General features: G+C 34.7%; 1 protein-coding gene, 1 long non-coding RNA gene and 1 pseudogene across 2 annotated transcripts; 1 reads left to right on the top strand and 2 right to left on the bottom strand.

The window, feature by feature from the left end:
* Positions 1–1,314: 1,314 nt before the first annotated feature.
* On the bottom strand, positions 1,315–2,289 carry LOC131634626 (uncharacterized). The gene is made up of 3 exons (XR_009293595.1): positions 2,005–2,289; positions 1,536–1,681; positions 1,315–1,426 (listed from the first exon to the last, which is right to left on the bottom strand). It is a non-coding gene; the product is annotated as an uncharacterized LOC131634626 (long non-coding RNA).
* Positions 2,290–11,045: 8,756 nt separating this feature from the next.
* LOC131634620 (F-box protein SKP2B-like) lies at positions 11,046–13,777 on the bottom strand. Its single transcript, XM_058905277.1, has 4 exons — positions 12,851–13,777; positions 12,155–12,203; positions 11,656–11,692; positions 11,046–11,367 (listed from the first exon to the last, which is right to left on the bottom strand). The coding sequence occupies exons 1-4, from the start codon at positions 13,775–13,777 to the stop codon at positions 11,046–11,048; spliced, it is 1,335 nt and encodes a 444-aa protein (XP_058761260.1).
* Positions 13,778–31,245: 17,468 nt separating this feature from the next.
* On the top strand, positions 31,246–70,075 carry LOC131634618 (pectinesterase/pectinesterase inhibitor PPE8B-like; annotated as a pseudogene).
* The last annotated feature ends 2,014 nt before the right edge of the window (positions 70,076–72,089 follow it).

Raw genomic sequence — 72,089 nt, 5'->3', positions numbered from 1 at the left:
AGAGACACAGACCCTTCTGCTTGATAGAATGCTACTGAATAATATAAAAAGAAAAGTGTTAGGTAGATTTGGTTAGGAGTATAAATTTATAGATGTAGAGAAGGAATTGGAATGGGTGGTATTTCAAATTCTTGATATTTCCCAATGCTGGAAAACTAAAAAGTTAAAATATTCTCATTGGAAGAGAAAGCATGCGTGGAAAATTGATATGAAACATGCTTGGAATACTTTTACGGTAAAAGAGGTGATTGGTGTAAAAAAAAATATCACATTAATGTTCACATATAGATATAAATAATAGTTATAGCTTAACATTTCTTTTAACCTTTAAATTTCTTTCAACTGTAAAATAAAATAAATGCTATTAATCAATAAATTTATAATTACTATTAAGAAATAAATCTATAATTAGTATTAGACACTTCAATTGTTACTTTATAGATTAAATAAAAAAAATATTTAGAATATCGTAGTAATGATTATATTAGATAAGAAATATTAATCCATTATATTTTAAACATCGAATACATCTTATACCACTTTTGTTATCATTTATCCTCACTGTTTTAATATCGAATACGATTTTTTCTTCTTTTATTATAGAAGCAAGCAAATCTTTAATCATATACATGTAAAGCTATTTTAATCATAAAAAATATGGACGTTTTTCTCAAGCCATAATTTTTATTTTTATTTCTCCAACAAATAATAAAGTTAATTTTCATAATTATACATATCAAAATCATTATTTTATTATATATAATTATGTACAAACCATATACAATTATTTATATAAAAAAAAATTATAAAAAATCAAGTAAACCAAAATAATTTATTTTCCTATCATAAAATTTTTATTTAAATATATTCTAATTAATCCCGTGCAACGCACGGGTTTATTAGCTAGTTTATTGGAATACTAAAAAGGCAAGTTTGAAAGTTTTAATAAGTTAAAATACTAAAATCCAAATAGGTTGATAATAATAACACAAACTAAAGTAAATGTCCAACAAATTATTATATATTAGTTTCTTTTTTTTCCCTGACTATGCCCCTGAAAACAAAAGTATGACAAAACATTAAAAAAAAAAACATCTCATCCCCTTCCCCACAGGGGGCGCAATAAGATTCATTGTTAAACAACATTCGGCTCACACATGGAAATCCCTGTATTTGTCATTTAGGACCATTCCATTTTTGCAGAGTAAAATCCTACCTATATATTTAAAATTGTTAGAATCATTTGTAACATAAACTGTAAAAAACCAACTTAAACTAAGATGTCAGTTGATTTGTTCTAATTATACTCATTTTGATTTGTTTTGATTATAGTCCTTTTGATTTGTTCTGATTATACTCCTTTCGATTTATTCTGATTATTTTGCTTCGCCTCCAATACTTTCTGCATCCCATTTCTCCATTGTATCTAAATAACATCAGACCAAAACAACAGAAGAAAAAAATGAAAAAGAAATCTCATCAAAACCAAAACAATAACAAACAAACAACATCAATGAACAACATATCATCATCACCTGAATAACAGAAACCCATTAACTATAATCCCAAAAAATATTACACAGTGAAATAATAACCAGTTGGAACTTTAAGCTGACTGACAACAACTTTGAATAAATTATTCTGCTCCTTCTCTTTAGCCATCTCTTCCTCCCTCTTTTTTCTGTTAAAATCAACACATAGCAGAAAACTCATTTGAAAACATTACTAAAAACACTAAAATTAAACAAAATCGAATAACAATAATTAAAAATACTATCTTTACATCGACTTTGGGGTCGATTTTTAGTTACACGAAATACTTAAGTTTCTGAACAAATTTCTAAAATCCGTTGCTTTTGTTTTTTGTTCTGGGATTAAAAATAGAATTCATAATCAGTTAGGAGAAGAACTGAAATATATGAAGTAGAGAGAAAAGGAGATTTCTAATAGAAAAAGAAACTAAAGATTGAAAGGAGGATTGAATGTGATTCATAGATAACTTACCTTGCATAAGCGAATCTGATTTCTCCAACCCTCTCGTTCAGATCCCTGGACTGAATGTGCGAATCTAAAGAGAACAACAACACTATTTAGGAAAAATCAATAAACAGGAAGAAGAAAATACAACCCTAAAAATAAAATTGAAAAAAACAGTCGCTCATCCAAAGGTTGAAGGGGAATAAATTTAATGGAAAAAGAAAATTGGAGAATGAGGAGAGTTATTCATGTAGTTATTCTTATAGCAAATGCTCCCATTGATGTGCATTGGAAAATAATAGAGACTTTAATAATGAGAAGGAAGCGTTGGAAGTGATGAAATGCCAAAATAATTTGTTTTACGCGTGAAACAATATTTGGGGAAAACCAACGGTCCAATTATCTATCATATAAGAAAAGTCTACCATTTCCTCATCTCTTAGCTATGCCACATCAGCCTCTCTTCTCACAAAATTCCACATCATTCCTTTCCCATTGTAGGATTGAACTTTAAACCTCCAAACTCTCATGATCTCGCAGTTACAAATTATTTACTTTCTCTGGCCATTCACATTCACAACTGCTTACAGCACTAATGACCTCATATAATGCTTCTGCCTTCCAAACCCCTTCTGCCTTCCAAGCCCTCCACCTTTCACGTTCCAAAACACTTTTATCATTACTATATATAACCATCATACTTTCACAGTATCTATCATGTTCATCAAACCTAATCGTGGAAAATTTTGGTTTATACTATTTTTGCAATTACAGCCATTCCCACGACTATTCATGGACAAACCGGAATTTAACATTTTTTTCTTTCTTTTCTTGATAGAAAATATCTTTCATGTTATTTGCAGGATGAATTTGTAGTGTATCATTCTGAAGTACTCATTGGCGTTTCATGTTATTTGCAGGTTGAATTTGTAATGTATCATTCTGAAGTACCAATTGGCGTCACTCCATAGTATATGGTTCGTTTTTTACATGGGTTGTTTCCAATCCCTATTTTCTATTTTTTAGTAACAATTTAAATATTGTCTTAATATGTGTTTTGGATTTTTTTCTGTGCAGACAGTAGAAAACATCGTCTATACGATTCGTTTGAAATAAATATTCTTCTTTGACTGTCCCAAAAGTTTGAGCTGTAGAAGTAGAAATCAAGTTGGCTGGTGTCAATATACAATGGAGAATCTGCTTGAAATTACTGGGTTATGCTTGCGCAAGTTTTGTCAAAAATGTAGATATTATACTATGTAAATAACATGATATTTTATATTAATTCATAGAATGAACTTTAATTTTTTATATTTTAAGTGCAAATATTAATAAATAAATCTTAATTGATTGATTTTATGTTTGAGTGATATTTATATTAAATCTTAGTAATTATAGAAATTGTAGATATTATAATATGTAAATAAGATAATATTTTATATTAATTCATAGAACTAAAGAATATTTTAGTTAGGTCAAATTAAGAAATTAAGGTTATCAATATATACAAAGTTAGTTTTATAAAATATTATTGATATTTATTTATTATAAGGTCGAACAAAACAAAAAATAAAGATAAAATATTACAAATTAAAAATGTATACATAATTTCGAAATTTATAAGAAAATAAAATCAAAGAGTAAAGAAAAAAACATTATATTTGTTTAGGTAAATAAAGAGTTTTGAAATGAAAAGACATAAATCATTTACCTATAAAAAAAATTAAATATCATAATCATTTTACTTGATTGCAACTTTAATTTTTGATTTAATCTGATTGCAACCTTTGATTTATTATTTTTAATTTTTTGATTTAATGTGATTACAACTTTTAACTTCTTATCCATAATAATCCAAGCATTATGGTCGATTTGAACGTGATTTTAAAGAATGGTTGGTTGAAATAATGAAGCAGCACACCTATTTTCTTAATATGGAAATAATTGGTATATTATTGCAAATTTTAATAAATAAATTTCATTGATTAATTGATTTTATCTTTGAGTGATATTTAATTAAATCTTAGTAGCTATAAAAATTATAGATATTATAATATATAAATAACATAATATTGTATATTAATTCATATAACTAAAGAATATTTTAGTTAGATAAAATTAAAAAAATTAAGTTTATCAATATATATATATATATATATATATATATATATATATATATATATATATATAATTTATAAAGTTAGTTTTATAAAATATTATTGATATTTATTTATTCTAAGGTCGAACAAAAATAAATAAATATAGAATATAATAAAATATTACAAATTCAAAACATATACATAATTTTGAAATGTATAAGAAAATAGAATCAAAGAATAAAGAAAAAAACAGTATATTTTTTTAGGTAAATAAAGAGTTTAGAATGAAAAGACATAAATCATTTATGTATAAAAAAGTTAAATATCATAATTATCTTTAGCAATCATTGATCGATTGATTGCAACTTTTAATTTATGATTTAATACATGTGATTGCAACTTTTGATTTCTTATTCTTTTAGTACTTACCATATGTATATTTAAATTATTAGATTTGAGAAAATATTGTACTTTTATATCTTACAAAATTATATTGTTTTTACAATATTGTATGATTTACCTAAAAATAATATAATTTTGAGTAAATATTGTACTTTTGTATGATTTACCTAAAATTATCTAACTTTGTAAGATATAAAAGCCTTTTTAACGACTCATACCTTACGTTACAAATATATTTAGTACTCCAATTATATTGATGTTGTATCACCAAAAATTGAGTGATCATATTATCATTAAAAATTAATAAATATAATTTATCTCACTTGATTTCCTTCAAAATTATTTAATAAAAACCTTCCAAAATAATAAATTTATCAACATAATTTTGAAACCAAATTTCATATGGTTAGAAGATTTTTAACCTCTCATAGATACATATTTTAATAAAATGTTTTAGGCATATCATTGCTTTTATATATTGTATGGAGTTTTTTGATAAAAAATTCATAAATATTATTATAAAAATAAAGTATATTTTCAAAATATTTAAAATACAATATGTGTCATCGTCATTCTCTATATAGAAAAACTAACTACTATTTTCTATTTTCATTTTAATAAGATTTCTTACTAATACTACTAAATTATTTAAAATATAAAATACGAAAGTTATATATATATAAATGAAATTTTTTAGAGATTATTAAATAAAATAAATATATTAGATCTATTGATTTTTTTTTAAAAAAAATATTTAAAAATAACTATGGGTGTTAATAAGCATAAGTAATCGAATGAAACATAAGTATTGTATGAATAAATAGTAATAGAATGAAACATAAGTAATGTATGAATAAGTAGTAATAGAATGAAATATAAGTAATATATGAATAAATAATATCAAAATTGTATGATATTTTTTATTAATCATACAATTGAAATATTACCATTAAAATTTTAATGGGTCAATTTTATTCAAATACAAAATAATATATTACGGATACACACGGGTAATTATATGGTACGCACATATGGTACTGATATTAACACATTTAATTAAATGTAATAACGAGAATAAGTTTACAATTGATTTAAATAGTTGGCTTAATTGCAACTTTGGTCCCCCTATTTTGTCTTTTTCTCGATTTTAGTCCCCCATTTTTAAAACCACGATTTTGGTCCCCTTTTTGAGTTTTCTAATGAAAAAGAGACAGGAATAGGGACTAATTTTGCAGAAAAAACAAAATAGAGGGACGAAAATTGCACAGAAAACTTAAAAAATGGACTAAAATAGTGATTTTTAAAATAGAGGGATCAAAATCAAGAAAAAGACAAAATAGGAGGATTAAAGTTGCAATTAAGCCTAAATAGTTTTATAAATAATTCCAAAACAAAAATATTTATATATATAGGAATAATTAACTATTGATTCAAATATTTTATATATGGAATAATATATTTGATTTGTAAATTGAGTTTAATCAATTATATTAAATATTTATTATTAATTGTATTATATAATTTGATAGAATATTTCTTCATTATAATTTGTCAATTTAAGATTTTTGTTATTATAAAAAAAATTTAATTATCATCAAATATTTTTAAACAATGTTAAAATTAATTTATTTTTGTTTCAAAAATATCATCAAAATATTGAATATTAATAGAAACATAAAGTTACTGATAAAAAAAATTGAATATTAACGGGAACATGTAGTTATTAATCAAAATATTGAATATTAATAGAATTTTTTTTAATATTAATGGGTACATGAAGTTACTAATCAAAATATTGAATATTAAAGATAATATTAAATTATTGATCAAAATATTAAATGTATTGAATATTAACGGAAACATGAAGTTACTGATAAAAAATGGCATGTTAACGAGAGCATAAAGTTACTGATCAAAATATTGAATATTAACGAGAACACGAAGTTATTGATCAAACTATTGAATATTAACGGGAAAACAAAGTTATTGATCAAACTATATTGAATATTAACGGGAACATGAAGTTATTAATAAAAATATTGAATATTAACGAGAACATGAAGTTAGTAATCAAAATATTGAATATTAACGTGAGTATTAAATTACAGAGCAAAGTATATAATATTGAATAATAACGGAAACATGGCGTTATTAATCAAACTATTGAATATTAACAGGAACAAATTTGAAACATTAACAGAAACACGAAGTTAGTGATCAAAATGATGAATATTAATGGGAACTTGAAGTTATTGATCAAAATATTGAATTTTAACGGGAACATGAAGTTACTGAACAAAATATTGAATATCAACGAGAACACGAAGTTACTAATCAAAATATTAAATATTAAGGGGAACATGAAGTTACTGGTCAAAATATTGAATATTAATGGGAAATGAAGTTTATTGATCAAAATATTGAATATTAGTGGGAACACAGAGTTACTGATCAAAATATTGAATATTAACGGGAGCACGGAGTTATTGATTAAAATATTAAATATTAACGGGAGCACAAAGTTAATGATCAAAATTTTGAATATTATCGAAAACATTAAGTTACTATCCAAATTTTAAAAATTAACAGGAACAAATTTTGAATATTAACGGGAACACAAAGTTACTAATCAAAATAATAAATATTGACGGGAACACGGAGTTATTGACAAAATATTGAATATTAATACGAACATTAAGTTACTGATAATTTTTTTGAATATTATCGGAAACGAATTTGGAATATTAACGGGAACACGAACTTATTGATCAAAATAATGAATATTAACGGGAACAAGGAGTTACTGATCAAAATAATGAATATTAACAAGAACATGAAGTTACTGATCAAAATTTTGAAAATTAACGGGAAGAAATTTGAAATATTAACGGGAATACGAAGTTACTTATCAAAATAATGAATATTAACGGGAACATGAAGTAACTGGTCAAAGTATTTTTCTATTAAATATGCATTTTGAATGAATCATTATTATAAATGGAGTTTGTAGTGGTTTCTCATTGGCCTACAAGACAAAGCTGATAGTTTGAGATTGGGTTGATAGTTTGTAGTTATAATTGAGCCAAAATAATTATTTTTCTCCTTAGCTAGCAAAAAATAATCGATTCTCCTTAGCTGATAGTTTGAGATTGGGCTAATAGTTATCGCTAATTGAATTATATAATTTGATTGAATATTTCTTCATTATAATTTGTGAATTTGCGATTTTAAAACTTTTCCTTCATTATAATTTGTTAAATAAAATATTACTATTTTTATAACTTTTTCAATTTTACCCAAAACTTAATCTTTTACTAATATCTTTTATTTTTCTCAACTACAATGCGCGAAAACGACGGGTACCCGTGCGAACGCACGGGTAAGACACTAGTTAATATAAAAAATCTACAAATTAATTAGTTAAAAGTAATAATGACTTAAATATATAGACATAGGGATAAATAATGAAAAGGTAGGGTTTTTTTAATATGTATGTTCCAATGCAATAACAGTATAGAAGATAGTGCAGGTTTTTTCATATTCCAATACATAACTTTTGCATTAAATAAACTGTTGGAATGTAATCATGATTAGATGTAAAATGACGCTCAGGGGTATGCAAAACCATGTTTAATTGTTTGTGATTAGGGTAATTAAGGCAATTTGGTGGTAATTCATTTTTATATATTAAAATAGATTTAATGAAATAATTTAATATTAAATGGACAAAAAGTGACATTGAAATAATTTTGTGCAAATAAAAAATGACACATAAACAAAAATAGGTCAGCTCATTAAAAAATACTCCAAACTTGAAGGGGGACAAAAATTCAACAGAAAACTTAAAAAAAAAAAACTAAAATATAATTTTTAAAATAAGGGAGCAAAATCAAGAAAAAGATTAAATAGGAAGACCAAATTACACTTAAGCCTTATTTTTAAAATATATTGTAAAAAAAATTAATATTAAAAAAAATTATACTTATTTTGAATAAATAACAATTTAAAATTTTAATATTCTAAAAAAATTTGTATTAAAACCTATTTTAATTAATTTTTTTTTAGTAATGTTTAAAAATTAATTAAATAAAAATTGTTATTTTATTTTATTAATTTGAAATATGTTACAATTAGTTTGCATTTTGAAGCATTGGAATCTTCAACGTGATAATTAATATGCAATATTAGGTGTGTTTTAGTGTGTGATTGATATCTATGATAACAATTATACACCTCATATCTAATGGCTGAGATTGACTTAAAAAAAATATATAATAAGGTCTTTTACCCTTAGATTGAGATTGACTTGATATTTTTTTTATAAATAAAATAAAAAATAAACTCACCGTTAGATTCATCTAAAGAATAAAAGTTACACATCTCTATTATAACACTAGATCTCTTTTTCAATGACTTTTTCAAAGTTGTCATTTTGGCAACTTCACTGTAGAAGCTCCCATATCTAATATGTGTTTGGTTTAGTAAAAATGTTTGGTCTTTATAGTATTTGGTTCAGTAAAAAACTTTGGTGTCTGTAGTGTTTAGTATAAGGTATCAAATACTATGCATGAGCAGGGCCGGCCCTGTGCATGTGCAGGAAGTGCTACAGCAGAGGGCCTCATATTTAGGGAGGCCTCAAAATTTTGAAATGTCTAATTTTTTTCCTTAAATATTAATCGAAATAAATAAATTTTTATAATAAAAATCACATAAATTAAGAAAAGTGTTATGATAAAAACTTAATGCATACAGAAATTGATATAGATCAAACCTCAAAGTAATTATAATTAAATATATTATTGATTAATATATAATTGTATTTTTATGTGTATTATAGTTATATTTCTATTTTAAATTTGGGCCCATTTTTAAAATTAGAACGGGACCTCTGCATTGATTGGGTCGGTCCTGTGCATGAATATTTTAATAAATGTTATGATGACATACAATTATAGTAGGAAAGAATATGAGTTTCATATTAGATTTTTTAATTAAAAATGTTTTTTAAATTAAAGATGTTAATATATCTTCTTTGATGTTTAAAAACTAATACAACAAACAATGTTCTATATCACGCTTTTTAACACGTCTTCTACTTTATATACAAAAATTACTAAAATAAAAATTAGAGTAGATTGATATATTTATTTGTATCATAAAAAATAAATTAATTTTAAAAATGAGAAAATGATAAAGACGCGAGCCATAGGCTGCATGAGATCAATATTCGTACTAATTTATTTTATTTTACAATAAATTAAAATTAACGAGATTAATGATAAATAAGAATGTTAATGGCATATTATATTCATGATAAATCTGAATTAATTTATAATTAACAATCTTAATTTTATTAATACAGAAATTAAGATTAAACAATGACTTGATTATATAGTTTTGTATAAATTCGATGTTTCATAAACAACTGATATTCTTTCCATTAAAATTAAATAATACTTGGCGCCGAACTTGGTAGGGAGAACCACAGTTCGATCCCCCGCAACTGCGATCGGGAGGGGGCTGGAACCACTTGATGCTAGAACTGACCCCCGAACTGGACTAAACTGTTGGTGATAAACCAAAAAAAAAAAAAATTAAACAATACTTTTTAATTTCATATCTCATCATCAAATATTATAAATTTTATCACTAAAATTCATTATTTTTACGGGTCACTATCATCACAATATATTTTTATTTTATTCAACAAATTATTTATAAATATTTAATGTTATTAGTGATATTTATAAATATTTATAATTATTAGACATACAGCATTGAACTTATTATGTTACTGATGAGGTCCATATTTATTTTTAAATAATTTAAATTGTTAATAATTTTATAATAACAATTATATATTACCAACAACCAAACCTTATCAAATGATCTAAGATATGAATGAACTTATCCGTGTTGATCTAACTTAAAGTTTTTTTGTGAATCATTATTTTAACTTAGAACCTAATTTTCATACTACTAATATCTTATTAGTAATTTTTTTTAAGATCGTTAATTTCCATTTTATATATGCAATTTAGTCAAACTTCTTTACTTTACATTTTTCGTATCGTTCATAAAATACTACACCATAAATAATGCACCCGGGCGACAGCGCGGGTCTCTGACTAGTGCTATATCTTTAACAACATGAAAGATAACCTAAGAAATTTGACGCAAAAGCTAATGAAAGTATATTAATAGAATATTTCATTTCAAGCAAATAAATTCAAAGTCTTTAACAAAAGAACCGTGACTACAGAAGAACTTGTTCACATTACTTTCCATGAGACTAACTCAAAACCTGTAAAAGTAGAAGTTATTAATTCTGAAGATATTTTGGAAAAAGATAAACATAGAAAAGGATTAAAAAAGTCAATATCAAGTTTCAAATCAAGAACAATTCAAGATCTGAATATATTTTTGTTTCAATTATGTAGCTTTGCTTTGCAGTGGTGTGATGAGACAGACCTCTCCTTTGCACCACCATTTCATCTTTGGGTTCTCCGACGCTGTTGCTCCAACTTTTTTTGGTGTTTTTCGCCGACGGTTGGTCCTGAGGTTGTCTCAGGTTCCACCCTTCTTCTTGTATGGATTGGCCGGTTTTTGTCTTTCCTGCTCCGGTTTGGTTTCGTCGATGATCACTCCAGGCGGATCGACTTTCGGTTTCTTCAGATCTGGAGTTGTGTGTTCTCTATGGTGGTTGCTCATACTTTTGCACGTTTGTGTGTTTTTGGTTCTGAGTTGGCATCTCGAGGTTTTGATTCTCTGTTTAGCTTCATATATGTTAAGATCTGCAGGTTCTAAAATTTTTGGTTTGCCTCTATGCGCCGACACTATCTCAATATCCGCATAAACCTTCGGGTTTGATGTGAGATTTGTTTCATATCTGTATTGAAATTCTAGTATCAGATATGTGATGTTTAATGAGATGTCATAACACAAATATCTGTTGATAGAGTCTATGGAACAAGATGACAATTGTAACAATAAACAGTGCAGGAAGGTAAAAGACAACCAGAATTGTTTACCCAGTTTGGAACAACCTTCCTACACTAGGGGCTAACAAGTCAGGGATGAAATCAATATATGATAGTATCAATTCAAAGTTAAACTCTCTAGTTTACAATTTCTCACTTAATAACTACTCTTCATATGACTTCTACCTAAGACTCACCTATGTATGAGACCCTCCTCAAATCCCCAGTCACAACCTGTGACAAACACCACAAACAATAAAAAGTAGAAAAAACTCTTCCAAAACACACAATTCGGAGATTAAACAGCTTCGGAGAATGACACTACTCTCCTTGCTTAACAGCTTCGGAGATTAAACAACATTCAACACCTAGAGGTTTGTGAATGCACACACATGAAACTTACAACAAAACTAACAATAAGGATTCCTAGAACCCTAAAAATACAAATATCAGTTCCACTTAAAACTAGGTATAGGTCAGTCTATTTATAGAATTAGTATTGACTAAATTGACTAAATTGGGCCTAGAACCCTAAAAATACAAATATCGTCCTGTATGTTTCTCTCGTTCAAACTCTTGTAGTTGATTAGAACTAGCTGGTTTATTTGTTCAATTTCTGTCTTTGGTTGTATCTTTGATTCATCACTTTTTGGATTAGATTTGATCTCAAATTGCTTTTAAGGCATTAAAAAGTACCTGGATCTCGAAAACCTGTGAGTTCCAAAGGATCTTGTCCAATGTAAGTCTGTAACAATCAGGCATGCAATGGAAAAAATCAATAATTAGAAAAATACTAATAGTTTGTTCTAAACTACTGTCATATCTAAATTAATTTAAGTATCATTTTGTTTCCACAATATTGTGCCTTGTCTATGATAAGACTTCCACTCTTTACGAAAACATACATACAAACTTCTAGTCTGAACAAATTTGATCCCAAAACCAATTGGCATAAAAGGTAATATCAACATCAAACCATAACAACATATTCACAGCATGAAAGCTGAATCAAAATAGAATTTAAGACCGCAATAAGTATGACACAAAAATATAATCCATGTAATATAATTCAACCGCAATAAGTATGACACAAAAATATAATCCATGTAATAAATTCAACCGCAATAAGTATGACACAAAAATATAATCCATGTAATATAATTCAAGGAAGAGTAAAGAAAAACATTAAAAAGTGCATTATTACATTGGTGTTTGAAAGTAAAATAGCAATTTCTCAACAAAAGCAAATCTAAAAGTAAAATAGCAATTTCTCAACAAAAGCAAATCTAAACAAAAATATCGTAAATCTTTTTTGTTAAAACTTCAGTAGAAGACAAGACAACCACAAGAGGAGAAGAGTTTCCTCTTTTGCAATGATGGCCTTGATAAAACCCTCAAGACAATGGCATCAGCATCCACCTCCTTACAATATCTCAAATCAATCTTCTTCAGCTCTGTGCACCTTTCAATCACTTTTATCACTCCATTTTCAGATATGCAATAACAATAACTCAAATCAAGAAGCTGCAAATTGGGAAGAACCGAGGCAAACATTATGACGGCTTCATCATTTATCAGCCAACTGTATGCCAAACATAGAGACTTTAATTGAGGGATCACATCAAAATCCATCCAAGAATGAGAATTCTGAAAATTAATGCATTCCATTGTGATCTCAGAAAGTGAACGACAGTTACTAATGAGTGCAAACAAGGCTGATTCTGTGAGGTTCCAACATCGACTGAGGTTTATAGACACCAAACCAGGAAGAATCAAAGACAGGTCAGCAATATGATGATTATTTAAAAAATAATCTTGTAGAAGACCCAAATGTCGTATAGTTTGACACTTAGATAAGAAAGAATAAATTCCATGGTAAGTATAGCCGGTACAATTTTGGAGGACAAACCTCCTTAAAGGAAGAGCTTCCCTTGCAATTGCATAAAGAAAATTATCTGAAAGTGTCCACCGACTCAAAGTAAGACTAGTCAATGCCTTTAGAGGGAGCAAAGAGTGAATGAAATGTGAGGTAATTGGTATGAGACGAACAGTGAAGGAGAGGTTGAGGGAATTAAGGTTGGAGAATCTATGTAAGAGAGTAGTGGGAAGAGAGAGTAATAGACTAGAAATAGTGAGAGAAAGTAAGAGAGTGTTGGTGATGGAGAGGAAGCGTTTTGAAACGAGGGATAGAGATTTAAAGTGGAATTTGTTGTTGTCTTGAGTGTTGCCGTCGCTGCGGTTGATGAGGAATGTGAATACATGCTCCCAATAATCATCACTTAAATGAAATTCAGCTTCATATTTTAAACAAGTTTTCATTTTTTATCACATTGAAGAAGCAGGTGGTTGTGAGCCGCCAGGGATTAGAAGTGTAAAGGTTTGGTTAAGTAAAAACACAAAGTAAACTAGGTTTAGATATTGAGGAATTACTTGCACCACAGAGGACTATGAGTTTATGACTCTATATATGATCCAATTTAGAATGTTATTTTGATTTTTACCGATGTTCCATGCATCCACTTTATAATTTTTAATCACTTGAAAATAATATCTATATTTATTAAGTTTAAATTAACATTTGTGGTTGTGAAGATTTGAGAGTAATATGGGTGCCGCTCGGGATTAGAAACGTAAAGGTTTGGTAAAGTAATAATAAATAAAAAACTAAACTAGGTTTAGATATTGAGGAATTACTTGTACCATAGAGGACAATAATTCTAAGACCCAATTTAGAATGTCAATTTTTATATTATTTTTGCTGGTTATTATGGAAAAGAGGCACTAGTAATCTAGAACTTGTGGTGAGAGCTATCGTCATTTTTTTGGGTAAGATATTATAAACGAGAGAACTAAGGGTTTTCAAACTTTTTTACAGAAGACGAGGACAAAAAGCCTCGACAAAAAAAGGAGCTTACAAGCCAATTGAAATTAGGATAGAAAAAACACCAGGTCTTTGCTAAAATCGTAAAAATTGCAATTGAGGTGAGTAATTTCACCCATAAAAGACCACCTCCAAACAGTCACCTTGATATTCTAAACGACATCCAAGATGTTCCACTATCATTACGAAAGATAACACCATTTCAAATAGTCTAAACTTTTCAACAGCTTCAGAGCTTAAACAACATTCAACACCTATAGGTTTGTGAATGCACACACATGGAACTTACATCACAACTAACAATAAGGATTCCTAGAACCCTAAAAATACAAATAGCAGTTCCACTTAAAACTAGATATAGGCCAGTCTATTTATAGAATTAGTATTGACTGATTTGGGCCTAAAACCGCAGCAAGGAGGCTGCACAAAGTCTGTTGCTTGATCTCTAAGAAAAAATAGGTTTTAATCCAATATTTCCTAAATTGTTTCAAATTATAGAGATTGTAAAAACCAACAAATATCTCTGATTGAGTCGATCTTGGATACACATAAGCTAACCGAGTATTCCACAATAAATTGTAGCTAACAAAAAAACTGATATATCTTGACAGATCAGCTCCAGCAAGCACGCCCCAATAAACACGATGTCATACCTATAATGTTATGACATCTTGTTCAACATGTTGAAAACAAATTGATATGGCTTTTTATTCAACATGTTTCACCTAGGTTGGTTTTACTGATCAGTGGTTTTCACACGTATTTTTACCGTTGTTTTTAGTTATCTTTAAGTTATTTTATTTAGTGTTTTATTTCGTTATTCGTCATTTTATGCTTTGGCTGTGTGTTATAGTGTTTGTAGGCTCAGGTAAATGAAATGGGAGAAATCGAGGCGGAAAAGTGAAAAATTGAAGAAAAGTGAATAAACTGGCAAAACACGTTCCCAGACGCGTGTGGAAGAAGAAAAATGCAATCAGCTGCCAAAACGCGTCCCCACACGCATTTGGAATGAAAAGTGCCATCTGCTGCCCAGACGCGTCCCGGGACGCGTCCCGTTTGCCCAAACGCGTTCCCACACGCGTCCCAGGATGTTCATGCATGCCACACGCGTCCCACTGGCCCAGACGCATTCCGGGACGCGTCCCAGGAGAATGAAATACAAAGGAAAAATGCCTGTTTGCCCAAACGCGTCCCCACACGCGTCCCGTCTGCCCAAACGCGTCCCGAGACGCGTCCCACTGTCCCAAACGCGTCCCCACACGCGTGTGCACTTACTGTCATGGGCCTTTTGGTCTGAAAAGCCCAGAAACGCTGGAATAAAAGGACGAAAACACGTTGGGACAAGGGTTCGACGAATTTGGGAGCGAAAATACACTGTAGAAGGCTGGAGAACTCAGATTTTATGCAAGGATTGAAAAATTCTATGAGCTTTTGCCATTGAAGATTGGATTTCCTTCATTTATCTGTAATGTTTACAATTTACACTATGGTTTTTGTTATTTTTGTGAGTAGCTAAACCCCCCATTGCTAGGGGGGTGATCTTGATTCTGAATGTGATAACTTTATTTCTTTGATGCAATAACAATTTGGTTTTCATACTATTGGTTTGTTTTACATCTGTTCTTTATGTCTTAACCGTCGGAAAAACGGATAATGAATTTGTATGAATAAATTTAGCTGGACAGCAATTGTTCATTGACATGAGTAAGAACATAGGATAATAATTATCACATAGGACTAGGGATATTTTATCTTAACCGGAAATTCTTGGTATTGGAATGCTTGATCATAATTATAATTATCTATGGACATAGTAATTAGGTTGTGACGTCAAAGATCTTTTCACTAAGGCCTTAGGATTAGATATTCTTGAGAACCGGTAACCAATTGTGAAACTATGTTATTGTATTGAGAAGGATAGTTGTTACAGGAAGAATCATTCACCGACCCCTAGCAACCTACTCATCTCTGTTCATCGTTTTAATATTCTGCTTATTTACATTATTTGCAAAACCAACCAAAAGACCTTTTGAACTTTTGTTTAATTGAAATACTGATAAAACTCTATATCGTCCAGCAGTCCTTGAGATTCGATACTTGGGATTTTCCCATTACTACTACATAGGCAAAATAGTACACTTGCTATTTTACCGATCAAGGTTTTGGCGCCGTTGCCGGGGACTGCCGAAGATAATTGAGTTTTAGATTTATTTCATTTATAATTTTGTTGCTCTGCGACTAAAATTTTATTTTCTGCACTATTTATTTTTCCTAATTCTAATATTTGTCTAATCTGTGAATGCGAGGTAAGGCCTCAGCTGAATTTCTTTTTGACGCAGAAATTGAAAGAACTTTGCACGCAAGGCGTAGACAAGCTCGGTTGGCTAATCTGGAATCTGAAGAAGAAATTGTTTCAGTTCATTCAGGTTCAGATTCTGAAAGTGAAGAAGAAGTCATGGGTGAAAATCCTCCTCCTCCTGAGAGGCTCTTTGGTGACTACGGTGCTACGAACACACCGGGTGGTAGACTCACAATTGTCAACCAACCGGTAAATGCGGCAAATTTTCAATTGCATCCGAGCACAATAAATCAGCTGGAAAGAAAACCTTTCACCGGAAAGGTTAATGAAGATGCAAACAAGCACCTACAGAGATTTCTGACCATGAGCACAACTCTAAAAATTGAAGGGCATACAGAAGAAGCGAAGAAGCTGAGAATGTTCCCGTTCACATTAGCCGAAGAAGCAGAAGAGTGGTTCTATTCTCTTCCAGCAGGCAGTATCACATCATGGGAAGAGATGGAGAAGGCTTTCTTGAATGAGTATTTCCCCGCCTCGGTCTTTATAAGAAAGAGGTATGACATTTTGAACTTCAAGCAGAAGGAGGGTGAGCCTTTAGGAGACGCTTACAAAAGATTCAAAAGAATTCTAGTAGCATGTCCCACTCATAATATGGACAAGACTGAACAGATGCAAGTATTTGTCAATGGGCTCAGAATGAAAACAAAGCAGTTGATTGATACAGCAGCTGGAGGCTCAACAAATTTCACAACAGCCTCCGGCATCACAAAAATCATTGAAGCAATAGCTGCAAATGAGCATTTGGAGCTGTATGATAGGTGTGCTAGCAAACCAGAAGGAATCATTCATCTTAAGCTGGAAACTTCAAAAATCCGGGTTGAAGATGCAATAACTGCAGAGGTAGAAAAGAGACTAAAGGCTATGAATATAGGTACTCAACAGGTTTCTCAAATCCAACAAGCTCAACCTATGATCTGTGAAATTTGTAATGGCCCTCACCAAACTGTGTGTTGTGTTGCAACTCCCAAGCAAATTGAAGAAATCAAATTCTTGAGGCAAAATAATCCATATTCTAACACCTATAACCCAGGGTGGAAGAATCATCCCAACTTCGCTTGGAAAGATCAACAACAAAATCCTCAGAAAGCAGAGTGGGAAGTAGCAATTGAGAGATTGGCTGGACAATGCTCTCAGTTTCAAGAAGAGACGAGAAACAACCACAGGAACACCACAGCTTCAATAAAAAATCTGGAAGTTCAAGTGGGTCAAATAGCACAACATCTCACTCTACAGGCACAAGGTAACTTTCCGAGCGCAACTGTTAAAAATCCGAAAGATCAAGAGAAGATTAATGCTGTTACAACGAGGAGCAAAAAGGTTTTAGAATCGGAAAAAGAAAAAGAGGAAATAGACGACCCTATGGTAATAGAGGTGGATTTGGAAATAAGAGAGAATCCGAAAGAACCAGAAATTGTGATACCGCCGGTTAAACCAGTTGAAGAAAAAAATAAGAAAGATGCTGAACCGGTGATCAAACTACCTTTCCCTTCCAGAGTGACAAAGAAGAATTCAAAAGAGGAAGACTTTAAGAAGTTTACTGCATTGTTCAAAAGGCTAGAGTGAATTTACCCTTCTTCGAAGCACTTGAGCACATGCCATTGTATAAGAAATTTCTGAAGGAGGTAATGACAAAGAAGAGATCAGTGGAGGGAGAATCAAAAATTGCAACTGAGAAGTGTGGAATAATCTCGGCAGCAAGAAAGATCCCAATAAAGAGGAAAGACCCCGGAGCGGTGGCTATACCATGCACTATTTATAATATAACATTTAAAAAGGTACTCCTCGATTCAGGTTCTAGTGTGAGTTTAATGCCTCTGTCCATTTTCAAAAAGCTTGAATTGGAAAAGATTAGTGAGAGTAAGACACAGTTAAGGTTCGCTGATCACACCATTAAGAAATCATATGGGGTAGCTGAAGATGTACTAGTGGAAGTTGATAAGTTTGTGTTCCCTGTTGACTTCCACATCATGGACGTTCCAAAAGACGAAGAAACTCCTATCCTTCTAAGGAGGCCATTTTTGTCGACAGGCCGCTGCAACCTCGACATTGAAAAAGGGACACTAACGCTGAGATCTTTTGATGAAGAAGTAACCTTGAAGATGTTAGGAGTTAAGAAACATAGGGCGGTTGTAAATGATCAAACTTCTGGTGGTATGACAGAAAGTGAAAAAAAAGACAAAAGGCCTGAGCAGCTCCAAGAAAAAGTTTCAAGCATAGCTTCTCGGGTGGAAACAACTCAAGGAGCTATCAAAAGTCCTAAAAAGAATAAAAAAGTCGAGAAGAATGTGAAAAGAGAATTGAAGAGAAAAGTTGTCCATGCCTTTCATCTTCATGAGTTTTTGGTTGCGGAGGTGAAAAGCAACCAGGTGTGGAATAGAAAATACCCTCCATAATAAAGGGTAATGGACCGTCGAGCCATGCGACGTTAAACGAAGCGCTTCGTGGGAGGCAACCCACACTTTTAATAATTACTTTGTATTTTTGTTTATTTTATTTCAGGAAATAAAAGGGGAATTTCAAGTGGAAGCTATGGAGTGCATTACCCTCTAAGTTTTGATCTTAAAGAGCGATCGGGAATAGTATATAGAGATGAAGGGAGGATTGTTTGAGGATAGGAAGTTCGGAATAATGTGACAGGAAGAGGTTTGTTTAAACACCCTTGGTTCCCTAAAAGAAATACGAGTCCAACGTGTAGATTTGCACCATAGTACTTGTATCCTCAGAAGTACTCCTCGAGTAGTTTATTGATACAGTCTGGCATAATTCAGATTCACATGCATGATGATTGGTTGAGAAAAAAAAGGGATATAAAGTTGGCACCAAATGATGAAAAGGCGGTAAAAGGCAACCGGCTCGCTAAGTTGGGTAACCCTCATCCGGTTATTCAGCCCAAAGGAGGTTGATCCCCAAACGTCGTCCAAAAGGACAATATATAACTGCGAAGTTTGAAAATTTCATCGGTGTTTGAAAAGTAGCAAATGCTGCTCGTTTGGTGCCAGAAAAAGAAAATATAAAGCCTTGATCCGTCTCATGCATGTGATGATTATTATAAGAAATGCAGTGCCTTAATGTGATTGTCCGAATGAAAGAGGAGAAAAATCGGAAAGAGACTTAAGTGCAAAGCATAGTTGGAGAGGTATCTGAAAGGGGAGCTTAAGGTTTAAAGTGGTAGTAGAAACTCGTCGCGTCATGTGAATGCCGGACCAACTGTTTCTTGATCAATACAACCGGATATCTCACGTATAAATACCAGTGTGCCTTGAAGGTTATTAACTCTTGTAATTGTCGCTTGAGGTCAAGCAACGGTTTAAGTTTGGGGGAGTTTGATCAGTGGTTTTCACACGTATTTTTACCGTTGTTTTTAGTTATCTTTAAGTTATTTTATTTAGTGTTTTATTTCGTTATTCGTCATTTTATGCTTTGGCTGTGTGTTATAGTGTTTGTAGGCTCAGGTAAATGAAATGGGAGGAATCGAGGCGGAAAAGTGAAAAATTGAAGAAAAGTGAATAAACTGGCAAAACGCGTTCCCAGACGCGTGTGGAAGAAGAAAAATGCAATCAGCTGCCAAAACGCGTCCCCACACGCGTTTGGAATGAAAAGTGCCATCTGCTGCCCAGACGCGTCCCGGGACGCATCCCGTTTGCCCAAACGCATTCCCACACGCGTCCCAGGATGTTCATGCATGCCACACGCGTCCCACTGGCCCAGACGCATTGCGGGACGCGTCCCAGGAGAAAGAAATACAAAGGAAAAATGCCTGTCTGCCCAAACGCGTCCCCACACGCGTCCCGTCTGCCCAAACGCGTCCCGGGACGCGTCCCACTGTCCCAAACGCGTCCCCACACGCGTGTGCACTTACTGTCATGGGCCTTTTGGTCTGAAAAGCCCATAAACGCTGGAATAAAAGGACGAAAACACGTTGGGACAAGGGTTCGACGAATTTGGGAGCGAAAATACACTGTAGAAGGCTGGAGAACTCATATTTTATGCAAGGATTGAAAAATTCTATGAGCTTTTGCCATTGAAGATTGGATTTCCTTCATTTATCTGTAATGTTTACAATTTACACTATGGTTTTTGTTATTTTTGTGAGTAGCTAAACCCCCCATTGCTAGGGGGGTGATCTTGATTCTGAATGTGATAACTTTATTTCTTTGATGCAATAACAATTTGGTTTTCATACTATTGGTTTGTTTTACATCTGTTCTTTATGTCTTAACCATCGGAAAAACGGATAATGAATTTGTATGAATAAATTTAGCTGGACAGCAATTGTTCATTGACATGAGTAAGAACATAGGATAATAATTATCACCTAGGACTAGGGATATTTTATCTTAACCGGAAATTCTTGGTATTGGAATGCTTGATCATAATTATAATTATCTATGGACATAGTAATTAGGTTGTGACGTCAAAGATCTTTTCAATAAGGCCTTAGGATTAGATATTCTTGAGAACCGGTAACCAATTTTGAAACTATGTTATTGTATTGAGAAGGATAGTTGTTACAGGAAGAATCATTCACCGACCCCTAGCAACCTACTCATCTCTGTTCATCGTTTTAATATTCTGCTTATTTACATTAGGGTTAAATAAGTTTTTGGTCCCTATAAATATTCCAGTTTTCATTTTTAGTCCCTCCCTGCCTTTAGGCAACGGTTTTTACAAGAAAACCGTTGCCAAAACCAGCTAAAACCGTGGCCTAAATGTAGGGAGGGACTAAAAATGAAACTGCAATATTTATAGGGACCAAAAACTTATTTAACCCTTTACATTATTTGCAAAACCAACCAAAAGACCTTTTGAACTTTTGTTTAATTGAAATACTGATAAAACTCTATATCGTCCAGCAGTCCTTGAGATTCGATACTTGGGATTTTCCCATTACTACTACATAGGCAAAATAGTACACTTGCTATTTTACCGATCAAGTTTTTGGCGCCGTTGCCGGGGACTGCCGAAGATAATTGAGTTTTAGATTTATTTCATTTATAATTTTGTTGCTCTGCGACTAAAATTTTATTTTCTGCACTATTTATTTTTCCTAATTCTAATATTTGTCTAATCTGTGTATGCGAGGTAAGGCCTCAGCTGAATTTCTTTTTGACGCAGAAATTGAAAGAACTTTGCACGCAAGGCGTAGACAAGCTCGGTTGGCTAATCTGGAATCTGAAGAAGAAATTGTTTCAGTTCATTCAGGTTCAGATTCTGAAAGTGAAGAAGAAGTCATGGGTGAAAATCCTCCTCCTCCTGAGAGGCTCTTTGGTGACTACGGTGCTACGAACACACCGGGTGGTAGACTCACAATTGTCAACCAACCGGTAAATGCGGCAAATTTTCAATTGCATCCGAGCACAATAAATCAGCTGGAAAGAAAACCTTTCACCGGAAAGGTTAATGAAGATGCAAACAAGCACCTACAGAGATTTCTGACCATGAGCACAACTCTAAAAATTGAAGGGCATACAGAAGAAGCGAAGAAGCTGAGAATGTTCCCGTTCACATTAGCCGAAGAAGCAGAAGAGTGGTTCTATTCTCTTCCAGCAGGCAGTATCACATCATGGGAAGAGATGGAGAAGGCTTTCTTGAATGAGTATTTCCCCGCCTCGGTCTTTATAAGAAAGAGGTATGACATTTTGAACTTCAAGCAGAAGGAGGGTGAGCCTTTAGGAGACGCTTACAAAAGATTCAAAAGAATTCTAGTAGCATGTCCCACTCATAATATGGACAAGACTGAACAGATGCAAGTATTTGTCAATGGGCTCAGAATGAAAACAAAGCAGTTGATTGATACAGCAGCTGGAGGCTCAACAAATTTCACAACAGCCTCCGGCATCACAAAAATCATTGAAGCAATAGCTACAAATGAGCATTTGGAGCTGTATGATAGGTGTGCTAGCAAACCAGAAGGAATCATTCATCTTAAGCTGGAAACTTCAAAAATCCGGGTTGAAGATGCAATAACTGCAGAGGTAGAAAAGAGACTAAAGGCTATGAATATAGGTACTCAACAGGTTTCTCAAATCCAACAAGCTCAACCTATGATCTGTGAAATTTGTAATGGCCCTCACCAAACTGTGTGTTGTGTTGCAACTCCCAAGCAAATTGAAGAAATCAAATTCTTGAGGCAAAATAATCCATATTCTAACACCTATAACCCAGGGTGGAAGAATCATCCCAACTTCGCTTGGAAAGATCAACAACAAAATCCTCAGAAAGCAGAGTGGGAAGTAGCAATTGAGAGATTGGCTGGACAATGCTCTCAGTTTCAAGAAGAGACGAGAAACAACCACAGGAACACCACAGCTTCAATAAAAAATCTGGAAGTTCAAGTGGGTCAAATAGCACAACATCTCACTCTACAGGCACAAGGTAACTTTCCGAGCGCAACTGTTAAAAATCCGAAAGATCAAGAGAAGATTAATGCTGTTACAACGAGGAGCAAAAAGGTTTTAGAATCGGAAAAAGAAAAAGAGGAAATAGACGACCCTATGGTAATAGAGGTGGATTTGGAAATAAGAGAGAATCCGAAAGAACCAGAAATTGTGATACCGCCGGTTAAACCAGTTGAAGAAAAAAATAAGAAAGATGTTGAACCGGTGATCAAACTACCTTTCCCTTCCAGAGTGACAAAGAAGAATTCAAAAGAGAAAGACTTTAAGAAGTTTACTGCATTGTTCAAAAGGCTAGAGGTGAATTTACCCTTCTTTGAAGCACTTGAGCACATGCCATTGTATAAGAAATTTCTGAAGGAGGTAATGACAAAGAAGAGATCAGTGGAGGGAGAATCAAAAATTGCAACTGAGAAGTGTGGAATAATCTCGTCAGCAAGAAAGATCCCAATAAAGAGGAAAGACCCCGGAGCGGTGGCTATACCATGCACTATCAATAATATAACATTTAAAAAGGTACTCCTCGATTCAGGTTCTAGTTTGAGTTTAATGCCTCTGTCCATTTTCAAAAAGCTTGAATTGGAAAAGATTAGTGAGAGTAAGACACAGTTAAGGTTCGCTGATCACACCATTAAGAAATCATATGGGGTAGCTGAAGATGTACTAGTGGAAGTTGATAAGTTTGTGTTCCCTGTTGACTTCCACATCATGGACATTCCAAAAGACGAAGAAACTCCTATCCTTCTTGAGAGGCCATTTTTGTCGACAGGCCGCTGCAACCTCGACATTGAAAAAGGGACACTAACGCTGAGATCTTTTGATGAAGAAGTAACCTTGAAGATGTTAGGAGTTAAGAAACATAGGGCGGTTGTAAATGATCAAACTTCTGGTGGTATGACAGAAAGTGAAAAAAAAGACAAAAGGCCTGAGCAGCTCCAAGAAAAAGTTTCAAGCATAGCTTCTCGGGTGGAAACAACTCAAGGAGCTATCAAAAGTCCTAAAAAGAATAAAAAAGTCTAGAAGAATGTGAAAAGAGAATTGAAGAGAAAAGTTGTCCATGCCTTTCATCTTCATGAGTTTTTGGTTGCGGAGGTGAAAAGCAACCAGGTGTGGAATAGAAAATACCCTCCATAATAAAGGGTAATGGACCGTCGAGCCATGCGACGTTAAACGAAGCGCTTCGTGGGAAGCAACCCACACTTTTAATAATTACTTTGTCTTTTTGTTTATTTTATTTCAGGAAATTAAAGGGGAATTTCAAGTGGAAGCTATGGAGTGCATTACCCTCTAAGTTTTGATCTTAAAGAACGATCGGGAATAGTATATAGAGATGAAGGGAGGATTGTTTGAGGACAGGAAGTTCGGAATAATGTGACAGGAAGAGGTTTGTTTAAACACCCTTGGTTCCCTAAAAGAAATACGAGTCCAACGTGTAGATTTGCACCATAGTACTTGTATCCTCAGAAGTACTCCTCGAGTAGTTTATTGATACAGTCTGGCATAATTCAGATTCACATGCATGATGATTGGTTGAGAAAAAAAAAGGGATATAAAGTTGGCACCAAATGATGAAAAGGCGGTAAAAGGCAACCGGCTCGCTAAGTTGGGTAACCCTCACCCGGTTATTCAGCCCAAAGGAGGTTGATCCCCAAACGTCGTCCAAAAGGACAATATATAACTGCGAAGTTTGAAAATTTCATCGGTGTTTGAAAAGTAGCAAATGCTGCTCGTTTGGTGCCAGAAAAAGAAAATATAAAGCCTTGATCCGTCTCATGCATGTGATGATTATTATAAGAAATGCAGTGCCTTAATGTGATTGTCCGAATGAAAGAGGAGAAAAATCGGAAAGAGACTTAAGTGCAAAGCATAGTTGGAGAGGTATCTGAAAGGGGAGCTTAAGGTTTAAAGTGGTAGTAGAAACTCGTCGCGTCATGTGAATGCCGGACCAACTGTTTCTTGATCAATACAACCGGATATCTCACGTATGATATATCTTGACAGATCAGCTCCAGCAAGCACGCCCCAATAAACACGATGTCATACCTATAATGTTATGACATCTTGTTCAACATGTTGAAAACAAATTGATATGGCTTTTTATTCAACATGTTTCACCTAGGTTGGTTTTACTGATCAGTGGTTTTCACACGTATTTTTACCGTTGTTTTTAGTTATCTTTAAGTTATTTTATTTAGTGTTTTATTTCGTTATTCGTCATTTTATGCTTTGGCTGTGTGTTATAGTGTTTGTAGGCTCAGGTAAATGAAATAGGAGAATCGAGGCGGAAAAGTGAAAAATTGAAGAAAAGTGAATAAACTGGCAAAACGCGTTCCCAGACGCGTGTGGAAGAAGAAAAATGCAATCAGCTGCCAAAACGCGTCCCCACACGCGTTTGGAATGAAAAGTGCCATCTGCTACCCAGACGCGTCCCGGGACGCATCCCGTTTGCCCAAACGCGTTCCCACACGCGTCCCAGGATGTTCATGCATGCCACACGCGTCCCACTGGCCCAGACGCGTTGCCGGACGCGTCCCAGGAGAAAGAAATACAAAGGAAAAATGCTTGTCTGCCCAAACGCGTCCCCACACGCGTCCCGTCTGCCCAAATGCGTCCCGGGACGCGTCCCACTGTCCCAAACGCGTCCCCACACGCGTGTGCACTTACTGTCATGGGCCTCTTGGTCTGAAAAGCCCAGAAACGCTGGAATAAAAGGACGAAAACACGTTGGGACAAGGGTTCGACGAATTTGGGAGCGAAAATACACTGTAGAAGGCTGGAGAACTCAGATTTTATGCAAGGATTGAAAAATTCTATGAGCTTTTGCCATTGAAGATTGTATTTCCTTCATTTATCTGTAATGTTTACAATTTACACTATGGTTTTTGTTATTTTTATGAGTAGCTAAACCCCCCATTGCTAGGGGGGTGATCTTGATTCTGAATGTGATAACTTTATTTCTTTGATGCAATAACAATTTGGTTTTCATACTATTGGTTTGTTTTACATCTGTTCTTTATGTCTTAACCGTCGGAAAAACGGATAATGAATTTGTATGAATAAATTTAGCTGGACAGCAATTGTTCATTGACATGAGTAAGAACATAGGATAATAATTATCACCTAGGACTAGGGATATTTTATCTTAACCGGAAATTCTTGGTATTGGAATGCTTGATCATAATTATAATTATCTATGGACATAGTAATTAGGTTGTGACGTCAAAGATCTTTTCAATAAGGCCTTAGGATTAGATATTCTTGAGAACCGGTAACCAATTGTGAAACTATGTTATTGTATTGAGAAGGATAGTTGTTACAGGAAGAATCATTCACCGACCCCTAGCAACCTACTCATCTCTGTTCATCGTTTTAATATTCTGCTTATTTACATTATTTGCAAAACCAACCAAAAAACCTTTTGAACTTTTGTTTAATTGAAATACTGATAAAACTCTATATCGTCCAGTAGTCCTTGAGATTCGATACTTGGGATTTTCCCATTACTACTACATAGGAAAAATAGTACACTTGCTATTTTACCGATCATTTACCAAAATGCATGCCAATCTTAGAGAAACTAAAATCTCCCCCTTTGGCACATTTTGGCTAAAACAACCAAATAACCCTTGCATCAGAAGAACATCATCATCATCGGAAAGAACATGCAGGGTAACATAGGAGAGTAACGTCTCTCTCTCAACATACGCTTGCTTTTACTAACAAATTATAAAGTATATCCTAACACACTAGCAGTAGCAAAGCACACTCCCCCTCAAGCACAAGCACCTCCTATAAACTCAATTACTACTCCCCTTTTTTAGCCACAAAGTGACAAAGGTAGTAGAACAAAGTAATGTACCTGTTAAGAAACTTTTCTTTTGTTTTTTTTTCTTATGCAAGTAAAATTAAAAATATCTTGGGTATTTATCCCTTACAAAATCATAGACTAAAATAAAAAGAATCATAATGCAAACCCAAAAAAAATCACATGACCAACAGTCATGCAATAGCAGCAACAGTAGAAGCACCTTTTTCTCAAATGTTACAAGCAGAAGCTGTACCCGTTCCAGTATCTTTAGCCCTTCCACTTGCAGATGCAACTCTTGAAGTAATTGCTATAATTCTTTATGAATACATACCCCAATTTTTCTCTTGAGATGAGTATTATTAAGGCCTTTTGGAAGACTAATAGCAAACTTCCTTTCAAAATTACCATGATCCAGAATCACAGTCCTTATCTCCTTAGTATCTTTACTAAGATGACTAGGATCCTTTTAAGTCTTGTGGATACCCGAGTTGTCGCATGACAATGTCATGACATTTAGAGGAGCATTATCCTTAGACACCATTTGTTGAGCACCAACTGTTTCATCCATATGCAAGGTGACACAATTATGCTTGTCACTGGACCAAGAGACACTATTTTCCAAGAGACTAACTTCTCCAGAAGTATTGTTTCTACCAGCAACACTATTATCCTGATCTTTATCTCAGCATTTTATCAGAATAAGGTCAGAATCATAGGGGTATAGTGCCTTGCTTGTAGTTAAAGCTAACTCCAGACTTCCTTCAACTTGATTGAGGTGGTTCATTTTGAGTCCTTCTCGACCTCTGATACAACCACCAATTTCTGAAGTTATATTTCATCTGGTTGCAGTAAAATATAGGATCCTTCTAGTCATGCTTTGATGCAAATTCTGATAGCTACTTATTCCTTCTTCAACTTTAGAGCCTTTCTGGTGACAAGAGACAGAAATTCCTCCATGACTGGTACTCTCAAAACTGAGTGTTCCCAACCAACGTTCTTTGCACACTTGCTTTGATAGAGGAGAATTAAGTCTTCCATCTGTTTAGCTCGTGCTCCTAGAAACTTTGTCAACCTCAACTGTACTTGTTTGACAAGATGTTGGATCATTTCATCCGACATCCCTTCCTTGACACAAAGAGCTTTGTCAGTTTCATTCCCTTCATATTCATGACTGACTTGGGGTTCAGTCAACATCATATACGATCCCCTCAGATCACTGATATAGACCTCTTCACTTGGATATTCCCCTCGATAACCACTCCGAGAATCAAGACTTTCTTTGATTTTGGAGGAAATGTCTGGCTTACTTAGGACATGCATCTCATCGCCTCTTGGGACCAGGTTCCCTATCTCATCCCTCTTGTACTGATTTGGTTCGGCTTCCATGCCATTAACCCAAAACTCATTAGTTGCTACTTTATTCACATACCTTGAACCACAGCTAGGACTTGAAGAACCATCCCTTGATTTGGAAATAGCTCTTTGACTAGGAACATTGAACCTCTGTCTTGAGGGTGATCTTTTTTCACTCTGAAGACTAGATCTATGACAGCTATCTGAGTTTCTTCAGCTTCAGCATTTGCATTAGATTCTCCAATGTTGGTATTAAATGTTGAGACATCTTCAGCAAAACTTACTTCAGCTGGTGCTGCAATTGTCTCAAAAGTGTTCTCTTCTCCGATAGAGTCTCTGATAATCATATCTGTAAAGTCCATTGTCTCCTTTTGGACCTTGCGAAATATGAATTTAGAATCCTTAGCCTTCTTCCGGTCAGAACTCACCATCTTGGCCTTAGAGAGGTCATCACTCATGACACCTATATCTCTTGAGCCTTCCGCCTTTATAGACTTGGATCTCCTTCCATACATAGCATGGCTCATGTCTCGAGGCATAATTTTCGCACATGTTCTATGGATGTAAACTGTCTTTGACTTTTTATTCATATTAGTATGTTTCCTTTCATGAGACAACATTCGTTTGGGATATCCAATCAAATTGTAGCATGTAGCCTTTGAATGACCAAACTTTCCACAGTGATCGCATTTAAGGTTTTTATGCTGAGGGCTATCAAACCTTTTATGTGCTATCTTCAGATGTTGTGACAAAGATTTTGACATCTTTTGCTTCTGCCTTTGAGGGTCCTCCTTAATTTTCATCACAACTTGGCTTCTAGAGTCAAGGTTTCTTGTTTTCTCAGTGACTTTTTCACTTAGGAGATTCTCATATTTCATACCTGTACCAGTACTTGACCTTCTTGTCACTTGATTAATGTTGTGTTGGTTTGTGTTTAACAACACACCATCTTCTTTAAGGTCCCTAATGATTGTCAAGAGCTTCCTTTTCTCATCCTGCAGTAGAGCAGCAACATTTTTGTGCTTTATTACTCTCTTACGAAGTTTTTCATTTTCCAAACATGTCTCTGAGAATCCTGCTACAAGTTCACATACAGTAAGTTCTCCAACGTATGACTCAGTATCAGACTCTTCATCAGATTCACATGCTTCAGTCATGATATCTTCTTGCTTGACTATTTTCTTTTTGTTTTCTCTTTTGAATCTTTTCCCTGACTATGATACAACTGAGCCTCTCTCATGTTTCTTGAGGTATATGATTTGTTTTCCTTGTTCATACCCGTCATGATTCAACTTGGAATTCCTTGATATGTTGTTGAACTACTTTCTCAACAGAGTCAAGTCGTCAGATGAGCTTTTAGGGGTCATCTCTTCTTTGGTTCTTGAGGTCGAGGCAAAGGCCATACTCTTGTTGTCAAGATGTTAAGACATTTGATTTAACATTGTTGATCTTGTCTTAGGATGATTAGAATCTAGAGCTGACATTTTTTTCTCATTTATCCCTAGGTCACTCATGCCCCCTGACATTCTTCCCCCTTGAAGAATTTCATCACGCGAGTTAGACCCATATTTAATCATTCTAACAGACTTTTGAACTTTGTACAGTTCAAACCTTAAAGAACTCACCTCTTCTTCCAGTCCAGAGATAGTCCTTAGATGTTCTTTCTTTTCTGCATTCAGTTGGCATACCAGATCTTTTTGTTTCTCCCTTTCTTGACACAATTCAGCACCTCTGAGACATAATTCACTGTATGATGCAGCTAGCTCATCATATGCTGAATCACCATCATCAGATGTCCATATGCTTGTTAAAGTGTTTACATGTTTGACATATTCCTGTTCAAGGTCACTATCTGAGTCTTCCATAGACCAAGTTACATATATGCCCTTCTTTCGTCTCTTAAGATATGTAGGACATTCAGGTTTAATGTGTCCAAAACCTTCCCATTCATAGCACTGTATACCCTTTTCTTGCGAGGACTTTTCTTCAGCTTTCCTTCTTCCACCATCATTCAAATTTTGAATGTCAAATGAGATGTTCTGGACATTTGATCTTGGATTCCTGCCCATCTGTTTTACCACCCTATTAAATTGTCTTCCAAGAAATACTATGGTATTGGATATTCCTTCATCTAACCCTAAATCACATTCCTCCTTGCCATCTTCAGAGTTGGCTACAAAAGCTACGCTTCTGTTCTTCTTTTCAGCTCTATCATTGATGCTTAACTCAAACATCTGAAGAGATCCTACTAGATCATCCAATATCATCCGGTTAATGTCTTGAGCTTCTTTGATGGCAGTCACCTTCATGTCAAATCTCTTGGGAAGAGACCTGAGCATATTTCTTACCAGTTTTTCTTCTGTTATCTTTTCTCCTAATGCACTGGACGCATTAGCTATCTCAGGAACATTCATATGAAATTCGGGAATACTTTCATCATCCTTCATTCTTAGATTCTCAAATTGAGTGATTAGAAGTTGGAGTCTTGACAACTTCATTTTGGATGTGCCTTCATGAGGAGTTTAAATAATTTCCCAAGCATCCTTGGCTACTTTACATGTGTTCACCAACATGAAGATGTTCTTGTCAATTCCATTGAAGATGGAATTCAGAATATTAGAATTTCCAAGAGCTAGTTAATCCTCTTCTTTGTCCTAGTCTTCTTCAGGCTTTAGCTCAATAGTGGGTTGTTTGTCTGCTCCCATAACAACAGGATGCTTCCATCCTTTTCCAAGCCCTGCTGTCTATGGATTTCAAGAAAGCCATCATACGAGGTTTCTAGTAATCATAATTGCTTCGATCCAGAACAGGTGGTCTATTAAAAAATCCTCCTTCCTTGTCCATCGTACCAAAAAGTAACCTCCCTAGGTCTTCACCCAGATGCAGAGCAGGATGTCTACTTTAATACCAATTGAAATTATGGTATCAGATATGTGATGTCGAATGATATATCACGACACAGATATTTATTAATAGAGTTTGTTGAACAAGATGACAGTAGTAACGATAAACAATGCAGAAAGGTAAAAGACACAAGGAATTGTTTACCCAGTTCGGAACAACCTTCCTACTCTGGGGGCTACCAATCCAGGGATGAAATCAATATGCAATAGTATCAATCTAAAGTTAAACTCCCCCGTTTACAACTTCTCACTTAATCACTATCCTTCCTATGACTTCTACCTAAGACTCACCTAGGTATAAGGCCCTCCTCAAATCCCCACAGTCACAACCCATGAAAAACACCACAAACAATTAACAGTAGAAGATACTCTTCCATGACACACAATTCTCAAAGCTTAAAAGCTTATGAGAACTGACATTACTCTCCTTGCTTAACAGCTTCGGAGATTAAAACATTCAACACCTACTGGTTTGTGAATGAACAAAACATGCAACTTACAGAAAAACCAAAATAAGGATCCCTACAAACCTAAAAATTCAAATATCAGTTCAACCTAAGACTAGGTTTAGGCTAGTCTATTTATAGAATTATTATTGACTGAATTCGGCCTAAAACTGCAATAAGGAGGCTGCACAAAGTTTGTTGCTTGATTTCCAAGAAAAAATAGGTTTTAATCCAATCTTTCCTAAATTGTTTCCAATTATAGAGATTGTAAAAACCAACAAATATCTCTAATTGAGTCGATCTTGGATACACATAAGCTAACAGAATATTCTACAATATTCTGTAGCTTACAAAATAACTGATATATCTTGACAGATCAGCTCCAGCAAGCACGCCCCAGTAAACACGATGTCATACCTGTAATGTTATGACATCTTGTTCAACATGTTGAAAACTGAATAATATGGCTTTTTATTCAACATGTTTCAGCTAGGTTGGTTTTACCAAAATGCATGCCAATCTTAGAGAAACTACACATATCATTCAATTTGAAGTTTGATTTTTGGACTCGAAAGAGTCAATTTGCTTGCTGGTTTTTCAGAGGTTGTTGGTTCGTGGATCTGGTTGTGTTTACAGTTGGTTCGTACACCAATGTAAAAAGTTAATGCTCACACTAGACTCTTTCTTTTGCTATTTGGTTTCGTTTTCGTAAGCGGGTTCTCTAGATAGTGCTGGTTGGGTGTGCGCCTTTACTTTAGTTTTTTATAAATCACTTTGTTGTTATTTATTTATTTGTATACGCTTTAGGGTTGACTTTGTTGTTCGACTGAGTTTGGTTAATGTCCCCTTGGTCTTTTGTAATTTTTATTTTAATTTATATATATTTGGCTTAAAAAAATTCTGGATGGAAAAATTGGAAACCCTCTCTCAACTGCAGTTTTTGGACTGAAAAATGGCAAATCCTCTCAACAAATTATTTTTGAATGGAAAAAATAGAAAAACTCTCTCAACAAATCATATTTTAACGGAAAAATATAAAACGCTCTCTAGACACACAACTACCCAAATTCCCAATACAACTAAAAGGACTACATTTTGTTGTTGTGTAGAAAATTTAAACTAATTATCTCTATTTATATTATTACTCAGATTCTATTTTCTTCATACAACTCGATGCAGTGGCGGAGCCAGAAAAATTATGAAGCCTGGGCAAACTAGGAGTTTTTTCATTTTCCTCGCTCACTAACTAAGAATTTCAATTTTTGCCATTTCTTTTTTTTTTTTGCCTTACAAATTACCTCAACTCTAAATAAATTTTAAGCCTGAGCAGGTGCCCAGTTTGATCAGGCCTTGTATCCGCCACAGACTACACTAAAACAAATTTGATGAAACTAGAAATTTATATATGATCAACTTTTTATTTAAGCATCATTAAACTTCTCAAATAAATAAAGAACATTTGTATAATTTTTCAAAAACTTGATAGCCATTTTAGAATATGTTACTGAATTTCAAAACATCATACATCCATATATTACTGTTTGTTTGGCTAATAAAAATATGACAACTTGATCATAGTTTCAGTTTTAATTTTCATTCATATCAAGGTGATTGAAAATGTTAAAAAAGCAATAGAAGAAAAAGTTCACTAACATTCTTCTTCCATGAAACACAAAAATTTCCACTTCAGAACCATATTAAGAAGGATTAGAGTGCACATAAATATTGTATACCCTTTATAGCATAAACAAAGATTCTTACATAATCTATAGGGTGGTTCCAAATTTGTAAAATTTGCATACGCGATATCCCGAGGAATGCAAAGACTTGCAATGGTGAGTCCAGCAATCAAATCACCCTTGAGACTTTGAAGATTGTAATATCTTCCCCACTCGAAAATTGGGACAATAGTTTGGAGTCAAAGAACAAGCCTTTTTGATCTTGTTTGGTTTTTAAACTTGCCAAAAGGGTCATATGAGAAGAAAGTTTCATTGAAATTATGTTTGATTTCTTAGAAAAGTGTTTGCTTAGGAGAATTTGCAACTTTGTGAATAGGTGGAAGAATATTATCATGATTGCTTTTTATCTCCTCCATTGTCTTTTGCCAGAGTTTCATCACTAAGAACATGACTCATTTTAAATGATAGCTTGCAATGCAAAATCAACCAAGCACTAATATAATCCAGAAACAGAAATGTACTATTTGCAGCAACAAGAAACATATCACACTATTTGCAGCAACAAAGAACCTAGTGACAATGAAAAAACAAGATAAAGGAAAAATAATCTCGGTTCAGAACTTTTATCAAACACTTGGTGGACATCACGCAAAACGACAAATTCGACACCAATTCTCCATCAATTCGTCAACTACAACCTGCAACAATAGCAAATAACAACACAACAACAATGTCGTAGCGATAATTGAACTGAAACTGAAACAAAAAGAAGAAAGAGTGGAGTTGCGGTGTGCGTTTGTTCACGGTATGGTGTGGCGGAGGATGACCATGGTAGATCTGATATGCGTTTTTTGCGGCATGTTGTGGCGGAGAATGGTGCCGGATGGTGAATCGTGGTCGGGCGGAGCCTGGGCAGCTGCCCTACATGGCCGGGTGCTGGCTCCGCCACTGACTCAATGTGATACTTGGATGAATATACTATTTAACCTAACAAATCCTCCATTCATCAAAAGTCTCACATATCTTCACTTTGTCTTCAACTTTATCTTCAAAGCGATAATTATAATTTTAATGATTGATCACATTCGTAAAATTATTACTCTTCAATATTTTTGTCCTCTTCCTCGCTTGATCAGAATTTTAGTTACTCTTCCTTTTTTGCTTGATAGAAATTTTTTACTCTTCCTTTCTCCCTCAATTAGAACCTTAACTCTGATACCAGATGTTAGGAAAATAACAAAAAAAATAAATTTCTACTCTCATAGAAGCATACCCGTAAAAAGAAGAAAAGTAAAAAAAAATTAAAAAATTATAATTCAACTTCTAATTTTACAATGACAAAATTACAAACCCTATCTTATAATTGCAATTTTTAAAAAGAAAATTTCAAATCCTCCAAACAATAATTTTAAAAGAGAAAATTGCAAACTCTCTCAATTACAACTTTTAAACGGAAAAATTTTAATCTCTCTCTCAAATGAACATATTTATCCCATCGCGGGAAAGGAGAATCAGTAAACCTCAAATACAAGTGTCATATCCCAAAATTTGCCCTCATGCTTATATCCTTAATTGACTGGTGCTTTACATTCACTTCATATGCCATTTTATAATTAATCATATTTTGCCCATATTTCATCAAACCTTGCACGATTTTATTAATTTTAATTTTTTATTCAAATAAGTTGAATTTTTAATTAATATTGTTTTAATCCCATTTTACTATTCTTTGGTTTTATTATTTGTGCGCTCTTACTAATGTTGTTAGGCACAAAAGGAAGATCGTGAAGCCCGTCTTGAAAAGCCCATAAAAACAAAACCCTAATACCACATTATAAATTGATGAAAGTTTATGTGGAAAAGGGGACTAACTTTTCTAACCCTAACCCCTCTTCACGTACATATTCACAGACTAAAAAAAACAAACAATTAACCCTTATGCAAAAAATTTCTACAAAACCCCTAATTTCTGATCATCACCTTTGTAGTTAACTTATTGTTTGCGTTTGAGTCAAAGCCTTTTTTACGTACCATCTCTCCTACTGTTAAAACAACCTTGTTTCAAAAAGCCTGCAAAAACCTCAGCATAAAATCCCGCCACTTGTTCATTCCACAAAGACATTCTTTTTTTCACGTTTTCATCAAAACAACTATAAACCCAAATCAATATTACTTGTATAAGTGTTTTTTTTTGTTGTTTTTGTTATCGTGTATTCTTTTTTTTTTTTTTGCAGAAAGAAACAAGAAAGAATGGGAGAAATCACAAGTGTGGCGATAGCAGTGGCTGCAGTGATTCTAAATTGGATCACCATGGAAATCGTACGTAAACTTTTCCCTGAACAAGGCCGTGAAGCCATCGATTGGAATCTCAACACCAATTACGATCCCGACGTTGATGTCCGATCACAACACAGACACCACCACCTGCTCTTCCGATCGAAACGCAGAAGCAAAGACCATAATTCATGTTTTTTTAGTGTGTTAGTTTTTTGGTTTTACAGGGAAAGAAGAACACGAGCAGAGAAATCAGAAACCACACGCGAGAACTTGATGCCCAGATCCTACCGCCTTCGCTTCAAAGAACAATAGCATGTTCAAACCGTTCTATACCGAACACCGACGCGTCGGCATCTTCAATCGATTCAACTCCAATGTACCTGCAATCACCAACAGCAGAGTCCAACAAGAAACAACACAGATGCACAACCGGATCAGACCACCACCTTCTCTTCCTCACATTCACTGACGGTACAACAACAATTCAACAAAATACATAAAAACAGAGAATGCTTTGAGTTCGAATTATAGGAACAAACGGAACGAGAACATGATTAAATCAGTTGCCGTCACCACACGACAACCGCCGTGAATCTCCCTCCGTGAAGCCGCGAACAATCGCACTGGTTATCCCACCGACCGTCCTTCTCGCCGCGAAACCTCCTTCAATCGATGAACAGCCGCCGCGACTTATCCCTCATCCATCGCTCCAAACCTAGAAAGCCAAGATCGGACGAAAATCTCCATGGTTGTTTTAATCGAGAAAGGGGGAAGAGAGATTGCTTCACGTGAAAGAGGGAGAGTTTCTCTGTTTCCTGATACTTAATCGGTTTGAGGTCTTTTTTTTTTGTTATTCTTATTTTGATTTATTCTCACGTGTTAGCATCCTCTGGGTTATTCTAAGTTGGAAAATGTCAAGATCCTATGCACCCAGGCTACAAAGGATCACAACGCACCCTCAAGCCTGAAACACAGGATCTCTGCCCATTCACATCTGACGGTCCAGACGAGGCGCTCCATGGTGCTCTTCTAGATTCAACCATAATGAATCTAGCGCCAGGTTCTTTTATTTTTTTTATTATTATTATTAGTTTTTTATTCATTTATTTTATCTTAGTTTCTTTTCTTTTATTTCTTTTTAAAAAATAATAAAGAACAACTAAACCCCTTTTTGTTTATCTATTTTTTAATTAGACTTAGTAATTTAATTGGTTTTATTTAATAATTAGATGATTACTTAGGTTTAATGATTCAATTAGGTTTATTATAATATTAATTTCCCTTTTTTTATTAGAATAATTTTAATTAAGTTTATTTAATAAAATTAATTTTAGTTTCAAATTTTAATCATAGTCAGGTTTAGCCTTTAATCAGAATCATATCAATAATGTAAGGGTTGTCTATCAAACATAGGTTTTTAACCATAAGGTTTTTTTCTAAAAACAAACTTAAATTTTATTAATTATTTCTCTTCTCATCTCCTATTCCAGTGTATGTCGCATGTCTTCAATTATTTATTTATTTAAATTGTTTGCCTTTTATTCTGCCTTCATTTTAATTTTCCTTTTCAATTACGCCATTTATTTATTTATTTAATTTCTGTTAATTAAATATTAGAAGGTGTATAAGTTGCTGATTCAATTTTGATGTAATAGTAATTAGGATTTTATTTTCCGCCTTTATTTTTTCTGCCCCACAGGTGTTTATTGTAATAGCGTAGGAGTTTTTAAATTCTGCCTTTAATTTCTGTATTTTTGTAATTGCGTGGTTAGTAATCCTAGGGAGTTCAAGCCTGCTAATAAATTTAGTTTGCCTAAATTATAAGATAAATATAACTGAATCCGACCACATGATTGTGCCACACACACACCTTTAGGGTAACCCTTCTTATGTTGCTTGTTGCCTTGTTGCCTGCTGCCTTTAATTACGATCAAATAGTCAAGTCCCTTGATTCCAAGGATACCTAAAGAAAAAAAATGTTGCCCTCAGTTCGTTATCATCATCAATTTTGTCCCTCAAAGTTGCCTCGGTAAATGATGATTGTCCCATTGCTAAGGTATCCTCGCCTGTTGCCTAAATGACTATTCTATCCTTCCCTAAAGACTACCTACCTCTACATGGTAGGGAAAATTTTATGGCGAACGATATCTCGATGACCCTTCAACATCCAATGAAAGAACTTCCTACCTTCCTATGGCATGGATAGCCCTGAAGAGCTAAAAGAACAAATTTTTAACTTAAGGGTAATTAACTTTTAATTGCTTGCTTAATTCAAATTCAAAATCTTTTTTCCCACTTATTTTTCAAATCTATTCAAAAAGACTACGCTTATTTACAAGCTAAAGTTCTTCTTCAAAATCTTTTCTTATTCACACATTACAAACATTTTTGAAAACAAAGTGAGCTAAGCAATTAAGAGCCCATGGATAACCATGGATACAAAGGGTGCTTTAAACCTTCCCTTTGTATAATTTACCCCCCCGAACTCAAAATCTTTTTAAAAAGGTATTTTTCTGTTCTTTTAGCCTTTCCTAAAAATTGGATAAAATAAAAGTCGGTGGCGACTCTTGCTCACTGCAACATTGCTTTCTTAAATATAAAAAGTCAGTTCACCGTACTACAGAACTGGCGACTCTGCTGGGGATGCTTTCGATTAAAAAGAGGGGTTACCTTAAAGTTTAGGATTCACTTTAAATGTTTGTATTGTTTGCTTTATATTTGTGGGCCTGTTTCGGTTTACTTGTGTGAAAGATCCTAACCCAGATCTGAGTACCTTAGGTAAATGGCATGAGACCAAGGAGACTGCACAGCGTATACTAATGTGGTTGATATGGCGGCCATCGTTAGTGTGACACATTGGTTTGTCCTGGTGTTCCTTGGGATCCGACTTGAGGAAACACTTGGCTGCTGTGTGGTGTTACTAAGCACTAATTTGCCCTTAGAACCCTAGTTGAACTTGACTTTGACCTATTAGAAAGTAGCGAGATGGCTGGCTTTGGTTCCGACTGAAGTTGGTTGATACTCGAAGCTACACTCATATGGACTAGAGTTTTAGGACCTTTTCGGTCGGTGATTCGATTGCCGAACTGAGATAAGCGCCTTCGAGAAAGGTCAATGATATGAGCTCCCTAGAACCCGATCTTTATCTAGGACAGGTTGAACCAACTAAACTTTAGTGAGGAGGGTACTTACCTACGGACTTCATGCAAGCCTTTAAACCTAAGGACACTTGTGTGACTTGCTTGTGTGTGCTACTAACCCTTTGGTTTCCATGCAGGTTTTTCTTGTGGGACTCACTCGTCCTGATTACCTTATGTTTTGTCTGATACATTACATTCACATGACATCATGACATTATAACATAGCATGTTAACTAAACCTTTCAAGAATCGTAGGAATTTAAGGCTCACAATCTCAAGTGCCATTATCAAAGACTAAGTTCTCATCAAGGGGCAAGAGGATTTATTTTCCTCTAGCCACATACCTTCTAATTCAGAGACTCAGTATCTGATCGGTCACCATTTCTACTTAGTTTCATCATAAATTCGGCATAAGATCGTCATACTTGGTAACACTTTGTGGTTGTTTTCAATAGTTTTTCATTGATTCCTTTAATATTAGTTAATTGCTTGCATTATGTTATTGTGCCCTTTATCATGTATTTTTAGATGCTTTTGATCTCTCTACTTGGTGGTTGTAGGTTAATTCTGGATCAGATGGAAATTTCACAAGTGTTGGTGTAAAAGAAGTTGAAAATCTTGACAAGCGTGTAGTATTTTGATCATAACTAGAGCTTCGTAACTCGGAATGACGTGGTTCCGATGGCAAAATTTCGCTAACGAAAAGGGCTACAACTTTGATGTTGAAGTCAAAGCCAAATTATGAAGGCAGAGGCTGACATGGGCAGCCCGTGTCAAGTGACACGACCGTGTCCAACCTGCTGAAGGATTCTCCCCAAAAGTGGCAGAAGCTGACACGGTCAGCCCGTGTCAGCAGGTGCGGACAGAAATTCTGAATTTTTCTATTTTGTTATTTTTAAAGCACCAGGGGCATTTTGGGTGTTCTGTCTTGGACCTGAAAACCTAGATTATATTAAAAGTGATTTTGAGACAAGAGGAGAGGGACTTTTTTGCATCGTACGATAGAATTCCAGAAAGAGGAGAAAGATAGCTTCATCAAGGGTTTCGGAGACGGAGAGATTCAACGGTGGACACCATTGAAGATCAAAGTTCCCAATTATCTTTATAATGTCTAAATTCTTTGCTTTTTGTTTCTTGAGTATTATGAGAGGCTAAACCCCCCAATACTAGGGGGTGTCCCTGATTTGATTTGTAATGACTCTGGATCCCGTATTTCTTTAATCAAATATTCGTATTATTCAATTTGATTGTATAATGTTTTTATGCTTTCTTTGTCGGACAAACAAGGATTTATTTACGGTTAACAATTTGTAGGACTACGATTGTTAAGGTTTGTATACAATTGGACCTGATAGTTATTACCTAGGACTAGGGATACCGTAAGGTTATTTAGAAATTCTTGATTAATCTCAGCTTTGGTTTTCTCCTATATCTCTAAGGACTTAGGTAATAGGATTGTAAACCAAAAGGTTTTCACTAAGGACTTAGGAAAACATCCTTAAGAATAAATAATTGTATTCTATGAACTTGTTAAAGAGATCTTAATTTAGAAGAGTTATGAAGCAAATCACACACCTTACCTTGGCATTATTCTCATATTATAAAAAGCTCAACTTTAATTTCATCTTATTTGTTTAATTTCAATTTATTTCATTATAAGCAAAAACATCCCTATGCTCTTTTGTTTAATTGACTCATTGTAATAACTTATATTTCCTACGCAATCCTCGGGATCGATACTTGGATTTTACCCTTTATTACTACCTCGTAAAAATAGTACACTTGCTATTTTTTGATCAGTATCTATCAAGGGGCAAGAGGATCTATTTTCCTCTAGCCATGTACCTTAAAATTCAGAAGTATCCTGAATCAGAGGCTATGACCCACTCGATATGGTGAGCTTGATTCTCAAAGAAAGGACGTTCGAAGACGAAAGACTGAGTTCTTCAGACAAGGCTGCGACCGATTTAATTTCTAAATGTCGTGAACTAAATTTCACAAAGATCCTTGAAAACATTGCATCTGCATTCATAACATCACATAGAACTAACTTTACCTTTCAGGTCAACCAACCGGTCAGACGAATACCATCAACAAATCAATCTCTATCAGATATATACTCTGGAAAGCATATCCCTCCATAAATTTTGAAGACACCTTATCAGATATACATTCCGGAAGCTCGAACCCCGGACATTCTGAAAGTTCCAATCACATGAACATTCTGGAAGCTTGACCCCCAGACTTCTGAAACATTCCAATCTGATATACATTCCGGAAGCTCGAACCCCGGAAATTCTGAAAGTTCCAATCAGATGAACATTCTGGAAGATTGACCCCCAGACTTTTGAAACATTCCAATCAGATATACATTCCGAAAGCTCGAACCCCGGACATTCTGAAAGTTCCAATCAGATGAACATTCTGGAAGCTTGACCCCCAGACTTCTGAAACATTCCAATCAGATATACATTCTAAAAGCTCGAACCTCGGGCATTTTGAAAGTTCTAATCAGATGAACATTCTGGAAGCTTGACCCCCAGACTTCTGAAACATTCCAATCAGATATACATTCCGGAAGCTCGAACCCTTGACATTCTGAAAGTTCCAATCAGATGAACATTCTGGAAGCTTGACCCCTAGACTTCTGAAACATTCCAATCAAATATACATTCCAGAAGCTCGAACCCCGGATGCTCTGAATCTCTACACCCCCAGTTCCACAACAACGATGCAAGCCAGATGCACCTAAGCGTCAATTCACCAAATTTAACATGTCATTAGATCAGGCGTTGCAAAATATGTTGAAGGCATGAATGATTACTGTGAGGGATCCTCCTCAACACATCAACACTTCCTTTGCTAAACACAATCCAAACGTACGATGTGCCTACCATTCGAATAGTCCCGGACACGATACCAATAGCTGATGGGTATTAAAGATCAAGATCCAAGACATGATCGTTGCTGGTGAAATTGAGTTCAATCCTCCTTAGACCCCTATGGTGATCACTGCTCCCATGCCTAATCATGACAAGGCTGATTAATGTCTAGAAGGATGGACTATTGGCTCATTAGCTTTACTTTCACTTGCAATTTCTATCATGTTTGTTTTAACATTCGATGTATGATAGACATTATCTGTTTTAATAATCATCATCAGTGCATTGCATATGTTTATCTTGAATAAATTATTTTGATATCACTCATTTTAAATTGCGTCTTTAATTTGCATATGCTTTGTGATACTCGACTCCTGCTAAAGCTGTATGCCTTTTGAGGGAGGATGACGAAAATGATACCACAACCTCACACAGTATGCTTTTGAGCGGACTATGCTGACGATGTACAGGCATTGTTTCAATACCTAAACAACAGAGATATAAGGATGTTAATCCGTCGTCAACCCCTTTGAGCCTAAGAAGTGGAATTTTCCTTTCTCATAGATATTAAAACCTTGATCATAACCCGGGGCAGGGTAGTTACTCAGTTAACTCAATTATACTAGTCGTAGTTTACACAAATAATGATGGGTTCCCGCAATCATTCATTCAGGCAATCAATGTCCACCAAAAAGAAAAGTTGTTAAGTCAAAACCTATGAAGGAGACTTACCAAAAAATCGAAACATCCCGCTGACTGTAATCTCAAAATAAACAGTTCAGGCAAAAGTTAGGGACAACAAAGTCAAAAAAGAGGTCACTACAAATCCTCGGAAAAAGAAAAAGAATTTCAAAAAAGGACGACTACCTGTCCAAATAAAACTGTCGGTGCTTCAACCATCATCAAATGTCAATGTTACGACTTCAAGCTCTGCTAGGACTTAAACGCAAAAGTTAATTGAGCATAGGATCGAAGAACATCATGAAGATTGGGATGGGTACAAATAAACTTTGAGCCATTATCCTTTGTTTCTTAATCCATGAACCAAGCCACGTTACAACCCTTGAAAGTCCTAACTGAAGCATGGTTAGTTCAAAAGCATACTGTCGCCAAAAAAGCTATCCTGACTCCTTACGGTTTACCAAAAATGTTGAGTTGATATTTCATTTTTACAAACATCACGTTTACAAATATCACGCTTTTACATCTCCTATTTTAATGTTTTTCAAAACAACTCAAGACAGACATATGCATTGTATCTCATGAATTTATTATTAAACATATTCTACTACATAATTTCAAATGTTAGCAACAGGAAGAATCTGCACAGGATACGACTAATGACTAACTGTTATCCCGACAGACAAGATCATTCCAGAAGCAATGTATACAGGGGGCATGACATGCTTTGTCCAAGAATCTCTCAAGAATGCCAAACAAACAGGGGTATGCACCCAAGTGGGTCTGAAGCTACCTCTCGATTAGTAGGGGCATCATCCTCAGTCTATGATTACTGGGGGCATGTCATCCATAATACACATCTCATAAAGTCCTCGCGAGGCGAATCTCTCCAAATTCCCTACTCGCTGGGGCAAAGCTATGCAAGGCATGTTCGACACTTCGACCAATACTCAATGACGTGTACCAGTCAATACAAGTCCAGGAGTAGAAGTTGCTATAACCACTGGGGGCAATATTCAAATCATCCAGACCTTCCCACAGAGCCGGTTTCACAAGATCATATCCCCACAAAGTAGTCCTCAGGAAGCTATCTTCGAATAATCTCTTCTCTAAATCCACCATCTCCATAAAGGCTGGCCCTCACAATTGAGCTGAGTCTGATGGAACATCAGAGATTCTATTCATCTGTCTTATCCCTAATCAGGATACATCAAGATCAACCATTCAAATTTCTTTCATCCCCAAGCAGAATTCAAAAGATCCCCAATGGAAGATTTATACTATGTATTCTTCACAACAGCCAGGGATTTATTTTCCCCGCCCATCGCTGCTACAATTTGCTATCGTCATTGACAACATTTGACATACATACATCATTCATAATCATTCATTACATAATACATACCATACATTGTGACATTGCATATTTCTAACTTTGTTTTCAGGTTCCATCTCGACAAGCATTCCTCTCAGATATAATCAAGCTGAAGATTCATTCTGATAAGTATTTTTCCTAATACCAAAACTTAATCAAATAACTTATCAACTCTAACAAACAAGCATTCTCTATCAGATATGGTCTAATGTATGACTCGTTCTGGTATTCTCAGTCAGATATGGTCTAATGTATGACTCGTTCCGGCGTTCTCCAATAGATATGGTCTAATGTACGACTCATTCTGACGTCTTCCATCAGATATGATCCAATGTATGATTCATTCTGATATTTTCCGTCAGATATGGTCTAATGCATGACTCGTTCTTACGTCCTCTATCATATATGGTCTAATGTATGACCCGTTATGGTATTCTATTTCCAAGAATCTAATTCTATCACTACAAACAGTCTAGACACAATCAACATTCAAAGATCTAATTCTATCATCACGAACGGTGTAGACCCAATCATCTTTCCAAGATCTAATTCAGTTACTACGAACAGGATGACACGCTTAATATTCCAAGATCTAATTCTATCATCACGAACGGTGTAGACACGATCATCTTTCCAAGGTCTAATTTAGTTACTATGAACGGTGATGACACGATCAACATTCAAAGATCTAATTTTATCATCACGAACGGTGTAGACACGGTCATCTTTCCAAGATCTAATTCAGTTACTACGAACGGTGCTGACACGATCCACCTCCAGCAAACACTTCTCAATAAAAGGATCCAGTCTAACGTACGACTCATCCTAGGATACAACCTGACGTACGGTGTATCCTGACAACTATCAACATAGGGGACCTGGTCTATCATACGACCTATCATACAGCCTAACGTACGACTTTTCCAGACATTTATCAATGCAAATTGGATCCGGTCTAACGTACGACCTATCCTTCAGCCTAACGTACGGCTTTTCCAGACATTTATCAATGCAAATTGGATCCGGTCTAACGTACGATCCATCCTCCAGCCTAACATACGACTTTCCAGACATTTAATGCAAACTGGACCAAGTCTAGCGTATGAATCGTCCTAAAAGTATAGCCTAACGTACGGTTTACGTTGACACTTATCAATACATTGGGCTCAGTCTGACGTACGACTCATCCTAAGCATATCCTTCCAGTTACAGTCTAACGTACGATCTATTCTGACTTTCAAATTTATCAAGTTAGATGGCATCCTTAAGCCCATCTCCAAAAAAGGTCCCTACATCAGCAAGGGAAAATTTCTTGGTATTCTAGTGTTCAATCCTCTTCCACCTTCAGATTCTGACAGGCACACAAGCCACTCTACATCCGCAGGTTTAAGAAGATTGAACAGGGGCAGTTGTCATACCCCAAAATTTGCCCTCATGCTTATATCCTTAATTGACTGGTGCTTTACATTCACTTCATATGCCATTTTATAATTAATCATATTTTGCCCATATTCCATTAAACCTTGCACGATTTTATTAATTTTAATTTTTTATTCAAATAAGTTGAATTTTTAATTAAAATTGTTTAGATCCCATTTTACTATTCTTTGGTTTTATTATTTGTGTGCTCTTACTAATGTTGTTAGGCACAAAAGGAAGATCGTGAAGCCCGTCTTGAAAATCGCATAAAAACAAAACCCTAATACCACATTATAAATTGATGAAAGCTTATGTGGAAAAGGGGACTAACTTTTCTAACCCTAAGCCCTCTTCACATACATATTCCTAGACTAAAAAAAACAAACAATTAACCCTTATGCAAAAACTTTTCTACAAAACCCCTAATTTCTGATCATCACCTTTGTAGTTAACTTTTTGTTTTCATTTGAGTCAAAGCCTTTTTTACGTACCATCTCTCCTACTGTCGAAACAACCCTGTTTCAAAAAGCCTGCAGAAACCTCAGCATAAAATCCTGCCACTTGTCAATTCCACAAAGACATTCTTTTTTTCAAGTTTTCATCAAAACAACTATAAACCCAAATCAATATTACTTGTATAAGTGTTTTTTTTGTTGTTGCTTTTGTTATCGTGTATTCTTTTTCTTTTTTGTAGAAAGAAACAAGAAAGAATGGGAGCAATCACAAGTGCGGCGATAGCAGTGGGTGCAGTGATTCTAAATTGGATCACCATGGAAATTGTACGTAAACTTTGCCCTGAACTAGGCCGTGAAGCCATCAATCGGAATCTCAACACTGATTACGATCCCGACGTTGATGTCCAATCACAACACGGACACCACCACCTGTTCTTCCGATCGAAACGCAGAAGCAAAGACCACAATTCATATTTTTTTAGTGTGTTAGTTTTTTGGTTTTACAAGGAAAGAAGAACACGAGCAGAGAAATCGGAAACCACACGCGAGAACTTGATGCCTAGATCCTACCGCCTCCGCTTCAAAGAACAATAGCACGTTCAAACCGTTCTATACCGAACACCGACGCTTCGACATCTTCAATTGATTCAACTCCAATGTACATGTAATCACCAACAGCAGAATCCAACAAGAAACAACACAGATGCACAACCGGATCGAACAACCAGCTTCTCTTCCTCACATTCAGTGACGATACAACAACAATTCAACAAAATACATAAAAACAGAGAATGCTTTGAGTTCGAATTATAGGAATAAATGGAAGGAGAAGAGAATTAAATCCGTTGCCGTCACTACACGACCACCTCCGTGAATCTCCCTCCGTAAATCCACGAACAACCGCACCGGTAATCCCACCGACTGTCCTTCTCGTCGCGAAACCTCCTTCAATCGATGAACAGCCGCCGTGACTTATCCCTCATCCATCGCTCCAAACCTAGCAAGCCAAGATCGGACGAAAATCTCCATGGTTTTGTTTGAATCGAGAAAGGGGGAAGAGAGATTGCTTCACGTGAAAAGGGAGATTAACCCTTTCAACATCCAATGAAAGGACTTCCCACCCTCTTATGGTATGGATAGCCCTGAAAAGCTAAAAGAACAACTTTTTAATTTAAGGGTAATTAACTTTTAATTGCTTGCTCAATTAAAATTCAATATCTTTTTTCCCACTTATTTTTCAAATCTATTCAAAAAGACTATGCTTATTTACAAGCTAAAGTTCTTCTTCAAAATCTTTTCTTATTCACACATTACAAACATTTTTGAAAACAAAGTGAGCTAAGCAATTAAGAGCCTATGGATAATCATGGACACAAAGGGTGCTTTAAACCTTCCCTTTGTCTAATTTACCCCCCGAACTCAAAATCTTTTTAAAAAGGTCTTTTTTCTGTTCTTTTAGCCTTTCCTAAAAATTGGATAAAATAAAAGTCGGTGGCGACTCTTGCTCACCGCAACATTGCTTGCTTAAATATAAAAAGTCAGTTCACCGTATTACAACAAGGAACAAATGCCTCGCTATCAGAGAAGTGGGTAAGGTCGGTTACGCGAGGGGAAGGTATTAGCACCCCTCACGTCTGTGGTACTCCACAAGATCCACTCTTGTTATTTCTAATCAAAGGGTGCGTCTACTTAACTATTTATTTTCTAAAGGAAAATGAAATGCATGAATAAGCAGGTTTTTAATAATTATTATGCTCTCTAGAGTTTCTTGAACTTTGTGCCCACGTACCTCAATGGTGCAATGGAGAAGTCAGAGCGCCGTAGTTCTGTCAACTATTTTCTGTTTTTTATGTTTGTTGTGTGTTTTTTTAGTGAAAAACCGTCCTTATGAAACTTGCCATTGGTTTGGGTTTTGGTTGGGAGAATAATCTCAAGTGACTCCCTTAAACAAGCGAGACTGGAGCCTTTCTTCCCTCTTTATGAAGTTTCAACCATTATTAGGTGTTTCATTATGGATTAGAGATTTCAGTCTTTATATGCACATAGGGAACATACAAGCTAAAGGGGTCTCAGTCCTACTTGTTGTCATGCAATAGTGATCCTAAAGTTAATATATCAAAAAAATACAACCTATGTTATCATGCATGAATATCAATCCTAGGGTCTATCTCCACTCATCTTAACCAAGATGGAACTAAGCGATCCTAAGGGAGTATGGAAATCGTAAGACAAATAGGAAGAGAAGTAACAACTTCATTAGAGAACACAACAAAGCGATATCTCTGGTATTTAACAAAACACCTAAGAATAAGCCACAACATGCCAGAGGTTGCTACCTCTCCTTGAGTACTTCACAAGTCTCAAGGACATTCTTACTTCATAATTTAGAAGCAAGCTAGAGGTTACTACCCCCACTTTGAGTACTTTACCAAGTCTCAAATAACAATCTTACTTCACAAGTAAGAGAAAATTTAGATGTTACTACCTCGCCTTGAGTACTTCACAAGTCTTAAAGGCATTCTTACTTTACAAGTCTGAAACAAGCTAGAGGTTACTACCCCACATTGAGTACTTTAACAAGTCTCAAAGAATGCCCCACCTAACAAAGAAAGACAACAAATAATTGTTCAAGCAACAAGGTTATAACCTATCATGCACACATCCCAAGTACTAACAACTTGTAAGTTGTAAACCTAAGCATGCATGCAATTATAGTCTATCCTAACAATGATGACATTCAAGTTCTATCCTAATAAGGATGACATGCAATTTGTAACTACAAAGCATTATAACAAAGCACCAATCAAGGTATCACTTAATGTTAACATACATCTCACACAAGAAACATAAAATGAAGTACCTAAAGCAAAAGCAACATGTCAAGTCACAAGGTTACAACCTAAACAAACATGGAACAACTCAAATAGATAGCTCAAAGGAGCTCGTGGCTTTGTATACAAGTATATGAAAACATTTACAAATATGAAGAAAATGATTTAAGATCACCTAACAAGGTTCTACTTAATAAAGTCACAACCTAAACATGCTAGCATAACATTCATATCTTAAAGAGGCGAGGTGATAGCATAACAATGCAAGTAATAGCACAATGAGACATATGAGCAACACAAACATGATTTACCAATCACACAACTTGATACCCACCTATTACATCCCCTAAACATGATTGAGAACCAACCTAAACAATAAGGTAACACATTTAAAGGTGAGACAACAAGCTCACAACAAAAACCCAATGAGTTCAGTTTACAAGTCAAAGGTGATTTGTATTCAAGTTAGGTCCTTAAGACTAAGGCTAAAGTAATACCTCAAGCATCATGTTAACACATCAAACCTTAGCTCAAGAGAGCCCACAACATCACATATATCATCATGGTATTCAAAATATACAAGAGGTTAACAAACCAACACCAAGTTTCAAGTATTAAGGCAATAGCACAAACATGTCCATGTTATAACACTAAACATTTAGAGCACCAAAACACATATGGCATGACACTAAAAAGTGTCCAAAGATAAGCCTTCAAGTCTTTTAATCAACTCTTAAAGTCTTCACCTAACAAGGCACCCAAGAGTCCACCAACTCAAACACACAATTCAACTAGTTCATTAGCATTTAGGTAACAAACAAATCCTAATCCTCATTATGCAAGAAAATTTCAAGCAAGTGGCACATATTTCATATCATGGCAGCAACACAAGAAAGGGAGGTGAACATTTCCAAGATAAGAGATAAACATATAAAAAGAAAGAAATCAACACTTGAACAAGTATAGAAAGCAATTTTTAAACATCTTGAAGAAAATGTATAAACACAAATAGACACGAAGTCGCAATCAAACACAAAGCATGAGCTAGAAAGACTAAGTACCCAAGGTGGATTTCAGCGTGGGAGTCGACACACTCTTTTCCACTAGAATAGGCTCAAGCACAAGATGATCAATTCGAGTAAAGAATAGAAGCATCAACGTCCAAGAGATGCGAGCTAAGTATTGTCGGAACAAAGAAAATTGTGGGGGCTGATTGGGGGCCTTCCCACTTTATTGACTCAAATAACAAGAGTAGCACAATTTAAAGCATCAACGTGAAACACGAGCTAAGAAATACAAATGGACTTGAAATGTGGGGGCGGATTGCAAGCCCTTCCCAATTTATTGACTCGATCTCAAGCACAAAGTAAAATCAAACAATGCCTACAAAGTAGAACTTCCTGCTAACATTTCTATTCCTATTTCTCATGGAAAAGGAATTGAAAGACAATGCGGAAATAAGATAAATAAAGAAAGGTACCGAACAGATAAGGTTTGATGCCTCTTCAAAGCCACGCAAGAATTAATAAATCTCTACATAAAGCTTCCATGGGTAGGTGGAACACTTCTTCACTTGTCATAATATCCAAGGAACCTATTTAAGCAATAAAAATACATCCATTATTAACAAACGGTTAATGTTCAAGGAGAGGGATATAAGGCTTCAAAGTGTACCTCACAGTCATTAGCAAATGGTTAGAAACACTATATAACATGACACATGAAAATAATGCAAAATTAGGAACAAGTATTAATCGGAACAATGCTAAGAAACCTAGAAATCTAACAAGAATTAAGATTTGTTATCATGTTTATTAAATCCTAAAATCTAACAAAATTAAGATTTTATATGTTTTTTATTTTTCTCTTTTAATCACCTAAAAAACTAGAACAAAACTATGTAGCAAAACACCTAAATTCTAATAAGAAAATAGTGAGCTTAGGCGGTGTATGCAGAAAATATGGTCCAGCCTAAGCAAGGCGCTGAGGCACAGGCAAATTGGCCCAACATGGTTTTTGTAAAGTTTTGTTTCTTCTTCAAGCCAAAAATTAGTATGATGGACTCATATGGGGGTGCATTGTGCAATTCGTGTGGCCCAATGGACTTGATTCAATTCAAACTTTATGTCCAAATTTTGACTATTCAGATTTTTCTTCATGATTTTACTAGTTAATGATCAACTAGTTCTAGGTGAATTCTTAACTACCCAACTCAAAAAGTTGGGTAAGGTTACTTCTTTTGTAAAAAGTTTTGGAAACAACAAATATTTATTGTATTTTAATAAATAATTAAATGTGTTAAATTAAATGGAATCATGTGATTGGTTGGAGGTACACTAACCAACTTTTTATAATGGGTAGAGAACTTGTTCCCTTAATTCTAATCAATTCAGGATCATTCCTCTGAATATGAAAAGTTCTTCTCCCTGTCTCCTTCCTCGTTTGCGACCGGCGGTGATGTTCTTCGTCTTCTCCAACCAATTTCTGGCCGCCACAAACCGCATTGTTCCTCTTCTCTCTAATATTGTTTACGATCTCCTCTCTCCGATGTCCCTTATCTCACCTCAACTCTCGGTCTATCCTCTTTTCTCGCGTAACTCATCTCTCAACTCCGTTCTCGTTTCTCTCATTGCCTCACGCCTCCCAGTCAAACATCGTATCCACAAACATAAAAAATAAGTAATAGAGGAGAATGAGGAGGATCGGCCTTACCTGCCGGAGAAGTTCCGGCGACTCTTCATTTGTGACGATATTGAACAAAAATCCGGAAAAGCTTGACGTGAAGTCCTGGTAAATAGCTTCCTACTAAATTTTCTTTTGCTCTTGCTCCTTGTCCGTGTGCGCGATTCTGAAACTTCTTCATCTTCTTCTGTGTTTTCTTTTCTGCATAATTTCCTAAGTTGTGGTTGTCACAGTTGTTGCAGAGACGAATGTTGTTGCGGATGCGTAGTGGAAATTGTCACATTCTCGTTAATGAACAGATGAAGAACGACAAAGATTTGCGTATCATCGAATTCGGTTCAGACATGTGAAGATGGCTGATGAAAGGAGTGATGTTGCAGGGTTGTGCATGATGATGACAGCTAAAGTTGTTACATCGTGAAGTACGAATGATGAGCGGTAGTTAGCTAAAGAACGGATGCGGATTGATTCAAAGTTATGCGGAGTGAAGGTTTCTGAGATTGAAGAGGATTGAAGAATTCTTCTTTGAATGACTTTTGGGAAGGTTTCAGAAAGTTGAAGTTAAGAATTAAGGGATTCTTTGGTGAATTGAAGTGAGTGAAGGGAGAGAGATTAAAGAGTGGTCTGATTATTGAGGATTGACGTGCGTGGAAGATTGAGTGTTGCGTGAAGAATGTATGAATCATGAGAAGGCTATTTTTTCGGAGTTTTTGTGACTGAAGAGAATTGAAGTTGTTTGAAGATTTTCCTATGAAGGTTGAATAATCTTTTTATGAGATTTGTTAGAGATGAAGAAAGAGTGAAGAGATGGTGAACCAATCTGAAGATTGAAGAAATGTTGATCCCCTTCTATAATGAGATCGAATTGGAGAATTCGTTGGAGGTTAGTGAATTTCAGTTACAGATTTTTCTCACCCCCATTTTTCTGTTACGTGAAAGTTAGTTACACCTTATTTTACTCTGCAATTTGTCATTCCTTTTCTATAGCTTTCGTTTTTTCAATTAGAAATTATTTTAGTCTTTGTTTGCGAGTTTGGAGGGGAGGGAAAAAGAAGTCTTTGGAAAAAGAAATTTTTAAAAAATATAGAAAAATATTTGATATTTGGGAAAAATTATTATGTTTAGAATGATAATATAGTCATTATCATTACTATATTTTTAATTTTTAACAACTTAAAAGATATTTGTAAAATTTATGTAAGCCCTCACAAACCCTCATTTACTACAATTATTGAGTTTCCCTATTCTATGGGGTCTTTGGTGTTATAAATAAAATCAAACCCTCCTACCCAAAATCATTCTATTATATTCACCCAATCCTTCCTATTTTCCAAAGTCCTCCCCTCCCTTCACCTCCAAACTTGCAAACAATGCCTTAGTATGAGTCCACTTAGAATAGCTTTGGTTTTTTCTGATATTATATTTATGTTACAAAGTGAAGGGATCGGGGCCTTTGAAGGAGTTTCAGTTATGGATCCAATGGTGGGTTGATTCAATTGAGGTTAGTCAGTTCTGATTTTCTAACCTGTTACTGAATTTTGGAATTCTCTTAACTGGGAGTTATTTCTTTGCTGGTTTTATTGTGTTTATGCAGGTTTTAGGTTCGGTTTATTTCCTACAAGGTTTGATGCAGCTGAACCGGCTTGGTGTTGGCGACATGATGCGATTTTGGTTTGTTTGTTAACGGCAAGAAAACTAATGATGACAGGACCTTGAATAAGGAGTCCCTTTATTGGCACAAATGGAGTCACGTCATATTTTCCTTCTGACCTTTAGCAATAGCTTCAAGATCCATCGTTTATCAATTTTCTTTATCTCTTCTAAGCGAGGCCTCATAAGGGTAAGCTTAGAAGTAGCCTTGGGTTGATTAATTTTTTATGTATTTTTTTAAAGAATTTCTTGGGTAATATGTGACATGAATTGAACTTTTTTAATGAACTTTGAAATCAATAATGTATTCCTTTTTTCTTTTGCCATACCATTTGAATTTTTCTTAAACTTTTCCAATGTTCGAATCCGTGGCCATGAATATGTGAATGCTAAGTATAACTTTGGTCAAAGAAACTCGAACCATTTGAATCCATGACATGAATGTGTACCACCGTACCAATTAATTTTTTCAATCCACATCAAACTTGCATTGTGGGCAATAAGTATCATCAATAGCCTTGATTATAACATTACCCTTGCATCTCTTGCAATTCAATCCATAAGATATGTTAACTTGACATAATCTGCCTTCACTTGGTGCTCTTTACCAAAACCTCGCCTTAAGGAGTCTAGTTAAAGACATGCAATTAACCTCAATTAACAATACAGTCATGACAAGATGTGAGCCCAATCCTCTTTGAGATACACATTGATGAAGAGAATACTTGAAAAGATGAACCTCAATTAACAAAACTTAGCACACAGAATTGTCAAATGAAAAACAGTGAGGAAGCCCTGGGCACACCAAATGACAACACTATTCAATGGTTGATAGCCCCATACTTTGGCACATGCGAGTAGCAAACATCAAGAGCCCTTTGAACCAATGATACTATCATATGAAAATGAATGAGCCTAGCTCTTCAAGGAAACAATAACTCGTTTACCCATAACATTGAAAACACCTGATCATCAATTCCTGAGATAAGACCTTAGCCAAAAGTGAAGTCCAATAAATCAATTGGTCATCCAGTACTTAGGGAAATAAACCCTAATCTTTCAAGATCCTAAATCCCATGCCTGATTTATTGATTAATGAAGCATGATGTGTTAGATGACCTAATGGAAAAATGCACATGAATGTAAAGCCTAAGCTAATTAGAAGTAAAATTTAAGAGGGCAAATTTTGGGGTGCAACAACCCTCTCAACAAACTATTTTTGAACGGAAAAATAGAAAACCCTATATAGACACATAACTATCCAAATCCTCAACACATCCAAAAGACTACATTTTGTTGTTGTGTAGAAAATTCAAACTAACTATCTCTATTTATATTATTATTGAAATTCTGTTTTTTTACTACTACCTAATGTGGGGCTTGGATGAATATACTATTTAACCCAACAACTTTGTTGTCTTTGCTTCATAAATTGAGCGAAAAGGAACTGACGAGGCTAACGTTGAGGAACATTAGCCTCTTTCTATGCAAGAGGGGCTAAATCTATTTAAATGAAACAATGTTTCAGGGCTTATTCCCAACGCTTCAACTAATCAAGTCATTGTACCCGTTGGATCTTTTGTAACAACTTGGACGTAGATGAAAATATTTTAGGAAAAAAATCTAGACTTGTTGCGAAGGGATACAATCAACAACAAGATGTAGATTTTGATGAAACCTATGTTGCTGTAACTCAATTATCAAAAAGGGGGAGAATGTGAATATATTTTGATGTAGGTATGGGCCTAATGATACTGATGTTGTTAACTATCTTGGTGTTTTAATGACGACAACTCTGATGCTTGTTAAAGTCAACGGTGATATCTTTCCAACTCTTTGATGATGGTGATTAACTTGAAGACATCTCAAGCCTCCTCAAGTAGAAGATTTAAGGTTCCACTAAATTTCTTATATGATTAGTGTATTAGGAAAAGAAACTTAAAAGCTTCAAAGTTGTGATAGAGATGAAGTGAGAAAGCTCGCCTGCTCATGTCTGTCTGATTGACTAATTTCTGGTGAAAGTAAGAGAGTATCTCATAAGATACTAAGCAACTCACACACATATAAAATCTTTTTAAGGTCTCTCTTTATTTGATAAAATCATGTTAGTGCTTTTATTGGCTGATTGGCATCTATGTTTGGCTAAAACATAATAACAGTAAAACATAATATTAATGTGAATCTTGCAATATTATAAAGAATAAAACAGGTACAAGCAAGATGTCAGATGGAATGTCATGACATCAACTCATGACATCGCGCCTGCAGAACTAGATGAAAGATTCATTTTGATTTAAAACAGATACATAATATGCTATGTGAATATTATGTAATCCTATGTGGCGCATATTTAAAGGTCAAAAGAATGATTGAAGAATCAGATCAAAAGATTGGCTTCAGCAGTTTCTAATTTTGGAAACTCAGGATTGAAAGACCTTATTTGTTGTAGAATATTTTCTACATATTTGTAACAGCAAAAGTGCTGCGATTTGTAAGCCCAAGTCCAACTGGGATCAGGTTATAAATATGAAACTTTTGTAACCTAGAAAAAATAGAAAACCTAGTTTTAAACGATGTCATCATTAGGTTTTCTATAGGTAGACCACCCAGGTTGTGGGATGGCTGCCTTGTCCTTCTCGAAACCTGTAGGTTAGAGAAGTGAATGTCCTCACTCGAAACCTGTAGGTAAGGGTTGAGTATTGTAAGCTTGATTGAGGCTGTGAAGCAAGATCAAGTGTGTGTTCATTATTAATTGTTTAAATAGATGTTCCAGGGTTGTAACAGTTAGGTATCACCAGGTAGTGAGCAGAGGTTTTCTTATCTTGGATGGAGTTCTGAGATAAAAATTGCATTGGGTAGTGACTAGGTAAACAAGAGGCTGTTTATGTGTGAACCAGGGGTTGTTTATATAAAATAGTACTACTGATAGTGGACTCTTCTTTCTGGCTTGGTAGCCCCTAGAGTAGGTAGTTAGACCGAACTAGGTTAACAATTAACTGTGTTATTTATCTTCTGCATTTTTTATTCAGTTATGAATGTTATGAATTTGTCTATAACATCAGGTTCAAAAGTGTTAGTTGTTCCTATACAAAGCCATGTAAAAATTATAATCTAGTTATGTATGCTGAACATGTGTGATCCCAGGTTTTATAGACTCTTTCCTAAGAGTAATTAAATAATGGGGATCCTTGTATTCTGCTTGTGCTACATTAATAACAGATCAGATGTCTTGACATTGGGATTGACATCCGAGTCTTTCATACCAGAATTTTTAATTGGTATCAGAGCAGGCATCGTGTCTGTTTCTGGATGAGATCCATAAGGGATAATTTTTATTTGTAAACCAGAGGTTGTTTATTTGTAAACTAGAGGTTGTTTATCTAAAATAGTACTACTGATAGTGGACTCTTCTTTCTGGCTTGGTAGCCCCTAGAGTAGGTAGTTAGACCGAACTAGGTTAACAATTAACTGTGTTATTTATCTTCTGCATTGTTTATTCAGTTATGAATGTTATGAATTTGCCTGTAACATCAGGTTCAGAAGTGTTAGTTGTTCCTATACAAAGCCATGTAAAAATTATAATCTAGTTATGTATGCTGAACATGTGTGATCCCAGGTTTTATAGACTCTTTCCTAAGAGTAATTAAATAATGGGGGATCCTTGTATTCTGCTTGTGCTACATTAATAACAGATCAGATGTCTTGACATTGGGATTGACATCCGAGTCTTTCATACCAGAATTTTTAATTGGTATCAGAGCAGGCATCCTGTCTGTTTCTGGATGAGATCCATAAGGGATAAATTCTGTGATGCTGGAACGAATTAGATCATGGTCTTCTTAAGACACTTTGAAATCCCTCTTGATAAGGTGTTTTTCAATCTCACATATTGATTAACATACTCCTTGATGTTGGAACGAAGAGTGCTAAGTACAAGGACTTCATGCGGGAGTGAAGGACTTGAATTTAAAAACAAATTCAACTGGTATCTATGAATAGAGAAGAAGCTCATCAAAACCTTCATATGGGAGTGAAGATATTGAGAAGGTAACCTCTGTTGTTTATGAGTTTGTCAAGTCAGGATTTTGGTTTGGTGTAATCAGTTGCTTGGTGCAGAAGCAAGCATTGTGCAAGATTGAGTAGCAATCAATCTGTAGATGTCATGCTTACTACTAACACTTAAAGTAAGCATTGTGTGAATTTTGTTGATATATGACTATTTTCTACTGCATAGTCTCTGAGAAACCCAAGGGTTATGAAGGTTCAACAGAATGTATGGCAGTTATTGACATCTATAATTAAAGTGTCAAAGATACTTGAGTATCCTCTCAAGTCCACTCATAATGGCATGGTTTATTAGAGCTGATGAATATCACCTGATCAATGATATTCATAATCATCTACAAGTGTGTACCTTGAAATTTTCAAGGTTGAGGTGTTCCTATGAGGAGGATCAAATGTCCTATCTGATGTTGGGACATTAAGAACTGGTATGCAGCTTCCAGCTGAAGAACAGATGTTCTGGTGCTAAACTAATGTAGTGTGAGAACATTGGTTTGGAACCTACTCCTGGTCTGGAAGGACTGGGAATATTCAGAAGTTTGAAAAAGCAACATTATTGTCTAGAGTGACAGTTTGGGCATAATGTGGATTATAATGGGCAGGTTCTGATCTGGATGTAAGTAATGTGCTCTGGCCATACATAATTACTTACTTGATGAAGACTTCACTTAGTGAAGATGATTATGAAGACAAAAGTTCTATTAACGGATCAACACAGCTAAGGATACAGGAGAATCTCTTATGTTCAAGGAGTATGTTAATCAATATGTGAGATTGAAAAACACCTTATCAAGAGGGATTTCAAAGTGTCTTAAGAAGACCATGATCTAATTCAAACATGGTAGGGTTATACTCAACAAAATTCTAGGAGTGGCAGTTCTGTTTGTTGAGATTGTGGCAACCTCTCTGTGTGTGATTCTAGTATCACGAGGTCATCTGTTGATCGTTTCTGAAGGAGATAAGTTCTTAGGTAAGGGTCTGTTGAAAAGAAAAGGGGATGAACTTGTGGAGAATACTGGTAGTACAAATGTCAGACACAATGTTATGACATTCTACTTCTGGTGTAAGTATTTATTGTGAGGAACAAATTGGCTATAATGAGTGTGTTCAGCAGGATTGTTGAATAGAGGGTGCGGCTCTTGAAGATATGAAGACGAGTCTTATATTTTCCATTCATCATTTGAAGCTTATTCCGTTTGTGGAAGCTCAGACTATCTCAGATAGGGGGGGGGAGGGGTAACTTATTTTGTCAAGAGAAATTTCTTGGTTAAAAATACTTTTACATCATGAAGAAAATGTGATACTTTTGTCAGTTATTTGAATGGTTCAAGTCAACCATGTGCAACTAGTAACCACTATTCCTTCTCTACACTAATGAGTTAGGTGTGTGCTAACAGTCTCAAGCTGTACAAAAACAACAGAAGTCTATGTCTATGACTAGTGAGTAAGTAGGGAGTCTGTTAATTGGTCCAAATGATGCTTTGTCTGAAACTTTTACAGAATCTTGGGCTATGTGCCTGAAAGAAAGAAAAGTGACAATGTCTGACATAATGTCATGACATGTTTAAAGACATTGAATCTTTAAAGTCAAACAAGGAAATCTGAATTGAAGTTTATCTACACATCAGCGGTCGGTGTAAATTTCATTCAATGACTATGAATGCACTGGTAATTCAAGATAACTCCTATCAGAAAAATAGTCAAAAACTGCTTTGGAAAGAGTAATAGCTTTTGGAACTGTTTCCTAATTAACCGTTTGACAATTGAACAAGACCAAAGACCATCTTTATTTCCTATAATCTCCATTTTCTATATAATAGCATCTCCATGAATTGCAGAAATCAAAACTCTCAAAATGTCATTCGTGTGCATTCTTGTGAGTCGAGTCTGGGTTTGGTATTGTGATGGGTTGCTATACCAAAACCATCTCAGAAAAAAGAAAAACACGGGCTGGGGATGTTGATGGTCTCTACCATGGGTTTTTCTGTAATAAACAACAAAGATGTTCCACTATATACAACCTTCAGTGTAGGAATCATGTTCTTTGTGGTTTGTGATCTGAGCTATGAACACAATTGTGATTTGTGTTCTGAGTTACTAGGAATGGTGGACAGTTTTCACTCAAGTCCTCTCTCGAGGTCTATGCTAGGATTTGTTTTCTGGTACAAGACTAAGGAATGGGTCTCTCATGCCACCATTGGTCCTCCAAGATGCAGGGCTTCTCCCATAGTCTTCCTCGTGAATATCAGTGTTTCATGAAGGTGTTCCACTTCATATTATAACATCGGTTCTATCTTTGTCATATTGTGTCTAAAAAGGGGGAGAACAATACCATCTTCTGATCTTGCTACTATAAAAAGGTTTTGTAGCAGACTAACAATGTTATGATGTGGTTCAAGTCTTGAAGAATAGAAGGTAAACCCAATTCTGAGAATGTAAATTATGTTCTTCCTTGGTGTCTTGAAGTTGTTATGTTTCTGCTGCATCTTTATGTTTTAGCCAATATATGCCAAAAGGGGAGATTGTTAATGTTTGGCTAAAACCTAATAACAGTAAAACATAATATTAATGTGAATCTTGCAAAATTATAAAGAATAAAACAGGTACAAGCAAGATGTTAGATGGAATGTCATGATATCAACTCATGAAATTGCACCTGCAGAACTGGAAGAAAGATTCAGTTTGATTTAATACAAATACAGAATATTCTATGTGAATATTATGTAATCCTATGTGGAGCATATTTAAAGGTCAAAAGAATGATTGAAGAATTAGATCAGAAGATTGGATTCAGCAGTTTCTAGTTTAGGAAACTCAGGATTGAAAGACCTTATTTGTAACCGAATATTTTCTGCATATTTGTAACAGCAAGAGTGCTGCAATTTGTAAGCCCAAGTCCAACTGGGATCAGGTAATAAATAGGAAACTTTTGTAACCTAGAAAAAAATAAAAAAACCTAGTTTTAAACGATGTCATCATTAGGTTTTCTATAGGTAGACCACCCAGGTTGTGGGATGGCTGCCTTGTCCTTCTCGAAACCTGTAGGTTAGAGAAGTGATTGTCCTCACTCGAAACCTGTACGTAAGAGTTGAGTATTGTAAGCTTGAATGAAGCTGTGAAGCAATATCAAGTGTGTGTTCATTTTTAATTGTGTAAATAGCTGTTGCAGGGTTATAACAGTTAGGTATCACCAGGGAGTGAGCAGAGGTTTTCTTATCTTGGATGGAGTTCTGAGATAGAGATTGCATTGGGTAGTGACTAGGTAAACCAGAGGTTGTTTATTTGTAAACCAGAGGTTGTTTATCTAAAATAGTACCACTGATAGTGGAATCTTCTTTTTGGCTTGGTAGCCCCTAGAGTAGGTAGTTAGACCGAACTAGGTTAACAATTACTTGTGTTATTTATCTTCTGCATTGTTTACTCTGTTATGAATGTTATGAATTTTTCTATAACATCAGGTTCAGAAGTGTTAGCTGTTCCTATACAGAACCATGTAAAAATTATAATCTGGTTATGTATGCTGAACATCTGTGATCCCATGTTTCATTACCTCTTTCCTAAGAGTAATTAAATAATGGGGGATCATTGTATTCTGCTTGTGCTGCATTCATAACAGATCATATGTCTTGACATCGGGATTGACATCCGAGTCTGTCATACCATAATTTTCAAATCACCTAAATATATTTTTAAGGCCAAGCTAACTGATTAGAGTCATTTCATTTCATTAATAATCGATTAGCTTCAATCACCCAATAAATTATTTTCTCCTTGTTGAGTCAAATCAATTAGGACAATTTCTTACTGATTGGGAATTGTTAAATATCAAAATCTTCCATTTGTGGCTTGAACATTCGATTATTAGAGGTCTATAATTGATTGGCCTAATTAATCATTCCATTAATTCAGCCCATGGATTGTTTACTTTTTTAGCCAAACAGGATGTCATAATCTATATCTGAATCACTTGACTCCAGAAAATCTGCAACAACAACTTCTATTATTCTAATCTTCTAAGAATTCATGTTACTGAGCCTAATCTTCTCGTTGAATTTAAAAGATTAAACTATGGAGATGTTATTCCCAACTTGTACTGCTTCCATGGATTTGTTTATCTAATATTCCATCATATCACCAACATCCTTAGGGACTTCCATTTCCTTGATGGGGAAGATCCCACTTGAGTTTCCAAAATTTTGATTCAGGTTGTGAGTATGAGCTTGAATAATTAGAGTTTGATCCTGCATCTGAGGGCAATATGTATTACAAAGAAGAATTTTCTTGTTTGTAATGATACCCAAGTTGTAACATATCTCGGAGAATAAAAGATTTCTCCTTATTTTTAGTGCCAAAGTGATCATAGGGGCGAACAACACTTTTTCTCGTTTGGCACAACTCTCAAGCATTGATTACTACAATGTTTCATAGAAGTAGAGCTCAAGAGGCCTCCTTGACTTTTCAACCATGAGATTATCCTTTACGATATTCTCCTCCTTAACATTCTTATGACACACACTTTTCTTATTTATTAACCTTTCTTCACACTTAAGAGAGTCATGTTCCTGGATGATGTCCTAGATATCTTCCTCAATATCTATTTCTGGTTCACCCCCTCCACGTCCTCATAATTTACATAGGTAGTATGCACTTTCTTCATCTTATCTGTGGTCTCAGTCACCATCTTATAACTCATTGTTAGTTCCATGGTTTTTGTAATTGGCATAATTCTGCCAAAATATGGTTCTTAAATAATGTTGAGCAATGTGTTGAATCATCTTGTTCTATTATCATAACATGTTCAAATGTTTTGTGCTTTGAGAGATGTTCTTCCAGATGTTGTGACATCCTACACCAGAGCATCCTAACAATTAAGACTGGTTTTTAAACCTTGAGAGATTTGATTAAAAAAATATGAGAATCTGGAATATTCAGATAATCATTACAAGTGCAGGCAATCAAGGGATGATTAGGAAAAATGCCGATCAATCTCTATTTTTAGAAAAAGAATCTTTGAGATTTCTTTTGGAAAACTAAGATTTGATTTGATTTTATTTATTTCTAATTTGGGAAAAGATCTTGCATCTATTTTCATAAAAGACAAGATTGGATTAAGATTAAAGTCCAAGCCCATTCAGCAAGTATCTATAAAAAAGAAACTTGGGAAGTCTAGTTTACCAAGAACTCAAACAAGGAAAACCATGTGTGCAATAAGGGTTATTGTTTTGGGAGTCTCTCAAGTTCTTCATGTGTTTTGTTCTTTTTTGTCACTCATGTGTTAAGAGCCTTTTGGATTTTTGAGGTTGCTCATTATCAGAATCTGAGTTAAGAGAGCTTTCGAAAATGGGTGCCTTTCCTTTGGCATGTCTTGAAGGAGCCATTGAAGAAGTTTTGGAAAGGATTAGGGTTTGGTGTGTGATTTTCGGATTTGGGTATGTATGGGAAAATAAGTGATTTTCATAAAAAATTATTTGGGTTTAGTGAGAAGGATGGTGTTTTATAAGGGTTTTGTTAAAGTGGGATTTTATGATGATAAGGTTGGTAAGTGGAGATTTATGAGGGGGCAATTAAGAAGTTTGAAGGAGTTGATTGGCCAAGGGAAGGTAGGTGGAAGAGTAGTTGGAAAGGAATGAATGCGTTGACCAACATTAAAAAGCACTTTTAACATAGAAAGAGAAAGCTTGAATTAAAAAAGTAGAAAGGAAATAAAAAACGGGTATAGGAAATCGATTTCCCATATAGGGGTAATCGATTTCCACTACTTACTCAGCCTAACCAGAGCAACGCATAAAGAGAATTTTTGACTCAGGAAATCGATTTCCCATAATGTGGTAATCGATTTCCACAAGAAAATTTTCCAAAAAAGATAAAATCAGTAGCTTTATTACTCTTGAGTTACTAAACATACATAAATACAAAGTCACATAACATCTTAATAACATACTTACGCAACATGTAATTGTGAAAAATTATAGAAACCTTAAATAAAATAAGTACGTGTACCGTTCATATTATGTCGTTTTCATAAAAAAATACCCAATTCTCGTCTAATTTTGAAGAATGGTTCTCGTGCCAACGGTTTTGTGAATATGTCTGCGAGTTGATTATGAGTATCTACAAAAGTAACTTTGACGTCACCTTTAAATACGTGATCTCGTAGGAAGTGATGTCGGATGTCAATATGTTTCGTTCCTGAATGCATGACCAGATTCTTTGTAATATTGATAGCACTTGTGTTGTCACACTTTAGAGGAATGCATCCAAGAGCTAAGCCGTAGCCACTAAGTTGTTGTTTTAACCATAAGATTTGAGCATAATAACTTCCTACTGCAATGTATTCTGCTCCAGTCGTGCTAAGTGCGACACAAGCTTGTTTGTTGCATGACCATGATACTAATGCGTTTCCTAAGATGTGACATGTTGCACTCGTACTTTTACGATCAGTTTTGCAACCTGCATAATCCGTGTTAGAATAACCAAATAATTACATACACTACCTTTTGGATACCATAGATCGACATTCGTTTTTCCCTTCAGATATTTCATGATTCTTTTTACCGACATGAGATGAGATTCCTTCGGATTTGCTTGAAAGCGGACACACAAACAAACACTAAACATTATGTCAGGACGACTTTCCGTCAAATATAATAAATAACCAATCATACCTCGATATTTTGTAATATCAATCGAAACTCCAGATTCATCTTGATCTACATATGTACCAGATCCCATAGGAGTAGACATTATTTTACAATTATCCATGTCAAATATTTTCAATAATTCTTTGCAATACTTGGATTGGTTGATGAAGATGCCATCCTTTGATTGCTTGATTTGTAATCCAAGAAAATAGTTCATCTTACCCATCACAGACATCTCGAATTCTCCTTGCATTATTGATGAAAATCTTCACATAATTCTTTGTTTGTTGAACCGAATATGATATCGTCATTGTAGACTTGAAATAATAAAGTATGATTTTTAACTTTCTTTATAAACAAAGTCTTGTCAACTTTACCTTTTTCAAAACCTTTTTCGCATAGAAAGTTGCTAAGACGATCATACCATGCCCTTGGTGCTTGCTTTAAACCATAGAGAGCCTTTTTCAATTTAAATACATGCGAGGGATTCTTGAAGTCTTTAAAGCCTGGGAGTTGTTTGACATAGACTTCTTCATTGATGTATCCATTCAAGAAAGCACTTTTGACATAGATTTGAAAAAGCTGAAAATTTAATGAGCAAGCATAAGCAAGTAAAAGATGAATAGCTTCTAACCTTGCAACCAGAGCGAAATTTTCTTCAAAGTCGATTCCTTCCTCTTGATTATATCCTTGAGCCACCAACCTTGCTTTGTTTATTTCATACCCCAAAATTTTCCCATCATATTTCAATGGATTTTGATTCACATGATCTTCAATTGCTCAAGGCTATATCAGAATTAGGCTCACTTACCTGTCTCCTAAACAACAAGCCTTCAGCTAGGGTTCTGATTCTCTCCAAGTATAATCAACTTCTGATATTTCAAATGGACTTCACGGCCTCTCAAATGCCTCATAGATTTCTCATACCAATTTTCAAGCTCTGATTCAAAAGATTGCTCACTCAATGGTCCAAACGATCAATAGTCGACTGGTTGACCTAAAAGTCAAACAATGGTCAAAATACAGTCAAAACTCCTGATTTTTTTTACTCATCATTTGATCAAAGGATGATCATGATTCATCAAAGGAAATTCCAAAATCCACAAAAGTACAAAGTTGCTAAATTAGGGTTTCTAGGTAAAAGTCAACCGAACTTTGACCAGCCATAACTCCCTCATGGAACATCAGAAATTTCCCATCCAAAGCTCAATTTGAAGTAAATTGAACTCTCTACAATTTTGTCTCTCATATTCCAAGTCTAAAAATGCTTCATTTGAGAGATATGGATCAAAACATTACAGGTCCTTCTAAAGGATCGCAAAAAAATCATTTTTTCTCAAAGCTCATAACTTGAGCATGGAATATTTAATTGAGATGAAACCAAAAGCATCATTTAGAGGACACTCTAAGCTTTCTAAAAAGCTCAAGAACACTTCCATACAATAAAAAATGAAAGAGTTATGACTTGCACAAGTTGGGCGAAATTCAAGAAGAACATGAAACCCTAATTGGACAATTTTGAGTTTTTTGACTAATAGGCCTAAGTTTTGGATTTCAAACACATATATGATCCATAAAAGGGCCTATAAAATCATCTTTATATTTTTGGCATTTTTATTTCTATTTATTTGAATTTTATTCTTTTAAATGGCAAATAAATCAAGTAAAATACCAAAAATAAAGAATTAAATCATGAGACTTCATTTTGGATCATATAAAAGCCCAAGAGACACCTAGAGGCCATTGAATTTTCGTTGGTGAATGTTTGGCCTTTTTATTTTATTTATTTTTTATTTTTATTCAATCAACTACCTACCTATTAATAAAACATACTACCAAACTCCCTAAATTACCCTTAATGCAAAAATTAATTACCCTTACAAAAGCCCTTTTTTGTAATTTTCTAATTCAAAATTTTATTTCAACCAATCAAACTTCTCCATAGGTCCAAATGGCACTCTTATTTCATAATTCTTGTGATTGCATCTTATTATCCATTAGATTTTCCCTCCAAGCTTTAAAACCTAAGAACAATTGCCTATTCTTCTACACCCTTTCATTTCAAAACATTCTACTTCACTTTTCTTTTTCCTCTACAATCACAAGTTCTCTCTCCACATTCAAAACCCAAACCCCACCGCCCCAGCCCCCTCGTCTCCCTTTCACCGTCCTTGCACATCGGGTAAAATTTATTCTTCCTTCCTTTTTTTCGTTTTTGTTTCAGCTTCTCCAAGAACACTTTTTATTGCAATTTCGTTTGTAAAAATTTAGGGTTCCGAAAAGCTATGGAAATGAAGAAGATGCACAAGGAAAGAGATGAACCACAGGTTAGAGATAGAAGAAATGGAGGGTTGGCTGTTGGATGAAAGTTTTTGTCAGAGTTCCTCTCCCAGTATTGGCTGTTAAAGATATATACCAAGGTAGAGAAAAGCAATGGTTAATGACTTTTGTTCTCTTTTGATACACTGTTTGAATTTCCTGGGTATCCTTACAATATATATTTCACAGTGTATATATATATATATATATATATATATATATATATATATATATATATATATATATATATATATATATATATATATATATATATATATGAAAGAGTATTTTTCTTGATTGAAGGGTTAGAAGAGACTTAGGCTATGTTTGGATATCATAAAATCAATGGAGCGGAATGGAGCGGAGCGGAGTGGGATGGAGCGGAGTGAAACGGAGCGGAACGAAGATACCATTCCATTGTTTGGAAATTTTAGGACGGAACAAGATAAGTTGTTCATTCCGCCCAAATCGGAGGGTAAGAAAAATGGTGGTAAGTGATGGAATGGAATGGAATCCATACCACTCTATTCCGCTCCGTTCCATCCGTTTTTAAATTATCCAAACAATGGAATATCATTTTATTCCATCTCATTCCGCTCCGCTCCATCCGGTTCCATCAATCCAAACAAAGCCTTAAGAGATGATTGATTTTTATGCTAAACATGATATAAAACCTTAAATCGAAGTCATTCCTTTGGAATATGCTAACACTGCAATGGTAAGACTCCTCAAATATCATTTATTCTTAATGGTTGGTACAATGATACAATGAGGCACGTCTTTTTCTGTCAAAACTCCCTAATGCAGCTGTTTGTATTTACTGCTAGCTGCTTCAATTTTGATGCATTCTATGAACTTCACAATTTTGTAAACACTGCACTTGTGTTTATACTGAGAGCTGCTTCAATTTTGATTCATTTTGTAAAGTTATTAGTTGTAACCTTATGAAAAGGCTACCATTCATTTTTTGATCTCGGTTTGTACTCGATTATTGGTCATTAGGCATTTAAATATATGTGACTTGGCCTTAGAAGGGAATGGAAAATTTTGTGTTAATTAATATAATTTGGAAGTGATCATTAGGCATTGTTTGGTTTCATAAAGTTCCTTATAGAAAGTAAAACAATAAGGTTTCCTGTTTTATTACACTACATCCTCTTTTGTAATGTCACACAGCTTTTGTGAGTTTTCACTTTTGTATAACATGTAAGATTCATCCCAGCAAAGGATTTATTCAAACTAACATTTCAGCACTTGCTTTATGACAAGTTATTAGCATGATGGTTAATATAATATCATTTCCAGCATTTCTAAAATACTCCACTTTTTTTAGAAAATGTATGATTTTTAATATAATTGATACAGTTCATGTTTCAATGATACACTTCAAACACGAATTAGGTATTTTTTTTCCTTTCGACCACAATACTATTTCAATTAACTGTCAACTCATCTTTTGTTTCTAGCAGTGTAGACCATCATGTTTTCACCTATAGAATAGGAACTCATCTTTGCTAGATTTATAAAACTTGAAGGTCTTAGCATGAAAAGGTTATCCTTTAATTAAAGCAAAGGTTCTTTATATACATTGACTAGCATCTACACCTCCTTTGATTAAAATATAATTCATTTTTGTCAATTTTCTTCAAACAAAGGTTGTCCCTTAGTTATGTTTAAAGTATGATGTTTAAGGTCACAACTTATTGTACTATTAAAAGCCATATTTAAAAAACAATGTAACTAGAACTTTGGTAATTCAAAACCTGTTAGTAATATGACAATGGTAATTAACTTGATATGCCTAAAATTCACTGTGATATGCCTAAATCAGTTCAAGTTGTTCTCATTGTGTAAATCAGTTCAATACCTCTTATTTTACTGTTAGCAAACATTCATTGTGATATGCCTAACATTGAATGCTACATATGATTTCTAAACAGTTCAAATGCTTCACTGTGATACCTCTTATTTTTACTCATGTATACTACTTTACAAAGTATACTGCTTTACAAATTCATTAATCAAAGGATACTGCTTTACAAATAGCATGTTTAGGGTGGCGTTGGGTTATTCAAAAGCACGGTAAGTTATCATGTTTACGTAGAAGCTACTATTTGTCGCTTCTGGTTTTCACGGTGATGGGTCCTTTAAACGTACGTCTAGCCATTCCAAACTCATATCCAAACATGCACAAAGTATACTGCTTTATAAAATCATTATTCAAAGTATACTATCTAATGCTTTAGTTGTGTTTGTGCACCTACTGTAAAAAAATATACCCATATGATTTACTCATGTATAATGTGTTACAAATTTTACTGCTTTAAAAAACCATTAATCAAAGTATACTACTTTAGAAAGTATACTGCTTTAGAAAATCATTAATCAAAGTATACTGCTTAAAGTCTAATGTTTTACTCGTGTTTTCCTAGCATACTTCTAAAGTTGCAGTATTGGAAATGATCACTTCTGATCCAATAGACCATCAAGACCAACCTGTTATATGACCTTATTTCTAAAATCCTATATCACTTTTCTTTATATTATCCTCCTTATATCAAATTGTACTTATCTATTTTATGTGTGATATGTAGATGACACATTCTTCTGAATAAAACCTATCTGCTCAACTATCCACATCTGCAATGCTTTTGTAGGCTTCCTTCCTGCTACGGGCCAACCTTTGGATTTGACAACTTCCTTTATTTTGGGAAGCCCATCTATCGAAGGTCAAGTCAACCTTAAATTCATACTACTTTTTTTACAGCTAGACATGCTAGAGTGACTTTATGGAGGGTTTCAAACCAGTTTTATAACAGTACATATGCTTTTCCAATGGCCAATTCCGTGTTAAATAAGCTTATACATTAAAATATAGCATCTATGTTTCACATCTTCCATGTAAGGTACATTCACCATACTATTTTTCTGCAATTTCCATTATGCTTCCAATTCATAGATTACACCGCGGATCTAAAATACTGTGTAAAAACCAGTAACCAGTGTGGGTTTCAATGAAAAATAACTTAACCAACCCGAGTTACAAATACTACCTTTCAAACCATATAATAATTACTTAAATCCTATTGGACATACTGATTTCAGTTAAGAAAAGTAACTAGGCAACATACTATCCATTTACAAACATCAAACTATATATTTGCAGTTCTGTTGAAAACATCTAAGGCTTTTTATTTTTTATATTTATGATTATGGATTTAATTATGAACTAATTTGTAATTAATAATCAACTTTTATAATTTCACAATTGTCCTCTAACTTTCCTAAAACTATCACAAAGTACAAAGTACATCATATATTTGAAATTTAACTCTGATTTTTGGAAGCTATTTTCTAAATCTAACACTTAACTTCAGATGGTCTCAAAGTTATATACATAATACTGTCGACCTGTTTGGAAGATATTCAACATAATCTACACTAAGGTGAGTTAATATATTCTTGCAATTCTTCTACCTGAAAACAATGGTTCATAAATTCTGATAGTTGGTTTGCTAGCACCATGGTTATGTTGGCAATATATATGACTGAATAATATAATTAACCTATCAAAGTTTCTACACATTTCATGGAAAAGAATAACAATTACATGAGTCTATGTATAAGTATCAGTATCGTGCTATGTGTCTGTGTCAGTTCAATGTTATCACATCCTCAATTTTTCGTTTTCTTTCTTATGTTATCATTGTAGCTAAATGTTTTGTTTTACAGGGAAGGATAATAGTATTGGAAATCTAAGCTCTGATCTAAGGAGCCAGCAGTGGCATTAAGATCAGACTCTGACCTCGGTGTTTTATCGGTGTGAGATATTCGGTTATCAAGATTGCCTATATCCCCACAACATGCGTCAATTTTACAGGGAGTGCACATTTGCTGGTACAGTGAATTTCATCTTTAGATATGCCACCGCCGTGTTCCAGAACTGTCAAATAATAGCCAAGAAAGGGATTCCTAAACAAAAGAACATTGTTGCCGCTCATGGAAGGATGGATCCAAACCAACCAAGCGGATTCTCCTTTTAATTTTGCAACATTTCAGCAGAGAATGAAACCATCCCAACATACCTTGGTAGACCCTGGAAGAATTTTTCACGGACAATTTTCATGCAATCCTACATAAGTAATGCGCTAAGGCCGGAAGGGTGGTTAGAGTGGAACATAAGTTTTGCTTTGGACACATTATACTACGGTGATTACATAAACTCTGGACCGGGTGCTAGGCTAGCTAACCAAGTGAAATGACCGGGTTACCATGTGTTCAATGATTTGAGCGATGCTAACAAGTACACTGTGGCTCAATTTATTGAAGGCAATCTTTGGTTACCCTCTATTTGTGTGAATTACACTGCTGGTTTGTAATTCATAATGGTTATTGGTTTTTCATGAAACAAAATCTATGTAAATGGGTTAGTTAGTGTTAACCCCAATTAGTTAGTACCTCTTTATTAGATATTTTCAGATGTTTTGTTTTGAATAAGATCAATGATATGCTTTTGTATGTGTTTAATTTAAAATCTTTCTTTTCTATAACATTAGTTTATGGAATGAAACATGAATTTGGCAAAATTTAATTTATGAAAGGAGTTTGGTTGAATAGTAGGCGATGCCATGTTAGCAAATCAATGCATAGAAAATCCACCTGTTGTATCTTATTCCAAATTTCTATTTATACATGATCGTCTTCGTTTCCCTTTAATGAATATGCTTATATTTTTTATGGTTTAATTTTGCATCTTCTTCTGCAGCCCTTTCCGTTTAGGTTTATCTATCTTTTTCTATTCCTATTAGATTAGTAAATAAATTTTTGGTATTGATTTTCACTTATTTGTTAATTGTTTCATTTATTATCAGATTCAGTTGGCATCCTTGTCGTCTTCCCCTTTGTTGTCTTTCTTCTGTTGTCTTTCGAATATCTTTTGACTTAATTGTAGGATGGACACAAGATTCGTGTTGGCGAGTGCACTTTTCAAACCATCCTAGAGGATCAACGTGAACTAACCAAGAGGATCAATGTGACTGTGCACATAGTAGTGAGAGTCCTCAGAATAAGCATGACATATCATTATTTAAGTTCTATTTTTTTTGTTATTTTTATTCTATTATTCTGTAAAACAAATTAACTATATATTGGTCTCATCTTTATGTTTCTTATAGTGAATCAATATTCTACATTCTAAATGTTTAAGGTTTTAAATTCCGTTGGTACAATATTGTTCACATTAAGATATGAATTACCCGTGCGGTCGCACGGGTCTTCTACTAGTTTAAATCAAAGGAAAATAAAATAAATTTGCATTAATGAATGATTTGTTTCTCAATCAAAAAAATCATCCTTGGAGCTCAAGAAAATCATTCATATTTGATTGGAAGAAGATTTGGATGGAAATAGCAAGTTATCATGATATTTCCAATCAAATATTTTTCAATATTTCCAAATATTCAATCACACAATTCTTTCCAAATTAAGTGACCTAAATACTCCTCATATATATACACAAACATGCTGAGCCAAAGGAGGACGAAAAATAGAGAGGAGAAGAAGAGCTTTAGGGTTTCCAAGTTACAAATATCTCTAAGAACTAGGGCATAACAAAAAAATCTCTTCCAGCAATTTTCGATCAAGACCAAGCATTCATTCACAATCCTGAGGTTCCCAGGAGTTGGTATCACGCACCATCTAAGCTTAAACACGGCCAGACCATCGCATACGAGATCTACCGGTTTGGCTTATCTCCCTTGATCATAAACTCTTAATATATGCCGTTTTAATTAATACTATGCATCTCTATATGTTCATATGCATTATTAGGATCATTTAGAACCATCTTTGTGAAGGTTTGATGCAAGTACTCGAATGTGCCATTGTTAGGGCATTACCATGGTAAGTCATCGTTCTCATGGATACGGGTCGTGTTACTCAAAACCAACGGCACCAATGAGTTCGCAACCTTCAATTTAGTGGACCTAGGTACTTTTTAGAACTGTTAGATTCGTGGTCTTGGTGTTGCAAAGTTCCAGGTTTGGAGATGAAGGAGTCGAAGCAAATTCCGCAGGAAGAATCGTAGCAAATTCCATGCCTAAATCCGCAGGTAATGTGAGGATGACGATGAACAGTGAAAAGCCCTCCTTTGACTGCATGCGTGGCTTGAGAAACGCACCTCATTGGCCAGTCAGCAGACACGGTTTCTCTCTCTCCATCCCATTCGTCAGCCAACGCACCTGGGGCCCATGTTTGACTTCTTTTTCTTTTGAATTTCATTAACTATTACGTTTCCTATTTATTTTCACTGGCGAGTATCACTAACAGCGAATAAACATTGGTCTGGTGGCAGTACATGTGTACTTGGTTCCCTTGTCCCCCATGTCACAGGTT

The sequence above is a fragment of the Vicia villosa genome, unplaced genomic scaffold (genome assembly GCF_029867415.1).
Source record: "Vicia villosa cultivar HV-30 ecotype Madison, WI unplaced genomic scaffold, Vvil1.0 ctg.001323F_1_1, whole genome shotgun sequence".
Taxonomy (NCBI): Eukaryota; Viridiplantae; Streptophyta; class Magnoliopsida; order Fabales; family Fabaceae; genus Vicia; species Vicia villosa.
This window is presented reverse-complemented; position numbering and strand designations above follow the sequence as displayed.

What these genes read in the sequence shown, in the direction of transcription:
- LOC131634620 (XM_058905277.1), bottom strand. Translation starts at nt 13,777, where the DNA reads ATGAAAACTTGTTTAAAATATGAAGCTGAATTTCATTTAAGTGATGAT. An exon ending in CACAGGTTTTCGAGATCCAG is followed by an intron (nt 11,693 to 12,154) that starts GTACTTTTTAAT and finishes TGTTTGTCACAG; the next exon opens with GTTGTGACTGGGGATTTGAG. An exon ending in GAGGAGGGTCTCATACATAG is followed by an intron (nt 11,368 to 11,655) that starts GTGAGTCTTAGG and finishes ATTTCAATACAG; the next exon opens with ATATGAAACAAATCTCACAT.